Source organism: Lactuca serriola, chromosome 8 (genome assembly GCF_051521515.1).
Source record: "Lactuca serriola cultivar US96UC23 chromosome 8, Lser_US96UC23_V15, whole genome shotgun sequence".
Lineage (NCBI taxonomy): Eukaryota > Viridiplantae > Streptophyta > Magnoliopsida > Asterales > Asteraceae > Lactuca > Lactuca serriola.
This window is the reverse complement of record NC_136415.1, coordinates 133,713,568-133,785,656: the sequence shown is the minus strand read 5'-3', so window position 1 is coordinate 133,785,656 and position 72,089 is coordinate 133,713,568. Positions and strand designations below refer to the sequence as shown.

General features: G+C 37.7%; 2 protein-coding genes across 2 annotated transcripts; both read left to right on the top strand.

Annotated features, from left to right (window-relative positions):
• Nucleotides 1-33,173: 33,173 nt before the first annotated feature.
• LOC145070381 (DUF1005 family protein (DUF1005)) lies at nt 33,174-36,047 on the top strand. The gene is made up of 2 exons (XM_079017313.1): nt 33,174-33,868; nt 35,130-36,047. Exons 1-2 carry the CDS (start codon nt 33,264-33,266, stop codon nt 35,791-35,793), a joined length of 1,269 nt encoding a protein of 422 aa, XP_078873439.1. The 5' UTR covers nt 33,174-33,263; the 3' UTR covers nt 35,794-36,047.
• A 5,707-nt stretch (nt 36,048-41,754) lies between these two features.
• Nucleotides 41,755-42,841, top strand: LOC145067423 (uncharacterized). Its single transcript, XM_079014569.1, has 2 exons — nt 41,755-42,616; nt 42,741-42,841. Exons 1-2 carry the CDS (start codon nt 41,755-41,757, stop codon nt 42,839-42,841), a joined length of 963 nt encoding a protein of 320 aa, XP_078870695.1.
• Nucleotides 42,842-72,089: the final 29,248 nt, after the last annotated feature.

The following is a 72,089-nucleotide window of genomic DNA, read 5'->3' as shown; positions in this document are numbered from 1 at the left end:
AGCTTAGAATCTAACACATTCTAATAGTGGAAGAATTTGGTATTCTTACACTTATGATAAGGATTTGGAATTGTGAAATGAGCATCATTGGAAATGTGTTCAATTGATCTATTTCACAAAGTAAGGACCATAGGTAAACTATGTGTGAATTCTTGGAGCATGGGATGACTATTGTTTTAATTTAAGTATTAAGTTGATTAGTCGAAATACTATACAATGGATAATGTGTAATCAATATGGTGATTAAATAATAAGTGTTTTATTTATATTCAAAAGTGTTGAGACCATATTAGATGAGATTATTCTTGTGTTTCATTTGACATGTTTTACTTCCCGAATAATAAGATTATTCAAACATCCACAGTCAATCATACTTTGGAACTAAGTAATGAGGTAAGATTGTCATGAATCTGACTGTAGATTGTCTAAGAGTTTAGACATAGCACAAGTTTGGTGTAGTGTTTATGAGTACTCCTGAAATAAGATTTGAGTATTGGATTAAACCCACGCTCACATGAATCACTTCATGGATTTTATCACGAGTGATTGTGAGATGATAATATCTTATATTCTTGAAATAGAGACATATGAGTTGTTTATGAGTCGGTTGCGCATTGATAATACGTAAATGCATCAGTAACTTGATGTTATAAAACGTATTATTGTGTGTGATTTGATGAGTTAATAGTACAAGCATATGAGTTGGAGTTTATCCGTTCCTTTTACCCTAAGATAGATAAAAGCGACATATGTAGGCCCCTCGATGATTTGGTGATGACACTCTAAGCACTTGGCCAAGCCTGGACTAAGTTGATGTGTTCAATTGTAGTCTGTTGTCAGTCGTCATAAATCAAAAATCGGGTAACAACACTTGGACAGAGAGAATTATTATAATCCATGTCTCATGTTCATATGATATCTTGAAGAATGGACAAATATATGATCCCTTATCTAAAGGACGTGTTTCTAGTAAGATCAGAGTTCGAAAGAGGCTTTTAAGAGCTACGATTGCTAATTGGATTTTGAAGTTGTACTTGTGGTTATAGTTATTAGACTTATCCAAGTGGGAGACTATTGGATTAGGTGTCTAAGCCCATAACTATAATTGGTATGTACTTGACCCGATAGTAGCGTGGTCCTTTTGGGTTGCCTTCACCATAGCAATTTGATAGGATGAATAATAGAGAAAGAGGTTAATTGTGATTTATTAATACATTATAAAAATAATATAATAATTGAGAAATCATATTATTTAATTAGTATTGACCAGAAATTAATTTGGAATTAATTTAGTGATCAAAAGAGACCGACTAAATTAACGGGGACTGATTATGTAAATCAGTAATAGTTGTAGTTTGGGTTAATGGACTCTGTTGGTATAGGGTGGACGAAAACTGTATGAAAGTCCATATAGATTTCGTCCAAAGGCTTACCATATAGGAGTCCATCTTTTACTTAGGGCCTAAGTAAGGGAAATTAGGGTTTTCACTTGAAAACCCTAATAGCTCAACTATAAAAGAACCCCATGGCTCATAAAATCGGTTAAAATGAGTTTCTAAGAGAACCCTAGCCGGTTTTGAGGCCTTATTCTCTCTCTCTCTCTCTCTCTCTTGTTCTTCCTTGTTGCTAGTGGTGTTTGTGACTCCATTAGAGTTGCAAAAATTGGGGCACTAAGCTTTCAAAGGTCAAGGAGTTCTTGTTATTGCTACATAACAAGTGAGGTAATGTTCTAAACCCTATTTTACATATGAATTTCGAAATTGTGTATGCTAGTCTTAGGGTGTATGCTTTGGATGGTTATTTGCATGTATAACTTGAGAAAAACCTAGATCCAAAGCATTAGGGTTGCATGTACACCATAGGAATGTTGTAGTGCTCAAAACCCATTAGTTTCTTCCCGACTTTACGGTTGTTATAGGAACTTGGCGATTTAAAGGATTAAACTCGGTGAGTTGGGTCAACTCAGGCCGTTGACTTCGAATTTTGACTTATGCATTTGATCAAGTTTGTCCCACGGGTGTTTGAAGCAATCTGAATTGGAAAATGTGGGCTTAGGATAAGGCCTTTATGGGATTGGGCCAAATTTGGAAAATTATGCCATTAGTGGGCTATTATGGATTTTGTGGTTTTAGATCTTGTTGGATTCGGGCTTGGGCCTTAGTTATGAATCTTATTGGGCCAGGGGTAAAATGGTCATTTTACCCCAAGTACGGATTTTGGATCAAGTTTGGAACTCAATTGCTAATTGGGTGATATTTTGGTATTTTTAGCTCGAGGAGTTATCAGGGCAGCAGCTAGGGACTTCTTGCAGTGAGCTTCAGCATTCAAGGTGAGTTTCCCTACCGGGTTAGGGGGTCGAAGTCACCAAGGCCGACCCATGTTTATATTATGTTGTTAGTATGCTAGTTGTCTCCATGACTCTTGCATGTGTTGTGTTTATATGTTTTTTAGGTTAAGGCCCGATGTCGGGCGGGGTCTGATGGATATCTATATGCTATGTATCTCTATGATTATTGTATGTGTATGTGTTTATTTTGATATATGTTATTGTATGTTGGGTGGGGCCCATTTTATCGAGCTCAGCTCGATATTGGGCGGGGTCCGAATCTGGACGGGGCCCACTATATGTTATTGTATGATCGGTATGTGGTGTTTGGGGAACTCACTAAGCTTTGTGCTTACTGTTTTCAGTTTATGATTCAGGTACTTCAGTTTTCAAATGAAAGGGGTTCGAGACGATCGTAGTGTATACACCCGTGTTTTCCGCAATATGTGATCTTCGGGAATGAACTCTGATAATAATTTTATTTTAATGCTTTTCAATGTTTGGACAAAGTTACAATCGTGTTGTGAATATAACAAAAATGAAAATTTTAACCATGATTTTTGCGATGTTACAATATAAAAATCTTTTGTCTTCTTTTGCCTTCATATGTTAGAAATATGGCTAGACAAAAGAGAGTATAGGTTTTTCATTTGTTTAATGAAAAGAACACTCCTCTAAAAAGACAAGCATGGACAATATGATTAAAATAAGGAGTGATGATCTTTTGATTAATTTATTCAAAAGAAAGCATGGCTTGAAGCTTGGGGAACACATAGGCTTTAGGGGCATGGGTTCTTAAAGTGTTAAGAACTTATGGACCAAAGATTTTCTTTATAAAGTGAAGCTTTCATATCTCTTTTACAACCCATGCAAAATTCAAAATTTGTTCTCTTCATCTCACTATCTATAGTTTTGTTAAGTACACATGTAGATTACTTGCTTCTTGATGCTCTCTTTATGTTCTTATTTTGATAAGAACGTAAAGCTTAAGAGTCTTAAGAGTTTTATACAAAAGAACTATCATTCTGCATCAAGTTGATATAATGTTGGTGTCTCTAAAGTTCATCCTTCTCCATAAACTTCCAAGCCTCCCAATAGGATTCAAAGAAGGTTGTAATTTTCTCCATGTTCTTCTTTGGTGCTTGTTTAATATCTTTCCAAACTTTGCAAGAAGACCATTGGTAGGTTATAAACTTGTTTTATGTTATTCAAATTATCAAGTCTTCCGTTTCCTAAATCTTATGTTTTTAAAGCTAGTTTTTTAATAAAAGTCTAGAAATCACCTCACTTGAGAAAGTTGGATATATTCATACAATAAAATGCATCATGATTTATAATTGCATGATAAAAAGAAGTTATAGTTGCTTCAAGTGATGGAGATTATTGAGCTGATCGCCAAGGTTTCCAGTGATGTTTAGGTTGTCAAGCTTACTGTAATTTGAGTGAAGGAAGGTAATTTTATTGTAAATTATCAAGAAAGTATTGGAAAGGGCAATCGTTGGATATATTTATACAATAAAATGAATCATGATTTACAATTACATGATAAAAACAACTTATAGCTGCTTAAAGTGATGGAAATTATTGAGCTGATAGCCATGGTTTCCAGTGATGTTTAGGTTGTCAAGTTTACTGTAAGTTAAGTGAAGGAAGGTAATTCTATTGCAAACTATTAAGAAAGTATTGGAAAGGGCAATCATAAAATCATGAACCATCTCATAGTTATCTTTCAAATTAATTGATGAAATTTTTTGTCAAATCATCATATGCTTAAAGATACAAGGTCATCTTAAATCTTCCCATGTATTTAGATACATTAAAAGGGTCTTTGACTGCAAAAACCTCAATATCATCTCTAAATGATGCTATTCTAAAAACGAATCTTCCAGTTCTTCCAAACCCTGCAATGTTAATGTTCTTCAAATAATACCCATGGATTAACATCAAAACCATTATATTACTAATTTCATCTGAGGAACTAATTTTCAAAAGTAAATATGGAAACATGGTGTGATATAAGTTATTATTCTGAGAAATCAAACCATTGATTCTAACCCGGGTCTTCCCTCCGGTATTGGTCTCTATGGAAAATCAAAGTAGGTAGAATTTGTTAGAGGAAACAGTTAAATAGTAGCTTCAACATAAAATCGAATAGATAGAAGGCATGATATGAGTGATTATATAGCTTCTTACTTGAAACAGCAGGAAGTGCCTAAGTGGCAGTGCCTTTGATTGACTGGATACATCATGCATGTAGTTACCTACATGATTAATGTGAAAAGGGGTTAAATTTATCAAAAAGAAAGGAACTTGTTGATGAAAAAACCTTTGAATGGAAATAAAACTTTACTGTGAAGATGAAGAAAAGTTCCCGATATAGTAAAAATCTAAAGCAACGAGTAACCTATGACTTGAATAACATTTCTAAGAAGCATCAATGGAAAAAATATTTAACCATGGGTTGCTAACTCGAAATCGAACGACCCCTTTCACCATGTATGTCATAGTTGAAGATTAATGCATACCACAGATGAGGAAATCCACCACACCACCACCAGCAACAACGGTTGTGTACGTTGTTGGTTTTCCTAGTTCCTTATCTATGTCAAATCACTAGGAGGCAGGCGATTAAGGGTTCAATCGACGATTGGATCGATAGTCAACGACATCGATTTGATATGGGCAAGTGAGCGCGAAGATGAGGGAGGTGGATGAGGGATTACATGGATTGGAGCGATAAATCGTCGTTAATTTATTCTAGAATATAGTTGATGACTTTATTACCAACTGCTTAATTTCATAGGCTTTTAATGACGGTGGATAACCAAATATGATCAGGATCAAAGTAAAGGGACCAAAAATTGTGAAAAACGGATTACGAGACCGAAAGTATCAAAATGACTAAAGAGTTGTTGCACAAAAGTAAAAAAAAAAATACCACAAAAAAAGACATTACAAAAGGGACCTAAAGTGACATTTTATAGAAATTGGCTAGCAAAAACTAGCAAACCCCAAATTGCATTGTTCCTAAGATCTATATATATATATATATATATATATATATATATATATATATATATATATATATATATATATATATATATATATATATATATATATATTAATGTTAATGTTACTGTGATAGTATATTGGTTAGCATGTCTTCGAATTCACTTATATGTTTTCACAAATTCGCAAAAATTAAGTTTTTTTAATTGATTATGTTGTTACATATTACATCTCATATAGTTAATTTTAATTGTGTATAAATTAGTTGGTTGTAAAATATTGTATATTTTCGGATATTCGATTTGGTATCCGAATCTGTATCCGAAATTTTAGATATCCAAATTTTGGATAACCAAACTTTCAGATATGGATACGAATTTCAAAAATCCACTATCTGAAATTCAGATATCCAAAATTTTTGGATATCCAGTTTTGAACACCCCTAGGTACAGTGAGGAAAACTCACCTGAATGAAGAACCCTGAAACACCGAGACATGTTTCTCTTCTGCATTGCTAGCTCCTGCGAATCAACTAATCACCAAAATAGGTAGAATCTCAATCAACATTCCAAAACCCTCAAGTTTGACTCAAAGTTAAACTAGTAACAAAAGTTAACGGTCAAAGTTAACGTCACGTCATGGCCCTCATTGGCCATGTCATGGGGTCACAAGGTCAAATAATCAACATGCAGGACATTGACATGTCGTGGTCCTCCTTGCCCAAGTCGTGGCAATGCCAGAACATGGCGTTCATGATTTTTGACTTCACCATGTCGTAGCCATTGGAAAATTACCATTTTTCTAATTAAGATCTTAATCTACTTCTCCATACTGACTTAATGGATAAAGTTTCCAACTTTATGCATTAGGACCTCACCATAAGATAAGATCTTAAACCCTAAGTCCATTAAGTCCTTAATATGAACAATACTCAAACATGGAGCTAAGAACACTCAAGTTAAGACCTTTTCTCACTAGCTTAGAAATTCATGACCAAATGAGCACCACATTAAGCTCTAGAGTTCCTCAAACTCCAAGAGCACCCAAGAATTGGACCAAAACATCCAAAAGTGGGATCATACTTGAAACAAGAAAAAGAAAGGTCAAGGTATGAAAACTCAGAAATATGAAGAATATCTTGGATCCAAGCTTTCTCCTTGCTTCCTTGCACCAAAATGAACTAACTTATTCTCCAAGTTTCACCAAATGAATCAAACAACCTCAAGGTAGAGCCGTCAAGCTCAAAATTAAAGAAAGGAAGCTAGGGTTTCAAAATGGGGAGGTGGAGGTTGAAGGAGATGACCTAGAATGGGAGTTAAGGTGTTTATATATGAGGGAAACTCTAAAAATACCGGATATGAGCTGCAACGGTTGCTACAGCATGGCCATTTTATGCCACGTCATGGCATCTCCAAAAACGCGTTTTAAATTAATCCCCACGCCACGTTGTGGAAATCCATACCCTACATCGTGGTAGAGCATTTTCTCCAAAAACCTTATTTGATTCCTTAAGTTTTATCCAACCTTCTTTGGAAAATGGTTGTTAGATGCACCGTCCATTGAGGTGCTATAACACCGTGAATTTCAAAATAATTTTTCGCAAAATATAAAAACATTTTTCATTTAATTATCATAAAACATCAAGTTTAAATCTCCAATTCACATCATACAAAATCCCAAGATCACATATCATAAAATCCCAAGCGTGTGTACAGATCAAGCCGGCGCCTTCCCAAGGTCATCACTAGTACCTGAAACAAACAACACAAACACTGTAAGCACAAAGCTTAGTGAGTTCCCCAAAATACCACATAAAACACATATTAGCCACTCGAGGCTATAACTTTGTGGGTCCGTGCACCCAAACTCTGTGAACCCTCAGGTTCTAACTCTGTTAACATGCATAGCATAAATCACATAGAAATAATGCAGTACAACACATAACATACATAGCATACAAATACTCTATCACATAACTCTGGTTACCTACTCAAGGTAAAGTATAGTGAGAAGACTCACCTCGCGTATCTCGATAACTAGCAAAATCCCGAAAATCACTCGTGCTCGATCCTCCGAGCTATAATCCTCATATAACACAATATACCTCTAATTAACACTTTCTCAACTAGGGTTGACTACCCTTATCAAGTCAACACTGGTCAACGGTCAACGGTCAACGGTCAACTTTGACCGGACTCGGCGAGTGCACTAGGGCGACTCGGCGAGTCTGAACGTTTTCACCAACTCTCTAGGATTCTCCTTTGACACGTCGAGTACTCCCCTGACTCGACGAGTTCCACCTGGCATGAATCGTGGGGCCATCACGACTCAACTCACCGAGTCTCAAGAACAACTCATCGAGCCCAGCTCGACTCAGTCCACCTGTCAACCCTCTCCAACTCTCCCTGACTCACTGAGTTAACCCATAACTCGGCAGGACCACTCACTGAGTGGTTAAGGGTAATCTTCATGCTACTCGCCGAGTCTGTTCTTCAGACTCGGCGAGTCCATGCCATGCATCAACTCATACTTGCTTCTGAGGTCAGATCTACTTCAGCAACTCATAGATCTGGCCCTCCTAAGCTCATACACCACGTAAAGTTCATATCTTGGTTACCATGCAACACTTACAAGGTTCTTTTAGGAGAAATGACCTCTAGGATGGCAACCCTAGTCTCCAACCCAAATGGAAGGACATAAAGCATGACATTAGGGACTCTCTGGACCTACTAAGGTCCAGATCTAAGAAACCCTAGATTTGACCATATCAACAATAACATGAGAATAAGCTCTGAATGATACCTCAAGAAGCCTCCTCTGATGAAATGAAAGTAGATCCAAGCTCTCCAACTCTTCTAGCTTGACTTTCCTTTTCCTTTCTTGCAAAAACACACAAATTTGGTGAACAAAGGCCTCTTATCTCACTCACAAAAACCCTCAGTCGCTTTGGTGCTCTCAAGATCTAGGTAGCCGCAATGAAGGACCATAAGGTCCTTTAAATAGGGCTTAGGACCGGGAAGTTAGGGTTTCATTAAACAGCGCAGACTCGCCGAGTCCATTCCCTGGACTCGCCGAGTCCAGGCGCGAACCCGCGTCCAAATCCGCGATCCTACTCGGCGAGTTTGAGCTCCAACTCGCCGAGTCCCCTCACAAAACACCAAAAAAATTACATGATTAGAAGATACCTGGAAATCCGGGCTGTTACAATTCTCCCCCACTAGAACTAGACTTCGCCCTCGAAGTCTCGCTCTGCAAATAGCTTCGGATGCTGCTCACGCATCTCACGCTCCGGCTCCCAGGTCATCTCTGATCCCTTCCGATGCTGCCACTGAACTAACACCAGAGGTACCTCCTTGTTCCTCAAAACCCTGATCTTCCGATCTCTGATGGCCACCAGTCTCTCGGCATAATTCAGGCTCGCATCCACCTGAATATCCTCTAATGGAACTACTGTCGACTCGTCGGCTATACACTTCCTCAGCTGCGACACATGAAAAGTGTCGTCAATCTGCCCCAACTCTGCTGGCAAATCCAAACGATAGGCTACCCGGCCTACCCTCGCGATTACACGAAAAGGTCCGATATATCGGGGCCCCAACTTGCCCCTCTTCCTGAATCGAATCACTCCTTTCCAAGGAGAGACCTTCAGGAGAATAAGGTCGCCGACCTGAAACTCAAGCTCGGACCTGCGTCTATCTGCATAACTCTTCTGTCGGCTCTGAGCGGTCAACAACCTCTGTCTGACCTGCTGGATCTGCTCTGTCGTCTGAAGTACGATCTTTGTACTGCCCATCACCCTCTACCCAACCTCTCCCCAACAAATGGGGGTCCGACACCTCCTCCCATACAACAGCTCAAAGGGTGGCATACCAATGCTCGAATGATGGCTATTGTTGTAGGAAAACTCTGTCAAGGGTAGATATGCATCGCAGCTACCCCCAAAATCCAACACACATGCCCGGAGCATGTCCTCGAGCGTCTGAATCGTCCGCTCACTCTGACCGTCTGTCTGGGGATGATATGCGGTACTAAAATGCAGTCTAGTACCCAATTCCTCATGAAACTTCTTCCAGAATATGGAAGTGAAACGCACATCACGGTCTGAAACAATCGAGATCGGCACCCCATGCCGAGATATCACTTCCCTCACATACACCTCCGCCAATTTCTCTGCTGAAGAACTCTCGCTGATAGCAAGGAAATGAGCGCTCTTCGTCAACGTATCCACAATCACCCAAATTGCATCAACTCCTCTAGTAGTCCTCGGCAATTTGGTGATGAAATCCATAGTGATCTGTTCCCACTTCCATTCGGGAACCTCCAATGGCTGCAACTTACCATGCGGCCTCTAGTGCTCGGCCTTAACCCTACGGCAGGTCAAGCACCTCTCAACAAACCACGCGACATCCCTCTTCATACAGGGCCACCAATACTCTTTCCTCAAATCCAAATACATCTTAGTGGCTCCCGGATGGATCGAAAATTTCGACCGATGAGCCTCCTCCATCAAAATGGTACGCGTTCCTCCCACGAACGGCACCCAGATACGCCCCTGAAATGTCATAAGCCCCCGACCATCGGTAATGAACTCTGAAACCAAACCAATAACCCGCTCCCTCTTCTGCATCTCAGGTTGCACAGCCTCGGCCTGTGCCCCACGAATGGCGTCCAATACCGGAGCTATCACGGTCAATCTCAAACATACATCCCGCAGCGGAGTGCTCTCCACCCTGCGGCTCAATGCATCGGCTACAACATTAGCCTTGCCTGGGTGGTGCAGGATCTCACAATCATAATCCAACCACCTTCTCTGTCGCATATTTAGGTTGGGCTGATCCATCAAATACTTCAAACTCTTATGGTCCGTGTATATCGTACACCGAACCCCATACAAGTAGTGACGCCAAATCTTGAGGGCGAACACCACTGCCCTCAACTCTAGGTCATGGGTGGGATATCTCGTCTCATGAGGCTTCAGCTGCCTCGATGCATATGCTATCACATGTCCTCTCTGCATCAGCACCGCTCCCAACCCCATAATCGATGCATCACAGTATACCACAAAGTCCTCCATCCCATCCAGGAGGGCTAACACCGGGGCTTCGCACAACCTTTGGCGAAGTGTCTCAAAGGAGGCCTGCTGCTCGGGGCCCCATGAAAAAGCAACACCCTTCCGGGTCAATCTGGTGAGTGGCACTGCGATCTTGGAGAAATCCCTGATAAACCTCCGATAATATCCTGCCAATCCTAGGAAACTCCTGATCTCGGAGGGTGACTTCGGCACCTCCCAACTCATCACCGCCTCAACTTTGGCCGGATCGACCAATATCCCTTCCTGGTTAACAAGATGTCCTAAGAACTGGACCTCTCGCAACCAGAAATCACACTTGGAGAATTTGGCATAAAGCTTCTCCGATCTCAGAACTCCGAGAACTTCTCTCAAATGCTCCTCATGCTGCTCTCTAGATCTCGAATATACCAGAATGTCTTCGATGAACACAATCACTGACCGATCCAACATCGGCCTACACACTCGGTTCATGAGATCCATGAACACTGTCGGGGCATTGGTGAGCCCAAAAGGCATCACCACAAACTCAAAATGCCCATAACGCGTCCTGAACGCTATCTTCTGGACGTCCTCATCCCGCACTCTCACCTGATGATATCCAGACCTCAAATCGATCTTGGAGAACCAAGATGCTCCCTGCAAATGGTCGAACAAAACGTCGATCCTCGGTAACGGGTAACGGTTCTTGACCGTCAGCTTGTTCAACTCTCAGTAATCAATGCACATCTGGTGTGAACCATCCTTCTTCTTGACGAACAGGATAGGCGCTCCCCACGGTGAGCTGCTCGGCCGAATAAACCCCTTCCCCAGAAGCTCCTGAAGCTGCGAGGATAACTCTTGCATCTCTGGAGGTGCAAGACGATAAGGCACCTTGGCGATAGGCGCGGCCCTCGGAACAAAATCGATACTGAACTCCATTTGCCTCACAGGAGGCACACCCGGTAATTCCTCGGGAAACACATCCGGGAACTCACGCACCACCAGAACCTCCTCAACTGAACTCGGTCTCTCGGAACCCACCCGCGTATCCATCACATACGCCACAAAACCCTTACAGCCCTGCTGTAGACACTGCCTCGCTCTAGCGGCCGAACAAAACGCTGATCCTGAACGCGTACCCTCGCCATATACCGAAAGAACTCCCCCACTAGGGTCTCGTATGGTCACCAGCTGACGCTCGCAGTCGATAACCGCACCAAACCTGCTCAACCAGTCCATGCCCACAATGACACAGACATCTCTCATCGCGATAGGGACCAAATCAATCGGGAACTCAACCCCAAAAATCTCGACTACGCAACCTCGGAGAACCTCCGTGGCATATATCACCCTCTCATCAGCTATGGAAACTCTCAGAGGCTGACTCAGCGCCTCACGACTAACACTGATATGCTGGCTAAAAGCCAAAGATACAAAAGACCGACTCGCACCCGAGTCAAATAACACCAAGGCAGGTACAGAATTCACAAGAAAAGTACCTACGCACAACAAAACATAAGCATAATATCTCAACATCAAAATAAATACATGAAAGAATACATACCAGCCACGACATCGGGCGCTGCGCGGACCTCCTCCGCGGTCAGCTGAAAGGCTCTCCCTCGCGACCTCGGCGCCTCGGCCTTCACTGGCCGACTCTCTGTAGCTCTGATGGCGGCAGAGGCAGATCCCTGAGGTGCTCCCTGAGATGATCCTCGCAACTGCGGACACTCTGCCTTCCGGTGTCCGGTCTGGTTGCAGTGAAAACACACCGCAAACCCCTTGGGGCAGTCCTTGGCCATATGCCCCTCCTTGCCACACTTGTAGCAAGATCCCGCTCTGCAAACTCCGTCATGACCCTTGCCACACTTCCCACAAGTGCGGCCCTTCTGGCTCCCTGGTTTGGGATCAGCGGGCTTGGCCCGCTTGGCTGCCGGCTGAGACTGTGCCGGTCGCCGATCCCTCCCCTGAGACTCCGCCTCCTCCCTGGCCTGAGTCTCTAGCTCAATCTCCCTCTTCCGGGCATTTGCCTGAAGCTCGGCAAATGTCCGGTACAAGGAGTTCGCCACGAACTCTCGAATGTCCCACCTCAAGATACTCAGATAGCGGCTCATACGTGCCTGCTCCGTAGACACGTGCTCAGGGCAGAACATCGCCCTCTCGTGGAACATCCTGGTAATCACCGTAACTGTCTCAGTACCCTGCTTGAGGGTCAGAAACTCCTGGGCCAAACGCTCCCTCTCCACCTGGGGAACGTACTCATCTCAGAACATGGCAGTGAACCTCTCCCAGGTCACTGCCGCAATCTCAGCAGGCGTGAAATGCGCCGTCACAAACTTCCACCAGTCCTTCGCTCCCAAGCGAAGCTGGTTCAGCGCGAACCGAACCTTCAAATGCTCAGGAGATGAGCAAGTGAAGAAACACCCCTCTATATCAGAAATCCACCTCATAGCTGCCACCGGATCCTGGGTCCCATCAAACTCTGGTGGTTTTGTGTTGCTGAACTCACGGAACAGCAACGCATCACCACCTTGCGGCCTCGCGGCAGCAATAGCTGTGGTGGCCGCTGCAACAGCAGCCTCAGAAAGAGCGGCATAACACTCGTCAAAGGTCTCAATCAGCATGGTCTTAATAGACCCGAACATCTCTGGTATCTCTGCCCTGATGGCCGCAGCCACCTCCTTATGGATGATCCGACGGATCTCCTCATCACTGGTACCACTGCTCTCAGGCATCAAACGTGTCCTCACCATGATCTACCTCTGAAATACAACATACGATAAATTAGAACCCATCCGAGCATACTCACACTCGACAATTCATTCCTCCTTGATCCTTGGTATTCCAAAGATTCCTACTTGGGCTGTACACCGCTCCGGTGCTTTCAGTAATACGGTCCCAATACTATTGTCCGCACCGTATCAGAATACACCCCAAGTCCTCCTCTTCGGATCCCAAATTCCAAGTACTCTATCATGCATAGACCACTCTCTAATAGATCTCTCATAAGCCCCTCGCTGCTACCTACTCACTCTCGGCATGTCATAGCAGCTCACCACTTCCTAGGCTAAGGCATCACAAATCAGGCCACTCTAGTCCTAATAGGAATACCTAGCCTACTCTAGCATGCAAATACATCATATCAATATCAATATCACATAACATGAGGGTATTCTGGGAAGTCACCGTTCGGGCGCGGACTGATCGTACACACAACTCTGCTCTGCGTTTTTCAAAAATCTTTTTCTCTTTTTCGAAAATACTTCTCAAATCCTCAGTTTGAGTTCAAATACGCCCGAAGGTGTACTCGAATCCCTCAAACCAAGGCTCTGATACCAACTTGTAACACCGTGAATTTCAAAATAATTTTTCGCAAAATATAAAAACATTTTTCATTTAATTATCATAAAACATCAAGTTTAAATCTCCAATTCACATCATACAAAATCCCAAGATCACATATCATAAAATCCCAAGCGTGTGTACAGATTAAGCCGGCGCCTTCCCAAGGTCATCACTAGTACCTGAAACAAACAACACAAACACTGTAAGCACAAAGCTTAGTGAGTTCCCCAAAATACCACATAAAACACATATTAGCCACTCGAGGCTATAACTCTGTGGGTCCGTGCACCCAAACTCTGTGAACCCTCAGGTTCTAACTCTGTAAACATGCACAACATAAATCACATAGAAATAATGCAGTACAACACATAACATACATAGCATACAAATACTCTATCACATAACTCTGGTTACCTACTAAAGGTAAAGTATAGTGAGAAGACTCATCTCGCGTATCTCGATAACTAGCAAAATCCCGGAAATCACTTGTGCTCGATCCTCTTAGCTATAATCCTCCAATAACACAATATACCTCTAATTAACACTTTCTCAACTAGGGTTGACTACCCTTATCAAGTCAACACTGGTCAACGGTCAATGGTCAACGGTCAACTTTGACCGGACTCGGCGAGTGCACTAGGGCGACTCGGCGAGTCTGAACGTTTTCACCAACTCTCTAGGATTCTCCTTTGACACGTCGAGTACTCCCCTGACTCGACGAGTTCCACCTGGCATGAATCGCGGGGCCATCACGACTCAACTCGCCGAGTCTCAAGAACAACTCGTCGAGTCCCAGCTCGACTCAGTCCACCTGTCAACCCTCTCCAACTCTCCCTGACTCACTGAGTTAACCCATAACTCGGCAGGACCACTCGCTGAGTGGTTAAGGGCAATCTTCATGCTACTCGTCGAGTCTGTTCTTCAGACTCGGCGAGTCCATGCCATGCATCAACTCATACTTGCTTCTGAGGTCAGATCTACTTCAACAACTCATAGATCTGGCCCTCCTAAGCTCATACACCACGTAAAGTTCATATCTTGGTTACCATGCAACACTTACAAGGTTCTTTTAGGAGAAATAACCTCTAGGATGGCAACCCTAGTCTCCAACCCAAATGGAAGGACATAAAGCATGACATTAGGGACTCTCTGGACCTACTAAGGTCCAGATCTAAGCACCATATCCCCATGGGACCTCTCACACTTCAATTACAAAGCAAATACGGCATGAAGAAACCCTGGATTTGACCATATCAACAATAACACGAGAATAAGCTCTGAATGATACCTCAAGAATCCTCCTCTGACGAAATGAAAGTAGATCCAAGCTCTCCAACTCTTCTAGCTTGACTTTCCTCTTCCTTTCTTGTAAAAACACACAAATTTGGTGAACAAAGGCCTCTTATCTCACTCACAAAAACCCTCAGTCGCTTTGGTGCTCTCAAGATCCAGGTAGCCGCAATGAAGGGCCATAAGGTCCTTTAAATAGGGCTTAGGACCGGGAAATTAGGGTTTCATTAAACAGCACAAACTCGCCGAGTCCATTCCCTGGACTCGCCGAGTCCAGGCGCGAACCCGCGTCCAAATCCGCGATCCTACTCGGCAAGTTTGAGCTCCAACTCGCCGAGTCCCCTCACAAAACACCAAAAAAAATTACATGATTAGAAGATACCTGGAAATCTGGGCTGTTACAGGTGCAGCACTTAGCAAGGGAGTTTCAGGACCTTCATCAGAAGATAGAGACCGTGGAGGAGATCACTTCCAAGTTCATGGAGCGAGCTTTACTGGTTCCTCAGTATGTAGCGGATGTGGAGATGAAGAAGGCAACGTATCATGATATGCTATGGGGTGATATTTGGGAGTTTATGAGCATGTCCAGTTGTAGGACCTTAGAGGACATGAATGATAGAGCCCGGGAACAGGAGATTGATTTAGAAGTTATGAAGAAGCGAAAACCGGTTCAGATTTAGTTAGCGGAGGGCCCAGCGAAGAAGCCCAAGATTTTGGATTCACGAGTTAGCAGCCGGTAAAGCTAGGTCCTTTGTGGTAGGTATGGGAAGTCACATGATGGGGTATGTCGATTTAGAGGTATGGGTTGCTACAAGTGTGGCAGGTTTGGTCATGTCAACAGATAATGTCCCCATAGATTGAGTCTGATTTGTTTTCACTACAACCAGGTGGTCCACAAGAAGGCCAATTGCTCAAGATTAACGAGTGGAATGGTGAAGTCACATGATCCAACTACACTGAGGATTACTGATGGTCGTGAGGGCAGGACAAAGGATCCGATGGTGAGGAGTTGAGCACTTCAGTTCAGACCAAGGAGATCCGAGTTCCATCAGATGTTATTGTAGGTAAGTATCATATTCACTTCCTCCATACTCTTATTATTTATGCTTATGATTATGCGATTGTGTGTGTGAGACGTTATGTTCAGTTTATTTAAGTCTCCACCTAGGAATTAAAATTTCTTTATGATGGTCCAGTTATTATCATTTGAGGGTTATTCATTTGCCATTTTTCATATTAAGAGTCATGCTTAGAGTATATCTCGTTGGGTTGGTTTTAGACTTCGATGTAGAAGGTGTCAGCCAGTGATAGAGTGAGCCGTAAGTAAAGAAGATTTGGGTGATCTGGTTGAAGGATCAGCAACCGGTCTGATTTAATGGTTTCAGTGCATTGATTCTGAGTAAGTTGCAGTATGGGCATGTTGGATTTGAATGCAAGATTCATAGGGATCATTTGTAGTTGTGAGGCAATGAAGGATTGGTTGAATCATCAGTGTAAGGGTGGTTGTTGCCAAATTCATACCTTTAGGGCAAGGTTTTTCATGTTCGTATGGGTATTTCTCCATAGTGAGTGGGTCTTTGGATTGGTTATCTATCTATTTTTGATAGCAGGGTTATTCGTTCTTCGTCATCTGTTGAAGTCGCTCGAGGATTGTGATGTTGTATCAAGTGAAAAGTTCTTGGAGATATCAAATTTTCGTTGAGATGGTGGGGTGCATTTATCCAGATTTTGGGATGTATGTACATTAAGTCAATTGGTCACAAAATTTTAGTTCTTGCAAGCTCAGGTTGGTAGGAGTCTTGAGTAGTGAAATTGTATATGGCTTGGAAATTCGAATAGTTACAAGGTTGACAGGGTGTAGATGATTCCAAGTAGGGGAGAATTTCTTGGGATTAATTGGAATACCTAAAACTGCAAGTCAACTTGAATTAACCTATATTCAGGGTCAAGTGGATAGCTAGTTTAGCTTGTAGCTTGAGCCACGGATTAAGTAAGGGATTATGTTCAGTGGTTAGTTGTTATTGATGGGTTTTGAGCATTCTAACACTCCTATGGTGTACATGCAACCCTATAAACCTTGAATCTATGTTTTCTCTAATATACATGCAAATTTGTTTTTCAAGGTTTACTTCCTAACTAGCATGGCATGGGATTTGTAATATATAAAAACTAGTAGAAGTACATACCTTTCTTGTTGCTTGGATTCCTTGAAGACTTTGTGAGCCTAGCACCTCAAATGCTTCACACAACACTAAAAGACTTGTAATAACTTGAGAGAATACACTTGCACTCAAAAATCAGTTATGCCCTCTTAGAACTCACTAGTAGTCCGATTTTGCTAGCTATAGGGCTCCTTTTATAGTGTTGTCACAATTAGGGTTTACATATGAATGCCCTTAATTATCATGACTCTTCATTTCTAATGATCCATGGGTTTATAACTCCCATGAACTATCCATGGAGCTCCAAATGGTTATAACCCAACTCCATAAACCATGGATCATAAATCCACCATAAAAGATTAGATGATTGTCATAATCTACCCTATATATTTAATTAGTCTCATTTTGATCACCAAATTAATTCTAAATTAATACTTGATCAACACTAATTAAATAATACTATTATTAATATATTAGAACTTATAATATATTAATAATCACAAGTGTCCTTTCTCTCATTTAGTCTATCCAAGTACTGCAATGCCATGTAACCCAAATGGACCATGCCGATTCGGGTCAAGTACATACCAAATAAAGTTATGGACTTAGACACTATATCCAACAGTCTCCCACTTGGATAAGTCTAATAACTATATTTGCATATATGACTTCAGTATCCGACTAGCAATCGTAGCTCTTTCAAAGTCTCTCGGAACTCAGACGATAATGATACGCCATTTAAGATAAGTGATCATACAATCCTCTTCTCTCAAGATATCAGTCGGACAAACACATGGAACATGGTCTTACTTATTGTCCAGCATTTGTTTCTCGATTTCTGATTTGTTTCGACATGGAACTAAATTGAACACATCAATTAGGTTTTGACCGGTCCCGGTAAATAAGTCAAAACCAAATCATCGAGGGGCCCAGATATCGCTTCTATTTCTAGAAGGAAAAGATAAACTTCGGCTCATATGCTTGTACTGACTACTTGTTGAATTATGCACAAAAGCACGTTTTATAACATCGAGTTACCAATGCTTTTTCGTATAATCAATGGATAACCAACTCATAGTCAACAACTCATATTTCTATGTTTAAAGATTTATATGATATTACCATCTCACGATCGCTCGAGATAAATTCCATGAAGTGATGCAAGTGAGCGTGGGTAGAATCCAATACTCAGGACTTATGAGTACTCATGAATGTTGCAGCAACTATTGCTATGTCTAATACTCTTTAGACATATCATACAAACCAAATTCATGACAGTCTTGATTCATATCTACTTCCGACATATGACCGACTGTGGAGAGTTTGAATAAAATAATTATTCTGGAAGTCAAAACATGCAAAATTGAAACCATAATAAAGGATTAACATAAGATAGTAACACTTTACTCATAAATAAATAACAACTTTTATTTAATCATCAAAATGTCAATTACATTTTACAAGTCTCAGAAACCTAATCATTGAAACTAATATCATCCTTCAGCTCGATGCACCTCGCATGCTGTAAATGTTTAACCCTACTTAATCCCTTCGTGAGGGGATCTGCTGGGTTCTCATCTGATGATACCCTCTTTGCCACGAGGAGTCCTTCTATTCGATGTCTGATGAAATGGTATTTTCTTTCAATGTGCCTAGATCTCCCGTCATCTCTTGGTTCCTTAGCCAAAGCAACCGCACTTTCGCTGTCACAGAAAATTTCCATTGGCTCCTTTATAGCTGGTACAACTCCAAGGTCTCCAATGAAGATCTTTAGCCATATCTCCTCCTATTCCGTTTCACTCGTTGCTATGTACTCTGATTCACAAGTAGAATCAGCTACTGTCTCCTGCTTGGAACTTTTCCAAGTAATTGCCCCTCCATTTAGGGTAAAGACCCAGCCTGACTGAGAGCGGAAAGTATCCCTATCAGTCTGAAAACTAGCATCGCTATATCCTTCCACTCTCAAGTCATCACTGCCACCGAGGGTAAGGACCCAGTCCTTAGTCCTCCGCAGATACATGAGAATGTTCTTTACCGCAGTCCAGTGAGCCTTGCCAGGGTTCCCTTGAAATCTATTGACCATGCTCAAGACAAAGGCCACATCAGGGCGAGTACAAGTCATAGCGTACATGATAGAGCCCACAGCAGAAGCATATGGTATATGACTCATCTCAGCTATCTCAGCCTCTGTACTCGGATTCTGAGTCTTACTCAGCTTGGCATTACTCTGGATAGGTAATTCCTCTTTCTTGGATTCTTGCATGTTGAACCTCTTCAGCACCTTATCCAAGTAGGTACTTTGACTAAGTCCAATTAGTCTCGTACTCCTGTCTCTCATTATCCTTATCCCTAGGATATAGGCAGCTTCTCCAAGATCCTTCATAGCGAAACACTTCCCAAGCCAGGACTTAACCTCCTGCAAAGTTGGGATGTCATTTCCTATGAGTAGTATGTCATCCACATACAACACTAGAAAGATGACTATACTCCTACTAGCCCTAACCTACACACAGGACTCATCTTCGCTCCTCGAAAATCCAAACTCTTTGACTTTCTCATCGAAGCAAAGATTCCATCTACGAGATGCTTGTTTCAATCCATAAATGGATTTCTCAAGCTTACACAACCTATTAGGGTACTTTGCATCGACAAAACCCTATGACCGAGCCATGTAAACATCCTCAACCAACTTTCCATTAAGGAAAGCGGTTTTGACATCCATTTTCCATATTTCATAATCATGAAATGCAGCTATGGCCAGCAAAACTCTAATAGACTTAATCTTTGCTACTGGTGAAAAGGTCTCATCATAGACAACTCCTGGAGTTTGAGTAAAGCCCTTTGCCAACAGTCTTGCTTTGTAGGTGTGTACCTTCCCATCCATGTCGGTCTTCTTTTTGAATATCCATTTGCACCCAACTGTCTTACGGCCTGGTACATTGTTAACCAAGTTCCACACTTGATTGTCATACATGGACTGAATCTCACTGTCCATAGCATCCTTCCATTTAGCAGACTTAGGGCTTGCCATGGCTTCCCTGTAATTATTAGGTTCATCCAAATCTATTAGTGTACTATCACTAATAAATGTATCACCTTCATTGGTGATGTGATAACCATAATAAAATTCAGGTGTGTTCCTAACTCTAGTGGAACACCTCGGAGGTACGGACTCAACTATCGGCTCAACAGGAGTTTCCTCCTCAAGTTGGTCGGTAGTATTTGAGGTTCCTTCACCACTTGACTCTTGAAGCTCTTCAAGGTCAATTTGCCTCCCACTGTCCCCTTGGCTTATAAATTCTCTCTCACGAAAGACTCCTCTTCTTGCTACAAAGACCACAGTATCACTAGGTCTGTAGAAGAGGTAACCAAAGGATCTTTGTGGATAGCCGATGAAAATACACCTCTCACTTTGAGGTACAAGCTTGTCACGAGACTCGCGCCTCAAAAAAGCTTCACAACCCCAAATCTTGATATGGTCTAGATTGGGAACTTTCCCAGTCCACATCTCGTGAGGTGTTTTGGCAACCTTTTTAGTAGGGATTAGATTGAGGATATGGGCGGCAATCTCTAAGGCATACCCCTAGAATGAGATTGGTAACGAAGCTCGACTCATCATGGAACGAACCATATCCAACAAGGTTCGATTAAGCCTCTCAGCCACACCATTCAACTGTGGTGTCCTGGGAGGTGTAAATTGTGAGATGATCCCACATTCCTTGAGATAGTCGAGGAACTCTATACTAAGATACTCACCACCACGATCGGATCGAATCATCTTAATGTTCCTGCCCAATTGATTCTCGACTTCCTGTTTAAACTCTTTAAACCTCTCAAAAGTCTCTGACTTATGCTTGATTAAATAGACATATCAATATCTACTATAATCATCAGTAAAAGTCAAATAATAACGATTAGCATCCCTTGTGGCTGAAGGGTCCACAAACATTTGTGTGTATGAGGTCCAACAAACCCTCACCCCTCTCACAAGTACCAGTGAAGGGTGACTTTGTCATTTTTCCAAGTAAACAAGACTCGCAACTATCATCCGACTTTAGGTCAAATGATTCCAAAACTCCAGCCTTTTGGAGTTGGCCTATGCGCTTCTTGTTGACATGTCCAAGACGACAATGCCACAAGGATGATTTATCCAAGCTATTTGAAGAATCAATATACAACACATTATTTCCTAGATTGTCTACAACATTCACAACTTCATATACACCATCATAAGGTAATGCTTTAAAGTAAAATACATCATTGTTATAAACATTAATAGCACCATTATTATTATCAAATGAAAATGTAAACCCTTGTTTGTACAAGCCATGAAAGGAAATAATATTTCTCGCCATTTCAGGCGAGTAACAACATTCATTCAAATCTAACATTAACCCATTATTAAGCAATAAAGAATAAACTCCTATCTTGGTAACAGGTGATGCTTTCCTGTTGCCCATGACTAAGGTTATCTTCCCGTGCTTCACTTGCTCACTTCTTCTTAGGCCCTGCAAATCAGTACAAATGTGAATACCACAACCTGTATCAAGCACCCAAGAACTAGCATTAGATGAGTTATTAGACAATATTGTATAAATACCTGCATGGGTGGGTTTAACTTTCCCATCCCTTACATCTTGCAAGTATTTGGGGCAGCTTCGCTTCCAGTGCCCCTTTTCCTGGCAATAGAAGCATTGTGCTTCCTTTGGGTTTGAGGAAGGAGTAATGGGACCTTTCTTTGTCCCACTTGAAGAGGAACCATCAAAGGGATTACCCTTGGTACCCTTCGAAGGGTTTTTCCTCTTACCCTTTCCCTGCCTAATTGCAAGAATAGGGGCTGCTGTAGGAGTAGGAGTAGAAGTAACAGCCGACTTACCTTTAAGGCCACTTTCAGCGGTCCTTAAAAGTCCTTGAAGTTTGATAAGTGTGACTTCCTCCTTGTTCACATGCTAAGTCATATGAAACTGATCATAACTTGGAGGTAAGGAATGGATAATGATATCAATCGCCAAGTCCTTAGGGAAGTCTACATTCAGCTTTAATAACCGGTCCACGAACCTTTGCATTTTTTGCAAGTGACCGGTGATGGGTTCACCATCCTTCATCCTGGCCGTTATCATGGAGGAGATGATTTCATACCTCTCTTGACACGCGCTCTGATGGCACCTATCCATCAGATCCAGGTGCATCTCATAGGGGTAGAAATCGTCATAGGATTTCTGGAGTTTGGGAGTCATGGTAGCCAACATGACGCAGGACACTTTGGTAGTATCCCTCTCATGTGCAGTGTACTCTGCAAGCTCCTCAAGAGTAGCAGTGGACTCATTGATAACCTTAAGCTCCTTATCAAGGACATATTCCTTGTTCTCATAGCAGGTAATCATCCTGATGTTTCTAATCCATTCATTGAAGTTAGGCCCATCAAAAGTGACTTTCCCACACAAGTTCATGAGGGAAAAGGAGCCTGTAGGGTGTGAGCCAGTAGTAGTGTTGGAAGACATCTGAAATGAAGAAGGACAAGTTTAATTAGATGAAGAATCCTTAATAAGTCACCCAAATGAAATATTAAGGCTAGGATCCAACAAACTATTTATAGTTGGAAGAGGGATGTCGTAATCCATACTATAAAATATTTGAAGGTAGGTAAATGATGATTTACCAATTTCTACCATAAGAATGAAATATTTTATTATTAGGTTTTATTGGATTTGAAACTCCTAGATCTTTTTGAGATACATTAAACTTTTCAATGGCATGTTTGAATCTCGATTGTGCCCTCTCAAGTTTGTGACTGGGATGCCGAGGATCACAAACAAGGTGTGAATAACCATACAAATTGACTTGGTACCCTCAACTATATTACCTAATCGATGTGCCGGTTAACCACACACGCTCCACCGATCTATAATAAAGTCAAGTTACCCTTTGCCACACTTACTAGTCCTTTTTAATGTGCCGGTTAACCACACACGCTCCACTAACAACTTGGTAAGGTACAAAGTGTAATTTTATAGGCTAGCACCTATTTCACATTTTCCTAAAGTAACTAAGATTGGGAATTAATAATGTATAGTTACTTTATAATTCAGTATACTTTTAATGAGAGTTAAAGTCTTATCCCACCCGTTCGGCTAACGACCCTCCACCGGTCAAGGAAGCGGTGGGTGAGAGTGGACACCCATTAAGTTGCCATTTTATAGGCAACAACCTTATACCCCCTTATAGACTGGCTTCATGAATGAGGCCTACTCGCGGTAAGATTGACTTAATCTTATACATATCTATATAAATAAGATTATAATAATAGTATAAGTGTTGTTTTTTAAACCTTTTTAAAAAACTAAGGTTTAATTTGGAATTAAAGTATTAAAGTGTAAGACTTTACAAATTCCAAACTTGAGGGCAAGTTTTGAAACTATTTCAAAACTCTTCAATTTGTAACTTATGAGTTTTAATGGTTCATAAAGTTGAAGACTCTTCATTTTATGAAACCTCCTATTCTTTAATGACAACTTTTAAAGAAGTGACTTTTGGTTATCCATAACTTGAGTACAAGTTATGGACACCATCATTAGCATTAAGATCACGAATTAAACAAGCATGTAGGTCACACATAATTCCTATGATCTTCTAAAACTCATAAGAACAAATATTATATTAAACAATTTCAAGAAATCATATTAACACATATAAAACTTGAAAATTGATAATAGTCATATGAAATGGGTTAACATAATCATTACCACTTTAAAAAAATAGATTTTACAAGTCTAAAACAGTTCGGGATAATGATTCTAGCCCATTTCTAGCAACAAAACTCGGAAAACTGCCCAGCACGCACCTACTCGTCGAGTGCATGATCCTACTCGACGAGTAGGATGAATTTTGTCTTGGACTCGTCGAGTTTTCCCCTTGCACTCGGAGAGTCCAGTCGAACACTGAACAATTTTTCGATTTTTCAAGCAGTTTGCATCAAATATACAGAAAACAATCCTAGGCTCTGATACCACTGATGGGTTTTGAGCATTCTAACACTCATATGGTGTACATGCAACCCTATAAACCTTGAATCTATATTTTCTCTAATATACATGCAAATTTGTTTTTCAAGGTTTACTTCCTAACTAGCATGGCATAGGGATCTGTAATATATAAAAACTATTAGAAGTACATACCTTTCTTGTTGCTTGGATTCCTTGAAGACTTTGTGAGCCTAGCACCCCAAATGTTGTGCCTCAAATGCTTCACACAACACTACAAGACTTGGAATAACTTGAGAGAATACACTTGCACCCAAAAATCGGTTATGCCCTCTTAGAACTCACTAGTAGTCCGATTTTGCTAGCTATAAGGCTCCTTTTATAGTGTTGTCACAATTAGGGTTTACACATGAATGCCCTTAATTGTTATGACTCTTCATTTCTAATGATCCATGGGTTTGTAACTCCCATGAACTATCCATGGAGCTCCAAGTGGTTATAACCCAACTCCATAAACCATGGATCATAAATCCACCATAAAAGATTAGATTATTGTCATAATCAACCCTATATATTTAATTAGTCTCATTTTGATCACCAAATTAATTCTAAATTAATACTTTATCAACACTAATTAAATAATACTATTATTAATATATTAGAACTTATAATATATTAATAATCACAAGTGTCCTTTCTCTCATTTAGTCTATCCAAGTATTGCACTGTCGTGCAACCCAAATGGACCATGTCGGGTCGGGTCAAGTACATACCAAATAAAGTTATGGACTTAGACACTATATCCAACAGTTATTAGGGAAGAAATCGATAGGAATTTAGGTTATCTCTCCTAAGGATGTAAGCATTGGTAGTGGTGCATTTTGGATTTGAGATTAAGCTTAGGGTGAAAGTTGTGCTAGGACCTCTCTGCCTGTTCTTATCTGATGAAGGTTTTGAGGTTCAAAGCATGACCCAAATGCCTGTTGGGGATTAATAGATTGGAGTTTTGGCTTGTATTGATTCTTGGCTAAGTATTTTCATGGATAGTTGGTAAGACTATGGGATGGGACCATGGCAGTTGTATAAGTGTTGTAAGACTACAACGTGGCCAGTAGCATTCACTAGAGTGGTAGGCAGTGGTAGAAATGTTGTAAGATTGCGGGGTGACCCATAGTATTCACCATGTTGGCCAATAGTTATGGAAGTGTTGTAACACTATGGGGTGGCTTGTAGCATTCACAAGGTCGATAAGTTGTTATGGGAGTGTTTTAAGTCTACGATATGGCTAGTAGCCTTCACTAGGATGAGTTAGACTATTACAGGAATGGTTGTGAGATTGTGGGAGGGCCACAACATTCATAGGATTGAGGAAAGTCGTAGGTTGACTTAGGTTCGGGTGTGATGTAAGACTATGCTTGGGCCGGTAACATTCATCTAGAATGAATTGAACTAGTTATTTCTTCATGTTAGCTAGTTATGTGACCTTTGCTTGGACTAGAACGTTGTTGGAACTGTGTGGATGAATAGGTTGGGGTAGCATTTGTTAGTTAAACTCTTGGTTGGAGTCTTTTGGTGCAACCGTCTGCAAGGTTATCAGCTTCAGCAAAATGGTTAGGATTTTTTACTCCAGTTGATTGGTAGGTCTACTTGGAACCTGGGGGTCTTGAAAAGATCGAAAATACAAATGTTTCATTAGTAGGATGTGATTTGTACGTTGGTATGGCACCAATGTTTAGGGGTGTTCACGATCCGGTTTTTTTTGGTTTTTAGGTCAAGCTGAAGCCAAATCGTTACTAACGGTTTTTGTCAAGAAAAAACTGAAGTCGAACCATTGAAAATTTAAAGCCTAACCAAACCAAACCATTACTAACATTTTGGTTTCAGGTTGGCTTTTTAGGCCCATTTTAGTCGAGTCCATTAAACTAATTTAGTAAAAAAACTGCACTATTAAAGGTATTAAAAAAGTTCAAATTCTACCAAATATTGTTAAAAATACTGCAATATTAAAGTTGTTAAAACAACAAAAAAAATATATTCTAAACACATAGCTTTTCTTACAGTGAATCCATGCGGTGTGTGCTCCTTCAGATGGAACTGGATCTAGTTTGTTGAAGTGTTTCCAAATAATAGACTTTTTTCGTCCCCTTCCTTGGTTATTATCAGTAGCACCTCCATTTTGCTCCACATAAACAACATCATCTACATCAATATCTTCCATATCATCATCATCATCATCAATGATGTTCACATATTCACTAATTGGAATGTTGATGTTATTTTTATCCATGTAAGGACCTGAAAAAAAGGGCAATCAGAATTCAGAATTGTGGACTCACCGAAATCAGATTAAGAGGTGATGATTCTTAGCAACAGGTTTCGAAAGAAATAAAAAGTCAACAACTCCTTTCTACTTTTTTTGTCCTATGTTTTCTTCTATTGAAAAAATCAAACACACAATAAAACGATAGGTGATTGGAAATCGAAATCCAACTTGCACATAATATTATAAGATTATCGATTGAGTGTAGCAACAAGTTTAGAAAGAATTAGAATGAGAATAATGAATAGAAATCAGATGTAGATGGATGGTAAAAAAAATCAGTTCAGTTGATTCAGAACATATCAACATACCTTATCAGAGAAGGAGCAACGATAGAGAAATGAGAGGTGTACTCGGACACTCGGACCTGTAAACAGAGCTGGAATCAGAGCTGCTGCAGGGGAGGTGGCGAGCTGTAGTCGAGGGGCTGATACCTTTGGTTGTCGAACCTACTTTACATCTTAGTTCTCACTGTCTCAGAATCTCAGACGCGGTGACTTGGCGACATGGCGTGGTGTGGCAACTGGAAACGATACAGAAAACAAGAGAAATGGAGCCTTTACGTCTTTGCGAATTGCGATTGCTCGATTAGGGCAACCTGAAAAGAATCAGTGAATCACGAATTCATGATTGCTTCGAGGTGGACTATCAATTTGGGCTTCATTTACCAATTACCTAATCACAAAAGAAACTACAATTAGGCTGTAATAATTAAATATTGTGGGTTTTAAAGTTTATTATTTGTATATAAAAATTAATACATAATACAATAAAATACAATTACATATAAAAAATTAATTAATATATATATAAATTCTACGGTACTGTCCGATTTTTATACGGTTTGAAGTCTTAAAAATTGTAAGCCAAACCGTTCAATACGGTTTGAAAAGTTTGAGACCGCAAGCCAAACTTTAAAGAAAAATACATATCGTAAAACTAATGCGATGACCGGTTTGTCCAGTTTCATGGTTTCAAACCGAACCGCAAACACCCCTACCAAAGGTTAAGACTAATGATGGGAGTCGCCTTCGCACTCGGGTGCGAGGTTGACGGCATCCACGAACGGTTAAGGGTTTTATTTTTCTGAATTATCAGCAAGATAATTCAGGGTCAAAGGGGTTCTTTTGGTTAGGGTTGTGAAGCGGAGTCCTTATGGATGTGGTATAGAATGGTTCTGTCTATCTGGGAGCCAGACATAATATAGTGTTTTTAGTTTCCGGTCAGAGCAAATGGAACTTCTTTTGTGGGTTGAGGGCAGAATGTTAAGGTTCGTTCTTCGTCAAGGTATATGATTTCTGCTAAAAATTGGGCTTTGATAGAAATGTTGGCCAGTGGTTGTTGGTGTGTGATGACTTCTCGGTCTTAATTAGAATTTAGGAAGTTATGTCATGATTGACTAGTGTGGCAGAGGAAGTAGTAAGGAATGATTTCAAGGACGAAATGAAATTTAAGTGAGGGGGAGTTGTAACACCCTGTTTCGGATTTTTCTTAATTCAGGGTTTGTGGGTTGTAATTTGATCCAGAAGAGGGATTTGGGCTTTGAGGAAGTAAAATTTAGACCTTATTAAGGAATGATAATATTGGTTATGAGATCTAAACCCTTGATTTGTGTGTTCGAACCAAAGGCAAAAGTTATTTTTTGGGCTTCTTGCATGAATTATGGTTTTATTTTGACATGATTTAAGCCAAAAGTAACTACAAAGGATTGTGGGGCTCTTCAATACCTTTCTTTGCATATAAAGAGCACTGACGGAGTTGATACAAAGAAGTTATGACTGTTTGAAATTGAATTGGAGGTCTGTGGTTTTGCCCTATGTAGGGAATAGCTTGCTGAATTTTGATCGCGTTTTTAATGAGTTATGCATGGCATAACTTAGGTTATGCAGACCGTAATTTTTGTTAACCAAAACCCTAATATTATGGTTTTGAACCCTATTTAAGGGCTCTAACTTCTGGGAACCCTTCCCGATACCAACCACCATCACTTTCTTACCATTCTTTTGAAACCCTAGCCACCAATTGTGAGCTTTGGAAGCCTTAGTGTGATTTTGGGTGCATTCTTGAAGAAGGGGTCCGTTGGAGAAGCAAGTGTAAGTTCCAACCTTTGTAGATCTATACTTTGTACTTCATCACCAATCTTCAGAAGGTATAAAGCTTCCAACTGGGTGTTCCATTTGTTATATCTAATAAGCTCATGGGTTTTATGTTTTTTTCCCTTAATCTTGGTCCTTTTGAGTATGGGTTACTTCATACCATTTGAGTGCCTTCTTCTGATGTTTCTGAGGTTACTAAGTCATAAAAATGAGAGTTTGAGCACTCTCATCCATCATCCATGAGTTTTTGAGAAATATAAAACTTTATGGACCTAGGTTTTGGTATTATGCTCTTTGTGACCATGCAAATGGATGAAGTTATAGACTTTATCCATTAAGACATTCATTTAGATCAGATATGAGATTTTGAGAGTTTGGCTTGCTGTATTAAGAGCTTAATAGAAGTTTTTGGGATCAGGGGCATACGTAGGATGTAATCTAGGTACGCATGGTGTAAGTTAACTGAGAGTTGATTGTTGACTTTTTGGTCGGTTTTAACTTTTTGGACTTAGTATTGGAAGGGCAAAATGGTCTTTTTCCTAAAAGAGGTTTAATTATGAGCCTAGACCTTTCGTGGGTCGGTCATTTCCTTAATTGTTAATTAGGGTTTTATTATGGTTAATGTTTAGCAAGAGGAATCTTTATATCGTCGACTTGAATGGGTGGTTTATATTATCTTTGGGATTGAGGTGAGTCTTCTCACCATACTAGTGGGTTGAAGGCACCAATGTTGGCATGTGGATTATGTTATGTAGGATGCTAGCTATCTTTATGACTCTTGCATGTATGTTTAGGTTGGAATACACCCCATGGATGGGCCCACTATTGTATGTTTTGTTGAAATATACCCTAGGGTTGGGCCCACTGATATGTATTGGGTTGAAACATACCATGGGGCTAGGCCCAGTAATGTCTATTGGGTTGAAACATACCCTAAGGCTGGGAAAAATATTGTATGTTGGGTTGAAATATACCCTAGGGTTGGTCCCACTGATTTATATGGTATGAGGTATGTTGGGGAACTCACTAAGCTTTGTGCTTACAGTTCGTGAGTGATATTTTTCAGGTACTTCCAGTTCCAAAACGAAGGGCCCGGCTTGACTGCATCGCATCCCCTGATGGCTTTTCAGCACAAATTACTTTTCATTAACTCTGATGTTTGAATAATATGTTTTATCATGTTTTTTTGGAATAAATGGTTGTATGACTTAATGGTTTTAAATGAAAATTTTTATCGGTATTTTTGGGACGTTACACGATAGGTCACAATGAAATGATCATAACTGGGTGGTAAGGAGTTAAGGAACATATCAATGGACATCTCCTTATTAGAAGACACACTGAGTTTTTTTAACATTCCACATATCTCTGCATCCTTTGCACATGAGCGCAAACAAATTCTCCTTCCTTCAGCTTACACGTCACTACGATACCTGAGGACTTCATACGTTTCTTGTCTTTCTTTCTTGTGAAACCTTTCAGCAAGAACCAAGCACATTTCATATGTCCACTAGTCCTTATAGAACTTTTGTAGCTCATGTGACATGGTTGCAACTATTATGCAAGCGACCTTGGTGGCATTGTCAGTATGTTTGTTATAAGCAGCAACTTGTTCAGGAGTGCAGTCGAATCATCAATTTCCATAAGAGGTTTCTTGAGGACATACTCTTTATTCTCGTTTCAAAGAGTCATATTTAGGTTGTGCGTCCAATCCATGTAGTTTGGACCTCTCAGCTTTTCTTTCGATAGAATCGACAAGAGAGTGAAGTTGGAGTTTTGAGTGGAGATTTAAGCAGCAGGAGCATCACTATTTCTAGACATATATAATAAGAGAGATAGTCGTATGTAGTGTTTGTTTTTTCTCTGCAGATCTGTATGGCCTCTTCTGTCTGCGCCGCGCAGACATTAGCCTTCGCAGACTGTTTGGGTTTTTGAAGACTGCAGACCTAAAAATGTCTGCACGCCCTCTTCTTGGCGCATATGTGGACCAGAGTCTTCTAACATCTTCAGACATCTTCTAGCCTAAAAAACATATATATCTTTATTGTTTTTAAGTTTTTTTTAATTTATATTTTTTTTCCAACTTTATTAATGATAAACAATTTGAAAAAAAAAATATAAAACTTAAAAAAAATGTTCCACGATACAAACATGATATTTTTGACAAATTTATAAATAAATATTTATTACAATAATAGTCGTTGAAGTTGTTCATATAAATATGAAAAAAAAAATCATAATATATTCTTATATTTTTTTGCCAAATTTTGTAAAACATTATTTAATACAGTATCGTCAATTTCTCGAGAAAATATTTATGGTACGTTTTTAATGGATTTAATTGAAAAAATCGAAGTTTATTTCCATTGATTTATGTATCAAATTCTTTGATCACTAATTATAATATTTAGTTATAACTTTGCAACCAAAGTTGTTGGTTTTTATCAACTATATACGTTAATTCATATCATTTTTATTTTTATTTTTATATAATAATACATAAAAGTTGATCTAAATTCGTTAATTATTTATAACAAAGTCATAAAAATATTAAAAAATCACTCTAAAGTTTAAAAAACCAGTTTATTTAGATTTCAGCTTATTTTAGTAACGCGCAGATGTTAAAAAAACAAACAGTCTTCTTTTTTCAGACTGCAGACGTTTGGTCTATCTCTTCTACTGCAAAGATCTACAGATGTGGTCCGCAGATTGCAGACATTTTGCCTAAGAAAAAACAAACAACACCTTAGTTAGTTGATGTAAACCCTCAATATTTTAACTCAAATTAATATTCAAGGCTAGGATCCAAAATACAATTCATATTTAAGAAGAGGGATGACATAATCTAATTGTAAATTTATTAAGGTGTGTAAAACGATTCACCAATTTCAATCTAATATGAAATTCCAAAATCGTTTGAGATTCATTGAATCTTATCAATGACATGTTTAACATCGGATTATGCTCTTCAATTTGTGACTGGGATACGGAGGATCACAAACAAGATGTGAATAACCATGCAAGCCCACTCGGCAACCTCGATGTCATTTATCATCTCAAATTAATGTGCCGGTAAACCATATATGCTCCATCAATAATGATAATTTTCGACATTGTTCCATCATTTCAACTTTATTGTCCCAAATTAATATGTCGGCTAGTCACACATACTCCACTAACGACTTATAAATAATGATGTACGTTTCCATGGATTAACATACATTTCACATTTTTCCTAAAGTAACAAGAGTGAGATTTTGTTATAGCATTATACTTTTAATGAGTAAATGTCTTATCAAATCCATTCGGCTAACGACCCTCCACCATATAAAGGAGTGGTGAGTGAGAATGATGCCCATTCAACGGTCATTTTATAGGTTGTTTCCTTATGCCACTCTTATAGCATGGCTTCGTTAATGAGGTGTATTAGAGACTCGATTGTCTTTTATTATACATATAGTATTAAACATTAATGTGGCATATTAGAGATGCGATTGTCACTTTGATCGTTAACTTTTGACCAAATTGACTTTTCGTCAACTTTAAGGATTTTAGGGTGTAGACTGAGAGGGTACTTCTGTATTAATGATTAGGTAGTTCGTAGTACCATTCTTCACTGTCAGAGAGCTATTGTGTCAATCTGCTATTTGTGACGTGAGTCTTCTCAATATATTACATATGTCATAGTCGTGTGCATGTTAAACTAGTTGAGTCTTATTTGTTGATTGTTGATATATGTGTGTTTCGAGTTGCTCATAACTCCAAGATTGATGTGAGTCCATGGGAGTGATGATAGTCTCTAGGGTTGTTGATAACCTACAGGGCGTACTGTTAGCCCATTGGGACTTTTGATAGTCCACATGGTTGCTAATAACTCATAATTGTTTATTATGTTGTTTTGCATGTGATATTTTAAGGAACTTAATAAATTTTGTGCTTACAGTTGTGGATCTAAATGTGTTTCATGTATTTCAAATGATCGTGTAAAGATGAAGGTTTGACTGTACATTCTCATCGACAGTTGTTGTGTTTCCGCATTACTATGATACTCTGGTTTTTGAGATGGCTGCATTTGATATCCATGGTTTTTTTACTTGTTTTTACGGAAACAATGTTTTTACCTAATTTAAAAATAAAAATTTTAATTGTGAAATTGAAACGCTATATATGGTTAGGTTTCTGCATAGGGTGATGGTGGTTGATGGTGTTGTTTAATTGAATGAAGATGTTGGTGGTGGGTTAATATTAGAGTGTGAAACTCATATATATGTATTTTAAAATGTTATTATTTGATTTATTTTTTTTAACACAATTAATTATAACGGACTATTATATTCCTATTAAATGATTGATCAAAAATTAATCTTCTGTAAATATTGACCGCACACAATACTTGATGAAATTATATATAAAACAATCATACGTTTAAGTTTAGAAAATAGGATTGAAGATTCAAAGTTCATATAGATTAATTACCAGATTGGAGGATGATATAGTTAATTAATAAAAAAAACAAACAAAAGAAACAAGGGTCCCACACAAATAGCTGTCACATACCCGACATTTATTCATGAAATATAGATGTTTCCGAAGCTATAAACACTATTTCTCTCATCAACTGATCAAACTCACCACTCACCAACATTGCCGTCTTCATCGGAGAATCTCATTTTTCCAATTTTCCGATGGATCCATGCCCATTTGTTCGTTTAACAGTTGAATACTTATCACTCAAGCTACCACTCACTACCAAACCCCTCGCCTCCGCTTCCGGAATCCATTCCTCCGCCACTCCGTGCTACTGCAAACTCCGTATCAAAAACTTCCCACCACAAACTGCTCTCATCCCACTCTCCACCCCCACTCATTCCGACAGCTGCTCTCCGGATTCCACCTCCTCCGCCATCAATTTCCACCTCGACCCCGCCGCCATCCGCCGTCTCCAAGGAAAACCAGTGCTCTTAACCGTATCGGTCTACACCGGTCGGATGGGACACAGTTGCGGGTTAAACGGGGGAAAGTTGTTGGGTCGGGTCGCGGTTGTGATCAACATTGACGGGTCCGTTACTAAACCGCTTGTGTTTCAGAACGGTTGGATGAAACTCGGGAATGAAGGTGACAAGCCGGCGGCTAGTTTGCATTTGAAGGTCCGAACGGAACCGGATCCTCGGTTTTTGTTTCAATTCGGCGGTGAACCGGAGTGTAGTCCGGTGGTTTTTCAAATCCAAGGGAACATCCGTCAACCGGTTTTTAGTTGCAAGTTTAGCGCCGACCGGAACTCAAGATCGCGGTTAGTAATAGTATTCTTCTCCATGCTATTTTTTCTTTCTTTTTTTTTTCCTCCAAAAAACTAGAAGTAATAACTATTTAGTCATAAAATTAATTATAATTCCAAAATTTTAGTTGTATCTTAGCTGTCTAAATTTTTCCAACTAATATTGTTTTAAAATTTCAATTAGAAAGACATAACAGAAAATATTCCTAAGGTTTTTGTATCAATTGTTAAAAAAAATGAATTTATGTTCCTTTGGATTATGAAAAGCCACTATTTTTCAGCTATAAGACTATAAGTATAATGTTATTTCTCTCAACAGGAAAAGGTAATAACGTATTTGATAAAAAAGCAATAAAGTATATCAAATTGAGTAGTTTTTTTTCTGGTAAATTTCACTCTTATTTGATAACGTAAAGACAAAATATGTCGATTCAAAGTTATACGTTTAAATACATTTTAGTAGATTCTTAATTCTTTATGTGTTTTAGCTTTCAGTGGTATCTAATCATAATAACAGTTCCAACTTACTGAATTATGACGTGTAAATTTTCTTTACAGATTATTCACAACAAAGTAGTTAAGTAAGGTAAAACTATAGGATTAAAAACAAAGCATTATCTTGACTGTTAAATTCACCCATTTTACCCGCTGAGAGTTTCTTTTCATTAATCTATACTTCAGAAAATGAAATAACTGATTGTAATAATTATGGATGAAAAGGGATTCTCCTTAAATGTAGGTACAAGTGGAAAACAATATTCATAGTGAATCTTTCATTTATTACATGTCCTACATTGCTTCCCCTTTAAGATGATGTAATCTTTACTCTCTTCAATCCCTATGCATCGTCTTTATCATATATATATATATATATATATATATATATATATATATATATATATATATATATATATATATATATATATATATATATATATATATATATATATTTTTGTTGGCAAATGAAAGATGCCCCAACTGTCAAAGACAAGCACCAGCTTGATTCTTTTCCATGTGCTCTGGATTTTGGTGTCAGTTCAATGCTCTTTGGTTAATTAACTATCATGTCTTGATTCTTCTTGTTTGACTTTTGTAAGATTTGACTTTAGCTAATTTTGTTAATCATACAAATGCTTTTAGTTTAAGAATGATTATGATGAATTCTATTTTATGTGGTCCAAAAGTCGCACATCATATTAGAGTCATTTTAGTTTAAAAAAAAAACAAATATTTAATTTCTAATTTTTTTTATATTCGGTTATTTTTGAATTTTCAGTTCACTTCCATCGGATTTCGCCATGACCAATATCAATAGAGGATGGATGACGACATTTTCCAATGGAAAGGAAAAACAAGGGAGGGAGCGGAAAGGGTGGATGATTGTTGTCCATGACCTTTCTGGTTCGTCTATCGCTGCCGCATCCATGATCACTCCCTTTGTCCCTTCTCAAGGATCTGACCGTGTTTCACGGTCAAACCCAGGTGCTTGGCTTATCCTTCGGCCCCATGGTGCCTCGATCAGTAACTGGAAGCCATGGGGTCGACTTGAAGCCTGGCGTGAAAGGGGACCTGTTGATGGGTTAGGTTATAAATTCGAACTTGTCACTAACTCTGGTATGACAAGTGGGATTCCCATTTCTGAAGGGACAATGAACATTAAAAAAGGTGGGAAATTTTGTATTGATGAAACGTTAAAAGATTCGAGAGCAAGTCCATTGTCAAACATCAAAGGATTCGTAATGAGTTCAAGCATTGAAGGTGAAGGGAAAGCGAGTAAGCCAATGGTGCAAGTGGGGGTGCAACATGTGACATGTATGGCTGATGCTGCTCTTTTTATCGCACTTTCAGCTGCAATTGACCTCAGTATGGATGCTTGTAAACTCTTTTCTCGTAAACTAAGGAAAGAGTTTTTACAGGATGAACAAGATTTTCTTTCGTAAATTATTTTTTTAAAGCAAACGATTTTATTTTTCTTTACCTCAAAATTTAATCATATGCAATGATAACCAATGAAATTAGTGAATTAGATTTGGATTGAGCATGCCAATTCTTTCTCCCAATGCTTTAAAAGAATGTATGGGAGGGTTTGACATATTTTTTATTAATTTTTTTTATTTGTGTATGTATACGATGCATGTGATTTTGAGGTTTGAAGATGATACTGTATAGATAGAAAATTTATTTTATTCTTTTACGAATATATGTATACTTTGTCGTTAAAGCGAATTGTTCTTGAACATGTAGTATAATGTTTAATGTTTAATTGGAATTTTTTTTTTTTTGGCAATAAGTTATTTAGTTTTCTAGAATGGGAAGTGAGTATTTTTTTTAATGGCTGTTTTAAATGGGTTTCAAAATATATGAATCCAATATGCAACTATTTGAAATTTCAGATAGTAAGTATTATAGATATTCAAATTATGATCACCTGAAAATATAGTTTAACTGTAGAAATTAGAAAAACTATTTGAATGATAAAGCACGAACAAAGTGTTTACAAAATATTCTCCGAACTAAAGATGAAATCTATAAGCAACAAACACACCTCTTCATAAGAAAGAATATAAAGACAAATGTAACCTACTGATTAGACAACCCATAAGAAGGTTTACAATGTGTAAACCCTAGTTCTAAGAGGCAAATGAAGAAAACAAGACTTAAATATTATTTCGCTTGAATATTTACTCTTCTAGGCTCCCATAGTCCTAGCCCCGTCGAAAATACCCGATACCCGAATTACCCGCCTGATTTTTTCGGGTATCGGGTAAAACGGGTCGGGTAAATCGGGTATCGGGTAAATTTTTCCGGGTAATCGGGTTACCCGAAAATTTTTCGGGTCGGGTAAAGGGTATTTTTTTGGGTTTCGGGTATACCCGAATTACCCAAATTATTTAATTTTTTTTGTAGAGCTTGTACTATATAACAGGTATTTGATCACGCTTAAACTAACTATCATTATTGTAAAACATAAATATATTTATTATGACCATACGACACTAACAATATTAAAAGTAATTTTTATATATCATCACGTTCTTTAAAATTTAACTGTTTTCTTGATTATAGTTTTTATTACAACTAACAAACTCATTATCTTGACGAAACTTTAGAACATGACAAAACTTATGACTACATTTATCTTAAACATTTTAAACTTTTAAATTAAGATCTTTAGGTATTTGTTTTTTTAACATCTTATTAGATTAGATTAAGTCGTTAAAAAATTACTTGATATCTCGTGTATTATTGAGTAGAAAATTTCAATGTTCAAAGCTTGAGTAACTTCGTTTATGTCTCGTTTGTTTATATAAACAAGACTAATAAAGCACGACTTATTTATTTCATTAAATTTATTTTTAGGTGAAATTCAAAAAAAAAATCATATATTTCGGGTAATATCCGAATTACCCAAACCCGACCCGATACCCAAATTACCCAAACCCGAATTACCCGAATTTAGTTTGGGTAGGGTAATGGGTAATTTTTCTAATATGAAAAACCCGAATTACCCGACCCGAATTACCCGAAACCCGAAAAAATTACTCGTTCAACACCCCTACATAGTCCCATGTATCATCGGACTTTGTTGTCCGCCATCATTCGGCGTTATATGTTTCTAAGACAAACACATCAAGATCTCCAAGCCCACACCAACTTAGTCTGTTAACTCCTTTAATCCACAATATAAAATAATATACAAATGATAACATATATTTTGTGAGAAGGGAAGAGTCTATTATTTTATGTATTAATTTTATATATTAATTTAAATGTCATTTTTAAAACATAAAAATGATAAAATTTTGCATATTTGTTTATATATTCTGGAAAAATTAAAACATTATTTTTTTTAATAACTAACATTAAAAACTAAAAAAAATCAAAGAATTTTTTAAAATATTTTTGCAGCTGTTAAATATCAATATATGTACCCACTTTTAGCGAATAAAATATGAAAAGCCTTGACATTTTTTTTCAAGAAAAATAAAACATGAAAGATAAAAATAAATAAATAAATAAAATACTATACAAAAGTATGATACTTTGTAACTTTGTATCTATATGTACACCATTTTCTGGACCATAAAAAAATAATGAACTTTGATTTTTCCTTTGTTTTATGAAAAAATTAAAGTCATAAAAACATTATGCATTAATGCATATTTTATTTTTATTTTTTATATCAATATGTATATATCATTTAATCTAGCAAAAAAAATGTTGGTATATATATTTATTTTAAATAAAAAAACCAATTTGATATTGCTTTTAATTTGTTGGTTCATCAGTTTTATTTATATTTAACACAAAGCATAAATAAGAGTAAGTTACAGTTTTAGTCCCTATGGTTTGGGCTGATACACAGGTTTGGCCTAATCTTTAAAAAGTTGATAACTAACATCCCTATGGTTTCAAAATTTTACATAAACGGTCCTTCCGCCTAAATCTGTTAGAAAAGCTTCGTGAAATGTGTATAAAATTGACCAAACTACCCTCATTTTATTATTTTATCATTTTATTACTATTTTAAATTTTTTTTAATCATTTATATGTATTAATGGCTTCCAACACCTCACCACAAACCACCACTTCACCATCGTTCCCCCCTCCATCCGATCATTTTCTCATACACGTCTCTCGTAAACATCAATCAACCAAAAACCACCACTCAACCACCATCCATTTCCTTCCATTTGATCATCTTCTTAAGCATATTAAAAAAAAATCAAAACTACGATCAAAATTAATCAACCACAAACACTGACGTAGAATAAAAATAAAAACAAAGTGATTTATCTTGATTTTTCATTCCATATTCACAAAATCAAAACCCAATAAAACCTAAAAAATGAATGTGGTATGCATATCATCTTTCATCTTTGTCCCAGGTTTCATTAAACCCACAACCACCTCTTGCAACCACCATCTTTGTTCCGGTTCATTAAAACGACAACCACCATCTTCATCTTCTTTCCAAGTTCATTCCAGATTCACAACCACCGCCTGCAATTAGATCAAACCAGCAAAACAAACACCTGAATCCTTGGTCGTGATAACAGCAAATGGGAGATCGACAAACTACAAATCCAACTTCTGAATTTTATAAACCCAAACAAAAATAAACAAAATCTACATCTATTTTGCATATATTTCGAGTTGAGTTTGGGTTCGATTGAGCCGTTTTAATAGGTTTTTAGGTTTTAAGAGGTTGAACAATTTGTTTCTTGTGAATCTGGTCATAGGAGCCTGATAATTTGTTGTCATGACTGAGTAAAAACCGACAGGGGAAAGAGAGGGGGACCACTTTAGTTTCTTTTGATGGTGTTGGCTAAAGTTGTCGGATGGGAAGGGGGAGAAGAAGAGGTGGGTGGAGGTGACGATAGTTGTGGAGGGGAAGACCATATTGATTGCGGCAGATAAATGGGAGACAAAGTGGGAGCTATCGAAGGAGATGCAGGTGATGATGTAGCCTAGGTGGTGGTTGACGGTTGTGGCCGACAATGGTGCCAGAGACAATGAGAGTAAGAGGGGAGAGATGGAGAGTATATTTGAAATGAAGGATGGGGGATTTTTATGTTAGGGTTTATTGTTTTATTTTGTTTGTAGTTTTATTTTTAGTATGTAGTTCTACAAATTAATATAAAACTCATAAACTAAAAGATAAAGGGTATATTCATCATTTTACTGATATTTAACATCTGATTTTTAACGGGGTTATCACTTAGGACCATCGTTGTAATTTCTCAAAACCACAAGGATGGTATTTGTCAAAATTTCAAAGGTTTGACTAAACTTGCGGATTTGATCTAACCATAGGGACTATTTTTGTACTTTACTTTATTCATAATCAAACATAGAATATTGTACTTTTTGTATGTCTTACATTTCCTTCTAAAACAAAATACTTTAGACGCCTATGAACTCTAGATTCTCTAAGAGACCTTTAACACTAATATTCTCACTACTCTGCCCAGGGTTACTACACTAAGCAGAATTGCAGAAGATTCATTTAGATTTAACATATTTCCCACGTGTATTTTATATATATATATATATATATATATATATATATATATATATATATATATATATATATATATATAGGTTCAGGAGGAGCAGTGCCCCCCCCCCCTAATTTTTGGGGCTAGAAGTAGGAGTTATAGTTCAAAAAAATTAATCAATAGGCCTGCTATTTTCAAACTTTGGCTTTGTCCCCTCCCGATTCCTCATCAGACTCCAAGCATAGCTCTAATTCTCCAAGCAAATAGTCCATAAATCAAAATCGGTTCTTCCCCAGTTCCCCGTTCGTTGAATCGATGTTGTTGTTGTCGCTGTCACCTCACTTGCTTGGTCTCACACTCTCACTCTCGCCATCGTTAAGCACTATTCACCAAAAATCAGGTATGGAATCCCGAATCTTGTTCTTTCTTTTCCAATTATCTTGTTCTTTGTTCTTATTGTTGAATGTTATGTTGCACTGTTGTTGCTGTTTGCGAGTTTCTCTCGATGACTTGATCTCTTTTCTCTCGGTCCAAACTCCAAATTAGGAATTAGATTTCTTTTTTAACTTGGCTGTCAATTTGTCAATTTTATTTATCAGTATTCAATTATGATTTGTTTAGCTCTTCTAGTCTACTTATTGTAAGCTGTAGGACACCAAACTGGAATAGAAAAAAATTGATTTGGTTATGCTTCAAACAAAACCGAAAACAAAGATGAAAACATTAGACTATTTTTATAAAATTGATTTGGCTGTCAATTTGTGAATTTGATTTGGCTATCAATTTTTCAATTTGATTTGGTTTTTCACTTTTTAGTTTTCACACCCTTCTAATTGTTAAATGAGTTATTGGTTATTGTTCTAATTTTGATTTTGATTGAATCAATTGTTCCTTCATTTTGATTTTTATAGATATAATCATGAGAAAGATGAAAACCTTAGACTATTTTTACAAAAGAAATGTAGATGATAAGGAAACTAATCATGAAAGTGAAGAGAGTAAACATCACAAAGCTTCAACAAGTGAGCCACAACCGCAAGAAACGGAAAATCAACAAGAGAATGAGCCACAACCGCAGCAAACGGATAATCAACAAGAGAATGAGCCACAACAAAGAGGAAAGGAAAATCCTAATGAAGTTGATTTGAAGAATCTAGAAAGAGATCCCGCTAAACGAAAGCAAATTTGGGATTATTCGATTAATTTAAGAGAACAAGTGAGATGAGCTTATATGAATTTAGGACCTTTCTAAATACGTCTTAAGGAGTATCAAGCTAAAGGTTCAACAAAACATCCTCGTAGATTCCAATATTCTTGGTTCAACATTTTCCTTAATTGGCTAGAATATTCTCTAACAACACATGTTTCTTATTGTTTTATTTGTTATATATTTAATGATAAATCAAGTGTGTGTCATGGTTACGATGCATTTACTGTTAAAGGATTTGATAATTGGAAAAAAGTTAATGACGGGAAAAATTGTGCGTTGTTGAAACATATGGTTGCTCACAACATAGAAATGTTGTTGCATTCGCTGAAAACTTGATGAACCAAGCAGCACACATTGAAAATATCATAGTGAAACAAAATGAAGTGCAAATATTGAAGAACCGTTTATGATTAAAAGTGTCAATTGACATAGTTCGTTGGTTGACCTTCCAAGATTCTACTTTACGAGGACATGATGAAACTCCTGATTCCAAAAATCGTAGTAATTTTCTCCAACTACTAAAACTTATAGCGTCGTATAATGATGAAGTTGCAAACGTTATATTAGAGAAAGCTCCTTATAATTCAAAGTATACTTCTGGGGAAATTCAAAAAGAAATTCTTAGTATTATTTCAAATAAAGTTCAAAAGCATATTCATAGTGAAGTGGGGGAATCATACTTTTGTGTCATGGTTGATGAGTCATGGGATGAGTCTAAAAAGGAGCAAATGGCGATAGTTTTGAGATTTGTTGATGTGGAAGGAATCATACGGGAAAGGTTCTCGGATTTGGTTCATGTTAAGGATACCTTATCATTAACCTTGAAAACAAATATGTGGAGACAACTTTTACACTATCAATTTGATGTTAGTAAAATCAGTGGCCAAGGTTATGATGGTGCTAGTAATATGAGAGGGGAATGGAACAGATTACAAGCACTTGTTCTTGAGGATTGTCTGTATGCATATTATGTTCACTACTTTGCTCACAGATTGCAACTAGCCTTGGTGGCTGCTTCAAGGGAAATTATTCCGGTTCACCAATTTTTCACAAACTTAATTTTTACAATTAACGTAGTTTGTGCTTCTAGTAAGCGTCATGATAAGTTACAAAAGGCAAAGGCAACTGAGATTGAACAATTATTGGAACTAGGGGAAATCGAATCAGGTAAAGGATTGAATCAAGTTGGGACATTAAGAAGAGCTGGTAATACACGTTGGGGTTTTCATTTTCGTTCCGTTTGCAGTTTGCTTAACATGTTTGTTTGTACTCGTGTTGTTCTCCAAGGAATAATTGATGACGTATCTGCTACTTATTCTCAATGCAGAGATGCTGATGCAGCTTCCTGTTATCTGAAATCATTTGAGTTTGTGTTTATTCTTCACCTGATAAAGGAAGTAATGGGAAAAACTGAAATACTTTCTCAAGCTCTACAAAAGAAATCCCAAGATATTCTTAATGCCATGGAGTTAGTTTCAGCAACAAAGGAGGGTCTAAATGATTTCAGAAACAAGGGATGGGAGTCTTTACTTGCACAAGTAAAGTTTTTTTGTGAAAAAACATCAAATAAATATGCCATATATGAATGCTCCATATACTTCTACTCGATACCGGCCTCGAAAAACAGATAATCATGTTACTTTTGATCATTTTTATTGATTGGATTTGTTTACAGCCACATTGGAAAAACAGTTACATGAGTTGAATAGTAGATTCAATGATCCGGCGATGGATTTGTTAAGACTTAGTTCTACTTTAGTTTCTAAAGGTGATTAACGTTGATCAAATTTGTCTTCTTGTTGAGAAGTATTATCCTGAAGATTTTACGGAGCAAGAGAGGATTCAATTACAATATCAATTGGAGATTTTTAATATTGATATCACAAAGAATCCTAGACTAAGTGGTGTATCAACTATTGCTGACCTATGCAAGGGTCTTGTGGAAACTCAGAAACGTGAGACATTATTTATTTGATAGAGTGGTTCGGTAAATCTTGACACTTCCAGTTTCTACCGCAACAACAGAGAGAGGATTTTCAATAATGAAAATATTCAAGAACCATCTTCGCAATAAGATGTCGAATGATTTTCTCGCAAACAACTTGGTGATTTACATAGAAAGAGAAATTGTTGAAAACATTGATTCGAAGTCTGTAACTGATGAATTTAAAGACATTAAAGGTCGTCAGACTTAGTTGTAATTCTTTTTCTAGGTGTTTTAGGTTTTTATTTGTTGAAAACAATTTGTTTTTTTAAGAATGTTAATTTCAATTTATAATATTTTCAGCCCCTCCAAATTAATTGTTCAAGCTCCGCCACTATATATATATATATATATATATATATATATATATATATATATATATATATATAAAGAGAGAGAGAGAGAGAGAGAGAGAGACTTATGTTATTTTGTTTTTACTAACTATTGTATGCCAGAATGCACAGATCTGGACCACCGGATGAATAGAACCAACAATCATGATCTGGGGGTCTATTATATTACAATAGGGTGACATGTATCATATAATCACACGAATTTCAGCAAAAGGGTATTTTGGTCAATTAACTTATTCTAAAAATGGAAATTTTCGGAATTTAAGAGATCATTAATTCCCTTATTTTTAAAAAAATCTGGATTTTTTAAATTAATTCTAATTAAATTTTAATATTACTTTTAATAATAATCGATTTTATTCTGTCAGAATGACAAAACGTCAACAATAAACTAATAAATATATTTGCGGTTTTATTCTTGCATAATATTGTTTCATTCAAGATATTTTTTATATTAAACATGCTTAAAGAATTATACAACCTATTATCAAGAATAACATTTTCTAAAGAATACGGATTTTTTTCTTTAAGAATCACTATTTACATTCATTCGTAAAGAAAAAAACTATAAACAATTATTACAATCATTCTAAGGATTACATTTATTCTTAAAGATTAAAACTAAAAATGGTTAAAAAAAAAAACTAACAAAAACACTACTCTATTCCGAATGAATATTATTGTTAAGAAACAATTTATAAATTCTGACAGAATACATTCTGTTAGAATACAATATCGTTCTTCCTGTTTTCTTCATTTTCCACATTAATGACAACCTCTTCAAAACCTAAATTCACAAGTAAAACATAATCAACCTTTAAATATTCAAAAATTGAGTGCATTAAATTAAATAGAATAAAACAATAAATTCTAATAGAATGTGATATACATTCAAATAGAATATAACTATAATTTCTACAAACCAACATTAACAATCATCCCTAAACTTACAATGTATATTATTCTGAAAGAAGGTAACGTTTCATTATTTAAGATGTCATTCTATAAAAATCGAGACCAATAACAAGAATGGAAACCAATTTTATTCTGACAGAATTGGTTACGGTAATTAACTGCTTAAGTTAACAAGGAATTCAAGATTCTATTCTGACATAATTAGAATTCCATATTCTATTCTAGCAGAATGATCGACATTAATATGCATTAAAAAAAACCTCACAATCTAAATAGAAAAAAGGACTATGAAATTGAAATAGCATGATACATAGAATGCATAAACACATATACTTATCTGTTGGTTAAAAAATTGATGATTGTGTTCCAAAATCAAAATCAAAAAGCAATTGGGTGTAAAATCTATTTTCAGGAATGAGGTAAATAATTTCTACAATTAAGCACAAGTTACTACGTTACATAAACAATCTTTTGTTTTCCAGTTACAAAATACCTAGATTTCAACTATGCATTCAATCGAACATGTGGTGTGCTTCTTCAATTTCTTCAAAAAAAACCAGTGAGAGTCTTACCAATTCAATCATTATCTCCATCCATCAAGTATTCTTTATGATGGTAATACATAAAGGAAAACCCAAAAAACACCAAAACAATATATCGTACAAAAGAAATAAGGAATAATCGTTTATAGAAAATGAAAAAGGTTGAATCTCTATGGAGGGTGTGCATACAGAAACTGATATTGGAAATTGGAAGAAGGAAAATTAGGTTAAATAAACATCTAATTACCTGGACGTCATCTAATTACGCCGGTTGTGCATTAAACCTGATGAACAGTGGTACCTCCGATTTCGATTGTGTTGTAGGCAGCCTCCAATCTGAATCCAAATAAAATTGAATAGAAAAAGAAGAAACCTGTAGAAGCGTCTCACCTGAATCCCCTCTTCATATGCAACTATTTGCAAAAGACCCAAAACAACTTAGAAATAACGAGAAAGCAAAATGTGGCTAGAGTCGAGGTTAACAAAGAGATACACGAATCGATTGAGACACACATATAATATGAAAAGAAGTACGTGAAGATGAATTCCAGAGAAAGAGAAAAAGAATCGGCTAGGGTTTCTTCCAACAGATTTTGACTTTGACATCCCATATTTAAAGGAATAATAAACAACATATTAATTATCTACCATAATTAAATATGCAAAGATTACTATAATACCCTTAAATGATTTATTTAATTATTTATTTTTTCCTAAATTCCTTTTGGTATATTCATGCACACAATAGTTGCTAGAAACATTTGAACCTAACTCTCTCTCTCTATCTCAATATATATATATATATATATATATATATATATATATATATATATATATATATATATATATATATATATATCCCAAAATTTAGTTCGACTAGCATCAGGGTCCATCCAAGAAGAAATGATATTTGCACACATAATGACTAACAAAACTTGACTCAACATTCCTGCCAAGATTAGCCAAGTTGGTTTTTCAAAATGTTTACTTGCCGATTTATAAATTTAAGGGTAAATTACATGAATGGTCCCTGTGGTTTAGAGTAATCTGTAAGGTTGGTCCCTAACATCGTTTTTTAACTTGGACGGTCCCTATTAAATGCTTTTGTTGCGTCTTTAATCTACGTAAAAAGACTATTTTATCCTTAAATATCTTTTTTAATTAATTTTATTTTAGTTTGTTACTTCATTATTTTTTTAAATAATGAAATAAATTAAAATAATACCCAATCCACCCAACCCCACCCCTCATCTCCCTCTTTATGTTCAATCACCGGAAAACAACCTCTGACCGCCACTTGTCACTAACCTCCAGCCACCACTCACCACTACTAACCTCTAGTCACCACCAACGCTATAGTAAGAACCCTATATACAAAACAAAAATCAGATCCAAACTAAACCAAATGAGATAGAGATACAAAGATTTGCTATACCCAAATCGTGGCTAAAAAACAGCATATGCCTGTCTAAAGAATGAACAAGATTCATATCCACAACTGCAAAAACACTAAAAAACTTCATTTTCACGAATTCAAACAACATAATTACTATAAACAATCAAGAATCTCAATAGTTAACCCGGACCACCTTGATTCTTGATTCTTACACAATCCTCAAATAATAGCACGAATCAGCCAAAAACAACATCATCAATAAATAAATTAAAAAAAAAAATCCTAATTTCTTGTTTCTTGTAACTAACCTATGACCAAAATTATCCCAAAATCATAACAAACTGATTTAGCTTCAATAATTATTCCAGATCTCACAATGCTAGCTGTGACCAACCCATCTTCGTTCCAGTACAAAGAAACATAATGAGATAATACGTAGATGTCCATGATGATGGTATTGATCTCGTTCAGTCAAATGTGAACGAAATGGCGTTGTTACTATACAAAAAAAATCAAAAAAACTTCAAACACCCAACCCCTTCAAAATAAAACCCAATTATCCATCAATTCTATAAAAACCTATGAGATAAGTCGGCGTCCGGTCATCTTCTCCGACCACCGTCATCTTCACAGAAGTCTACATATCCTCCCTCCTCCCTCTTCATGATTGACCTAATCACCTAAATAGATTTTGTAAAATGGGAGGGTTTTAGAGAAGATAGTACAAAGGTTTTTAGAGGCACCAATATTCCTCATCCCACCACTCCTGCTTTAGTACCTTTTGTGTAGATTTTCTGGCGATTGCGCGATTTCCTTGTGACGGTGGCACAGGTGGTCGGCGATGACGTAGGTGGTCATGATGGAAAAGAAGACGATGAATAAAAAGGGGATGGGATTGGATTAAGGGTTAGGAAGAGATCTTGATGGTGAGGGTTCAATGTTTCCAGCAATATTCTGGCTTGGCATGTAACGTCCCAATTTCCAGAATGACTTTTTTTAAATAGAATAAACGGTCATTTTTAATAAAGTTACATTCAGGTCAAACCACTTGTTCATAAACCATTATTCAGAAATCAGAGTTATAAAGAAGACACTGCAAAATCTCGAATCATAAAATTGTTGATATTTGTATACAGTCTTGCCTTCGCAGTCCGATAAGTACCTGAAAAATCTTTAATCCATAACTGTAAGCACAAAGCTTAGTGAGTTCCCCAAAATATCACATACAACATAACATAAATAAACAGTTATGAGTTATCAACAACCCTGGGGATTATCACCAGTCCCAATTGGCTAACAGCACGTCATGTGGGCTAATAGCATGTCATGTAGGTTATCAACAATCCTAGGGACTATCAGAAGTCCCAATGGGCTAATAACATGTCATGATGCTATTAGCAGTTCGATAACACATAACAACAATCAACAAATAAGACCTAGTTGGTCAGCATGCACACATACTATGGCATAAGTAATACAGTGAGAAAACTCACCTTGCCAATAGCCGCTAAACACATCATCTCTCACACAATACAGACCGATACTACAAGACACCTAACAACAATAAGGAATTATCATCTTATTCTACACCCTTAAACCCTTAAATTGGCCAAAAGTCCACCATGGTCAAAGTCAATAGCCAAGGTCAAAGGTCAAAGGTCAAAGTCAACATAAATTGAACATTACATCATGGCCAGCTGTTGGTCACGTTGTTACAACGTTAAGATAAAACAGTCGTGAATTTGTCCACTACGTTGTGACACTTAACCCGTCACATCATGGGAACCGCTCTGGATAGCTTATTGCTTTAAGCTCTTTATCCTTCATGCCAAGCACTAAAACTTTTCGGAAGTCTTTCTCCATCCCAAAGCACCATAAAATCATTTCTTTTTAAACATGCATGTCCAATGCATGTCTTGAACACAATCTATGTCAAAATGACCAAAATAAGATCTTAACTTCAAGCATGGTACCCAAAATATCATGAAAGATCATATCCATAGAATATAGATCTAGCAACTTATAAGCATATAGATGGAAACTTGAATCATACCCAAGGTCTAAAAGATAGATGGAAGCTGAGATCATCTTATGCAAGGCTCCAAAACTCCATCTTGAAAGAAGCTTCCTACCAAAATCCACCAAAGTACTCCAAAAATGGATAAGAGAAGATATGAGAGGCTTAAAGCTTCCTACCATAATCCATGCAAAAAGCCTAATATATATATAATTTCCCATTTTATCCTTTTTCTTTGAAGCACAATTCAAGGGATTTAATCAGTTAACCCAACATTATCAACATCTGATAGAGTCTAAACCATATTCCCTTGAAACCCAAGACCTTTACTCGATCTATTGACAACCCACTATCCTGAAAATAGAAACATCCCAAAACTAGGTGTTACATGGAATGCAACAATGGTATAGATATAGAAGAATATGGGCGGCGACTGTATAGATGGAGAAGAAGATGTTTCTGATGACGGTATAAGTGAGAAGACATGAATAAGAGAGACATGATTGACATTCTAAGTTTGGGAGTTTCTTTATGGAGTAGTTTTTAATTAACAAGATAATAAATAAAAAGAATAAAACAAATAATGAAAAGATTACAACAAATAATAAAAAAAGCTAAAAGAAATAAGAAAGGCTATTACATTCATTTCAGGTCAAATAGAGACTAAATTCGAAACAAAACTAAATTTCAGGGATGATTCAAGTTAAAAAATATATATTATGGACCAACCATATAGATGGTCCTAAACCACATGAACCATTCGTGTAATTTACCCTAAATTTAATACCACATCATATCTACAAACCTTTACACTTTTGCCAAATTGGTTTTTCAAAAAATTACAAAAGATTCCAATACTATCAAACTGCAACGTTCATAAAATTACAAAGAGATTTTTCATTTAAAAGTTAGATTAACCAATTAAATCCTTTAACTTAAAATCATTAAGTGACATTTATTTGTTTGAAACCATAATGTTAGCAGAGACAAATTACAAAACAACGAAAATCAATATCTTCGATGTGTATTACAGTCGTGCCGAGCTCTTCTCATGAACAACCTGCAAAACATTTTATCCACAACTGTAAGCATAAAGCTTACTGACTTCCCTAGTATACCACATATTCCATCATACACACAATGCATCCACATAAAGTACTCGACTCTAGCGCCAACCTACTTACTCTTCTATCCACATACATACATCATACATAATGGGCCTAAACCAAGCATTCATAATGGGCCTAAAAAACCTACATAACGGGCCCAGCCCTAACTCACATAACGAGTTGATGCTAATTCAGATAACTGACTCATGAGCACATAACAATATATAGTCAAGAGTCAGATAGACAGTCAACATATGATCCCACCCGAAAGCAATCAATCAAACAAGAACCATGAAATAAGGGTTTAGACCAAGAGTTCTCAGGCTATCTGAATTAAACTACATACAACTCCTAGGGTATCCACTTAACGACCAACCAATAACATCATTACTTTGCCCATTTATGGCTATACAAGTGTTGTTCCAACCACATTCTTTGATACAAGTGTTGTGATCTAACCACAATCTTCCATACATCTGCTATGATCCAACCACATTCTTTCTTACATGTGTTGTGATCCAACCAAAATATTGTATACATGTGCTATGATCCAACCACATTCTTTCACACAAGTCACAAAGACAGTCTAGCATAACATCACACTAAGTGTCCTACACTACACACATAGCATGGAGTTATCATAGTCAGCTAGCATACATGTACTCTAGCAGTACCACTATCCTAACATACAAAGGATATACAATGTCATACATGGCATAGTGAGAAGACTCACCTGAATTGAAAAATCTGAGAATTACAACTTCACTCTCGAATCCTTGCACCATTTAGACCTGCGAATTGTCTAACACCAAGTAAAGGTCAAACCTCAATCAATGACCCAACCCTAACATTTGACCTAAAGTCAAACCTAGTAAAAAAGTCAACATCCAGGTCAAAAGGTGAACCATGTTCTAAGTGGACGCCTAACACTTCGCTAAAAGACAAAATAGTCTGTCTTAGGGCTTAAAACAGACACAGCAGAGAAAGTCTAGAAAGCACCTCACGCTTAGGAAAAACACATCACACTTTGGCTTAATTCAAAGGGGGTAAAATGACTTAATCAGTTTACTCAATTCTCCATCTTCTAGATCCAAGTTCTAATTAAGATCTAAATGAGCAAAGCTTCCAACTTTATCCATTAAGACCAACCAAAGCTCACATGATCTAGATTATCAAGTCCAAAATGACATAAATCCTTCACAAAACATGCATAACTCCAAGAACAAGATAAAGATACCAACTTTCCAACTAGAAAATGTCTAAATGACAATTTGTAATGCTTAGAAGGAGCTGGGTTTATCTCAACTCCAAGCTCACCAACAAAATGGGACCAAGAGCATAAAAATGGACCATAAGTTAGATCTAACAAACTAGAAGTAAAGGTTGAATCTTTTTACTCACAATGGTCCAAAAATGAAGTCGCTTTGCTAGATCTACACTTGAGTTCTTCACCAAAACACTTTATAAACAACTTGATCTTCAAGCTCCATACCAAAACATGAGAAATAAGCCTTTAATGAAGAACACAATCTCAAAATGAAGGAGAGAGGGTTAGGGTTTCTCTAGAATTCGTTCAAGGATGAAGGAGGCTGAAAAATGACAAACCCTATGGGTTAATGACACTTAAATACTCCCCAAAACACTAAAAACGCACAATCCACTTGACCGAAAGCACCCCACTCTTATAAAGGGTGCCCAACACTTCTTCAGATATATTCCCGATTTTCCGACTTTCAACTTCAACTTCAAACAATCATAACTTCTTCATTTCAACTCTGATTTCAGTGACCTTTATATGCACATGAATATATTGACGAGCCCCACAATTCTATCTAATTACGTTTGACTTAAATCATACATATATTAATTCATTAATACATGCAAAAGTCTAAAATTAGAAACTTCTCGAAATAGAATATTACACAAACAAATTTTCAATTTTTAAAAGAAAATTCCAAAGATATATCTACTATAATAAATAAAAATATTTTTTGCCAAATGTCATACTCTCTTTCACTTTACCACATGTCCATTTGTGGTTGGAAATCGATCAGATGGAAAGAAAAATCCATGTAAAAAAGATGGAAAGTAAAAAAAAATCGATTTTTCATCAAGTCAATAAATTAAAAAGTCATTTTCAAATGAATACCCAAACACCCTGTTAGTGTCTTTATGAAAACAAACAATGACATACTTAGTGTTTTAACTATCACTAATAACTAATAAGACTTAACAACTTTGTAATTTATTAGGAAAAAATGAAAAAGAAATGTAACATCCCAAAAATCACGATAAAATTTTTTTCTTTTTAATTTAAGTAAAAATCATTCTTCAATCAAACCCAAGTCATAAAAACCAAATATCCAAATCCAAATATCCCAAAATCAGAGTATTATAAAATCTCCAAAACGTATCGTTGAAGGATGTTGTGACATCCCCAAAATCTCGGCCAGAAAAGACCGGTTTCATTTATGTTTTTTAAACATTTTCAGAGTAAATCCTTTTGATTTGAAAGAGTTGCGGAACTTGTTCCCAAAAACAAAATATGATAAAATAATATTTACCAAAGCATTTCATAAAGAAATGTATTTTCATTATGTAATCAAAACTCGGGACGTCATGTTCCGATACAGACCATAAAGCATAAACAATAACATTACAAATCATTCAACAAATATATACATATACAGACTTGTAAACAAAATAACTTGATGGTTCATCCATCCTATGCCCTTGCGCCACTACCTGTAATACAAATAAACTGAGTGGGTCAGGCTTGGGAGCCTGTTGAGCATATAGGGTTTTCAACCCACAATAAATAATTATATTTAATTTCCACCAACCAACAATAACCCAATTACTCATTTCCGTTATTCTCACTTTACGTCCCTAAGACAACTAACATAAGGGACCTAGTCTAAGAATATTTCATCGGGGCGACAACACATGCTTCGGGGGTTCCTCAGTAATATAAGTCAAATAAGTCAACCATGAGGGGGATGGAGTACATCGAATGAACACCCAAGTTCATTAACACCTACAGGTGGCGAGCCTGCTAGCGTTCCACATGACTATCTAGAAAAGTCTGTGGTCATCATCTAAACTCCGCTAGATGACTGAATCATAAACAACATCGAGGCCTCTCATCTGTTTATCACACGTCAACTATCTACCCATGTTCTACCCGACATATTAGTAGATAAAAATATATATTTTTATACATAGTTTAAAACCTGTATAGCATTCTCATTCAATACATATTCCACATAACAGATGAGGCACACCCACATAACACGTATTTCATAGAGAATAAATCAGATCTATGAGATAGAAGAAAGTGAAGATACATTCACACATATAACAACAAAATATACACATAACACGTATTTTATATAAAATACTTCATAATTATGCGTTAGAAGAAAATAACTACACACTCACTTGATCAGAAGATGATCAGACAGCACTACGGCTTGTAGAAGTAGTATTCTTCGGCAGATCTGGAAGATCTCCACAAAAATCGAACCCCTCGCGGGCAGAGCTTCGGCTCGGGAATCGCACTTCTCGGGATCTCGGGAGCGTAATACTTTCTTCTTAACTTGGATATGAGATCCGGGGTGTCGGGATGGCTTCGGGGGTTTACACGCAGAGATTCGGCACGAAAAAGAGAAGAAATGAGCAAGAATGCCCGGAACCCTCGCATCCTATTTATAGGAGGCTGAGGCCTCGCAGTACGCTGGGCGTACAGCCTTACGCGGGGCGTACGCCTCCGAAATCGTCACTGCATGCGTCATCCGAAGAACTCGAGTGCGAGGCGTGTCATGCTTCGTTGTACGTTGGGCGTACTTCGGATAAGTCCGGTGACTCCTCTTCGGATAATATCGGACATAATAAATAAATTTAAATATTAATTATTTAATAAACTTTGAAAATTCATATCTTCGTCATACGAACTCCGTTTTCGACGTTCTTTATATCCACGCGTAGGTGAGACTATGCTCTACAACTTTCGTTTAGACTCCGTCGGCTAATTTTGACTTTATTTTTTATTATTTATTTTTAGTAGGCCCGGACAGGAAAACTTCGTTATAAATTCATAACTTCTTCGTCTGACATCCGTTCTCGCCTAACTTTTCATCGTTTCGCTAATAACAACGAGATCTTCGATTCTCGTTTAGATTGTTTCGGCTATAAACCGCTCGATCTAAAATCGAGTATTTCGGGCTGCATACCGCTAAGTCGAAACTTCAGAAATTCATAACTTCCTCATATGAAGTCAGATTTGGGCGTTCTATATATATTCGGAAACCTCGTTTCGGCCCCTACAACTTTATGCAAAGATATCGGGCTTATCTCATACTTTAATTTTGACGCTTAATTTATTCTTAATTCATTAAATTATAATAATTAAGTAAATAAACACATAATTCACATCATTCACATAATACTCAAATATTTCATCATTAATACTTCAAAAGAGTTACAAGGGTTAACCTAGACTATTACATCAACGAAAATGCCTAGCCTGGAAACGCGGGCGTTACAATTCTCTCCCCCTTAGGATGATTCCATCCCCGGAATCACACATCAACAAACAAATGCAGATAGTGACTCAACATGTCACTCTCCGTTTCCCAGGTGAGATTTGGCCCATTCGAATGTTTCCAACGAACAAGCACTAATTCGACCATCTTGCGTCGAAGCTTCTTAGTCTTTCGGTCAACAATTGCCTCCGTTTCTTCAATTAACCTCTTGTTTTCATCTATTCTCAATTTAGAAATTGGAATTATGTCAGGAACTTCTCCCGTGAACTTCCTCAAATAACACACATGAAAAGTGTTATGAATTCCATTCAGTTCTTTAGGTAATTCGAGCTTGTAAGCTTGGTTTACAATCCTCTGAAGAACTTTAAACGGTCCAATAAACCTTGGACTTAACTTTCCCCTTTTACCAAATCTTATAAGTCCCTTCCACGGCGAGACTTTAAGCAAACCCGAATCTCCAAATTCAAAAGTCATCGGCCTTCGCTTCTTATCAGCATAGCTCTTTTGACGATCCTGAGCTGTTAACATTCTCTCCCTGATCACTTTCAACTTCTCAGCAGTCTGATGGACCATCTCGGTTCCCATAAACTGCTTTTCACCAGCCTCAAGCCAACAAGACGGTGTACGACACTTTTGTCCGTACAAAGCTTGATAAGGTGTCATCTTTATGCTCAAGTGGAAACTATTATTGTAGGAAAATTCTACCAAAGGTAAATGTTCATCCCAGTTACCTAGGAATTCCAGGGTACATGCTCTCAGCATATCTTCAAGTGTTTGTATCGTTCTTTCGCTCTGACCATCAGTCTGTGGATGGTAAGCTGTACTTAAACATAACTTGGTACCCATTTCCTCTTGTAGACTTTTCCAAAACCTTGAGGTGAAACGGCTGTCACGATCTGACACGATCGTTAACGGGACACTATGAAGCCTCACAATTTCCTTCACATAAGAATTCGCAAGCTTATCCATAGACCATTTCTCCTTGGCTACTATGAAATGTGCACTCTTAGTGAATCGATCAACGACCACCCAAATCATGTCGTGACCACTTTTTGTTTCTGGGTAGTTTAGTGACAAAATCCATCGCAATGTCTTCCTATTTACCCATAGGCACAGGTAAAGGTTCTAAACTCCCATATGGTTGCTGATGTTGTGTCTTGACTCTTGCACAAGTCACACACTCGGCCACATACTTTGCAACATCAAGCTTCATCGTCGGCCACCAGTAGTAGGGTTTCAGGTCCCTATACATTTTAGTGCTACCAGGATGAATTAAGTACATGGTTTTGTGAGCTTCTTCCATCAGAAGATCTCTTATTCCTCCTGACTTAGGTACCCAAATACGATCTTGGAATACCTTCAGTCCATGACCGTTTGTACCAAACACCAACGTTTTGCCCAAACGTTCCTCCTTTCGGTCATTCTTCTCAGAAGCTTCCTCTTGAGCTTTCTTTATACTTTCCACAATTGTCGAGACAACTTCTATTCTCAACGCTCTTGGCCTTTTTCCTTCAAGATTGACTTTCCGACTGAGAGCATCAGCAACAACACTAGCTTTATCGGGGTGGTAAAGTATCTCACAGTCGTAGTCCTTAAGTAATTCTAGCCAGCGTCGTTGCCTCATATTCAATTCTTTCTGACTAAAGAGATATTGGAGACTCTTATGATCAGTGAAAAGTTTGCACTTCGTGCCATAGAGGTAATGCCTCCATATTTTCAGAGCGAAAACTACCGCTGCCAACTCCAAATCATGAGTCGAGTAATTCTTTTCATGCTCCTTCAATTGTCGAGACGCATATGCTATCACCTTTTCTCTTTGGGTCAAAACACAACCCAATCCAACCCCAGACGCATCGCTATAAACAGCGAAGTCTTCAACTCCATCGGGTAGAGAAAGTATTGGTGCCTCACATATAGACTTGGCAATTCGTGTATTCGTGTCATGAAAACGTGTCAACTACGAATTTGACACGATACGATTACATGATGAGAAATAGCTTTATTGCAATTTTTAAGATGTATTCATGTCATGTATTCGTGTCGTGTCGTGTCTCTCACAGATTCGTGTATTCGTGTCTGGAATTTCCAGGTCTGCTCACATAGCCTCTTCTTTAGCTTCTCGAATGCTTCTTTATGCTTATCACTCCAAACATAAGTAGCTCCTTTGTGGGTCAAAGCTGTTAATGGACTAGCGATCGAAGAAAAGCCTTGGATAAACCTTCGGTAATACCCGGCTAATCCTAAAAAGCTTCGGATCTCTGTGGGACTTTTCGGTTGTTCCCACTTCATTACAGCTTCCATCTTTGCTGGATCAACCATTATCCCTTCCTGGTTGACCACGTGACCCAAGAATTGGACTTCATGAATCCAAAAATCACATTCGGAGAACTTTTCATACAACTTCTCCTTCTTCAATACTTCTAACACTTTTCGCAAGTGTCTGCCATGCTCCTCTTGGCTTTTCGAGTAAATCAGAATGTCATCTATGAACACTATCACAGATTTATCAAGGAACGGATTACAAACCCTATTCATCAAATCCATGAACGCTGCTGGAGCATTGGTTAGTCCAAACGACATAACCAAGAACTCGTAGTGTCCATATCTAGTTATAAATGCAGTCTTCTCGATATCTTGCTGTCTTACTTTTAGCTGATGATATCCTGACCTTCGATCGATCTTCGAGAAATAGCTTGAACCTTGTAATTGATCAAATAGGTCATCAATCCTCGGCAACGGGTATCTATTCTTTTTTGTTGCCTTGTTCAGCTCTCTGTAATCGATGCACATTCTCATACTTCCATCTTTCTTCTTCATGAATAACATCGGAGCTCCCCAGGGTGATGAACTAGGTCTAATGAAACCTTTTTCCAATAACTCCTAAAGTTGCATCATCAGCTCCTTCATCTCCGTCGGTGCTAATCGGTATGGTGCTTTTGCAATTGGCGTGGTTCCTGGTAACAAGTCAATACAGAATTCCACTTGTCGATCAGGCGGTAATCCAGGAAGATCTTCGGGAAATACTTTCAGATAATCACACACCACTGGAATACTTTGCATCACCTTCTTTTCCTTCTTAGCATCGATCACGAATGCTAAATATGATGTACATCCCTTGGTCAAACACTTTCTAGATTTCATTAGAGAAATGATTCCAGAATTTACTCTGCGTTTGTCCCCATACACCATAAACGAATCTTTCCCTAGTGGGTTTATTTTAACTATCTTCTTCTTGCATAAAATTTCGGCATCATTGGCGCTAAGCCAATCCATTCCCAGAACGATGTCGAAACCATTAAGTTCGATAGGCAATAACTCCTCGTGAAACTTATTCCCATTAAGGTCGATTAAGATGTTTTTCATACGATGGCTAACAGGTACCAACTTGCCACTAGCAACTTCGACTAATAAAGCATCATCTAGTCTATCAATAGGCAAAGCTAGTTTTCTATCAAACTCATGCAAAATAAAGGTGTAGTTGGCTCCATAATCAAACAAAATTTGAGCAGGTAATTCGTTTACGAGAAAGGTACCTGAAGCGACATCAGCTTCATCTTTCGCAGCCTCAAGTGTCATCTGGAAGGCTCTCGCCTTCGGCTTTGGTGGAATGTTGGGCTTAGCTGCCTCCTTCTTATTCGGACAGTCTTTCAAAATGTGCCCCTCTTCATTACAACCAAAACACATCCTTTTGTTGTTCGGACACTCATTGGCAAAATGCCCAATTTTTCCGCACTTGTAGTAGGTTACATCCTCACTACATTTTCTAGAGTGCTTTTTCTTACACTTATCACACCACTTCGCTTCGCCTCCTTTTCCTCCACCAAACTTTTTCGAATCAGATTTCGAAAATTTGCTTTTCTTACCGGAACCAGATGTTCCCTCAAACTTTCTCTTCTTACCAACCTCAACCTTGTCGGTGGTTCTCCCCTTAATCATGTTCTCAACAGACTTGGCAGCCCAGATAGCTGCCTCTAGAGTATGTGCCTGACGTACCGGCACCTCGTACTCCCATGGGAGTCCTTTTGCGTATCGATCAACCTTTGTCAGCTCATCTGGCACGATGCGCAAAGCAAACTCCATCTTATCGGTAAAGTTATTAGTGTATTCATCAACTGAAATGTTGCCTTTCGTCAATGTCAGAAACTTGTTCTCTAATTCCAACAGATTTTGAGCCGAGCAGAACTTGCGCTTGAATTGCGCCAAGAACTTTCCCAATGATAATTGTAGTGGATCATTAGGGCTTAAAGTCTTTCCTAGAGTGTTCCACCATCGAACGGCTCCACCTCGTAACTGACGCACTGCATAGATAGTCTGCAACTTGCCTCTGCAGCCACAAGTCATTAAGGCTAAATCCATTTCTGAGATCCAATCCATAACTCCAATCGGATCCTCCTTTCCATTGAAGGTCGATGGTTTGCAAGTTAGAAAGTCCTTGTACTTGCATCCCATTCCATCATTTCTTCTATCCTGATTGTTTTGCCTAACTATCAGTGGGTTGGCTTGACCAATAGACCAACTGAAGTTTCCACCTTCCGAGTGCCCTTCATTTAATTCGAGCTCTTCCACACAAATTGACAGTTCTTCACGATTCTATTGAAGCAACCGCCTAGTCTCTTCAATTTGACAATCCAACATTGTTTGAATCATCATTTGCACACCAGCCATGGTTATTGGCTCAGATGCTGCTGCTACGACATGTATTTGTTCAATCACTGGTGGTTGATACCTGTTTTCATCAGCATTTCCAACTCCACTTCTTGTTCTCACCATTTTAATCTACACACCGAATAAGGTGAAAATTAGATCCTCAATCACGATAGATATTCAAATCATCCTTATCACTCCGAAATGTTTACATGCTAGTTCTAATATCGTAGACGTACGCTTAGAATCCTACACGCATAAGGTTTCCAGATCCGGTCGACAACAAACCATAGATCCGAACAAATAGTATCATATATGGCAACATATAACATTTAGCACATAAAAGCATTTTAGGCAATTTTCCTAAAATAAACTAGTGCTTGTGTCTAAAATATAACAGACACACATATCAAAATTTCACTTAGCATTCTAAGTTTAAGTCTAGAAATCCTACAAATTCCTAGTTCGCTTAAACTAATGCTCTGATACCAACTGTGACATCCCCAAAATCTCGGCCACAAAAGACCGGTTTCATTTATGCATTTTAAACATCTTCAGAGTAAATCCTTTTGATTTGAAAGAGTTGCGGAATTTGTTCTCAAAAACAAAATATGATAAAATAATATTTACCAAAGCATTTCATAAAGAAATGTATTTTCATTATGTAATCAAAACTCAGGATGTCATGTTCCGATACAGACCATAAAGCATAAACGATAACATTACAAGTCATTCAACAAATATATACATATACAGACTTGTAAACAAAATAACTTGATGGTTCATCCATCCTATGCCCTTGCGCCACTACCTGTAATACAAATAAACTGAGTGGATCAGGCTTGGGAGCCTGGTGAGCATATAGGGTTTTCAACCCACAATAAATAATAATATTTAATTTCCACCAACCAACAATAACCCAATTACCCATTCCCGTTATTCTCACTTTACGTCCCTAAGACAACTAACATAAGGGACCTAGTCTAAGAATATTTCATCGGGGCGACAACACATGCTTCGGGGGTTCCTCAACAATACAAGTCAAATAACGCAACCATGAGAGGGATGGAGTACATCAAATGAACACCCAAGTTCATTAACACCTACAGGTGGCGAGCCTGCTAGCGTTCCACAGGATTGTCTAGAAAAGAATGTGGTCATCATCTAAACTCCGCTAGATGACTGAATAAAAAACAACATCGGGGCCTCTCATCTGTTTATCGCACATCAACTATCCACCCATGTTCTACCCAACATATTAGTATATAAAAATATATATTTTTATACATAGTTTAAAACCTTTATAGCATTCTCATTCAATACATATTCCACATAACAGATAAGGCACACCCACATAACACGTAGTTCATAGAGAATAAATCAGATCTATGAGATAGAAGAAAGTGAATATATATTCACACATATAACAACAAAATATACACATAACACGTATTTTATATAAAATACTTCATAATTATGCGTTAGAAGAAAGTAAATACACACTCACTTGATCAGAAGATGATCAGACAGCACTATGGCTTGTAGAAGTAGTATTCTTCGGCAGATCTAGAAGATCTCCACAAAAATCGAACTCCTCGCGGGCAGAGCTTCGGCTCAGGAATTGCACTTCTCAGGATCTCGGGAGCGTAAAACTTCCTTCTTAACTTGGATATGAGATCCGGGGTGTCGGGATGGCTTCGGGGGTTTACACGCAGAGCTTCGGCACGAAAAAGAGAAGAAATGAGCAAGAATGTCCGGAACCCTCGCATCCTATTTATAGAAGGCTGATGCCTCGCAGTACGCTAGGCGTACAGCCTTACATGAGGGGGATGGAGTACATTGAATGAACACCCAAGTTCATTAACACCTACAGGTGGCGAGCCTGCTAGCGTTCCACATGACTATCTAGAAAAGTCTGTGGTCATCATCTAAACTCCGCTAGATGACTGAATCATAAACAACATCGAGGCCTCTCATCTGTTTATCACACGTCAACTATCTACCCATGTTCTACCCGACATATTAGTAGATAAAAATATATAATTTTATACATAGTTTAAAACCTGTATAGCATTCTCATTCAATACATATTCCACATAACAGATGAGGCACACCCACATAACACGTATTTCATAGAGAATAAATCAGATCTATGAGATAGAAGAAAGTGAATATACATTCACACATATAACAACAAAATATACACATAACACGTATTTTATATAAAATACTTCATAATTATGCGTTAGAAGAAAATAACTACACACTCACTTGATCAGAAGATGATCAGACAGCACTACGGCTTGTAGAAGTAGTATTCTTCGGCAGATCTGGAAGATCTCCACAAAAATCGAACCCCTCGCGGGCAGAGCTTCGGCTCGGGAATCGCACTTCTTGGGATCTCGGGAGCGTAATACTTTCTTCTTAACTTGGATATGAGATCCGGGGTGTCGGGATGGCTTCGGGGGTTTACACGCAGAGATTCGGCACGAAAAAGAGAAGAAATGAGCAAGAATGCCCGGAACCCTCGCATCCTATTTATAGGAGGCTGAGGCCTCGCAGTACGCTGGGCGTACAGCCTTACGCGGGGCGTACGCCTCCGAAATCGTCACTGCATGCGTCATCCGAAGAACTCGAGTGCGAGGCGTGTCATGCTTCGTTGTACGTTGGGTGTACTTCGGATAAGTCCGGTGACTCCTCTTCGGATAATATCGGACATAATAAATAAATTTAAATATTAATTATTTAATAAACTTTGAAAATTCATATCTTCGTCATACGAACTCCGTTTTCGACGTTCTTTATATTCACGCGTAGGTGAGACTACGCTCTATAACTTTCGTTTAGACTCCGTCGGCTAATTTTGACTTTATTTTTTTATTATTTATTTTTAGTAGGCTCGGACAGGAAAACTTCGTTATAAATTCATAACTTCTTCGTCTGACGTCCGTTCTCGCCTAACTTTTCATCGTTTCACTAATAACAACGAGATCTTCGATTCTCGTTTAGATTGTTTCGGCTATAAACCGCTCGATCTCAAATCGAGTATTTCGGGCTGCATACCGCTAAGTCGAAACTTCAGAAATTCATAACTTCCTCATACGAAGTCAGATTTGGGCGTTCTATATATATTCGGAAACCTCGTTTTGGCCACTACAACTTTATGCAAAGATATAGGGCTTATCTCATACTTTAATTTTGACGCTTAATTTATTCTTAATTCATTAAATTATAATAATTAAGTAAATAAACACATAATTCACATCATTCACATAATACTCAAATATTTCATCATTAATACTTCAAAAGAGTTACAAGGGTTAACCTAGACTATTACATCAACCAAAATGCCTAGCCTGGAAACGCGGGCGTTACAGATGTGTACGATCACGCCTTCGTCTTGCCTGATCCTCTGAAGTACCTAAACATTAACACTTAAATTGTAAGCCAAAGCTTAATGAGATCCCCAAAATACCCCACACAACAGATCATATACAAACATGTATGTTGGGTCCACAGTCATCAGACTGGATTACCCTCGGGTCCACTATCAGGTTGGATTACTCTCGGCCCACAATCATCGGACTGGATTTCCTCGGCCTAATCAGCCATTGGACTGGAATGCCCCACTCTGGTGGCTTACGTACATAGTAGTAAAGCCTCAACCCATACCGCACTATGTCGACATATGCAACAGATAAATCATATAACATCACGAATAAGCATACAGGTCTACAAATCACTATAGCATTACGGATGTCAAAATGTCCCATGGGACCCCGATCTCGTGGGGGCTCCGTCCCGTATGGGGTATTTGCTAAAAAAATCAGGGACGGGAGCGAGGGGCGGGGGCAAGGTTAACCCCCTGATGTGTGCAAACTCACTTAGTTTTAAACCTACTTTTAATTATCAAATAACACACAAAAGGCAGTGAACCTATCAATTGTGATATAGTTGAGTAAGTAGGGTATCGAACACAGGGAACGGCAAATTAAAACTAAAAACTAATTTTATCTAAATTAATTAATAAGTAGGGGTTTTCTCTAGTTTTACAAGACTAGAAACTTGCTAACTATTACTAATTTAAAAACAAGAAAACAAAGAATTAACAAGATTCAATAATTGGGAAGGAACTTCTGTTTAGTTCAACTCAATTGATCTTATGGTTGACTTCAAGGTAATGGTGCAATGGATTAATTCTTTTGTTGGTTACCGATTCAAGTGATTAGATTCGCATTCACTACACTAATCCTTAGCAAATAAACTAACTTAAACAGTGGCCAGTTGTCTAATTTAATTAAATTTAATAGATTAATTATTCGGGTTAAGTTAGACTTGCAATAGTTAACTAATTTATTCTTTTAATTAACTTCTTGTTTGATGGTCATCTCACAAGCTTGCACATGAATTTACTCAATTTTCTTATTAACTCTAGTTTCATATTCATTAATCCTAGACATATGACAATAGTGATCACATAGCATATGAGGTTAATAATCAATAGATGTTCATGCTAATCAATTATCTCCCTATTAACAGAAAATTAATTATTATTCACACACAAGGTTCTTTAGCAAGCTAAAATAACAAAATTCACCAACTTAGAATTAATCCTATCAATCAATCAAACCATATTATCAATTTTGTATCCCCAAACAGAAGTCTAAAGGTTTTAGCTCATAATTGAAGTAAATAACAGCAAACAAACAGAGTCTAATTGTTTAACCATAATGACAAAACAAAAGATTAAGTGGAATGATGAAATTTGCCTCAATTCTCCTTCGGGATTGAATTCTAGATTATGACTTCGTCTTCTAAGGTTTTTCTGACTTCTTAATCGCAGCAAAACTCTTCTGAATCGTCCCAGAATTCTCCCCATATCATTTTGTGGAGTTATCTTTATATATATGAATCGACTCGTCGAGTCAGGTGGCGACTCGTCGAGTCCATCTCACATTCCTCGTATTGTGATAACTCTCTGGGATCCCGAGTCTTTATCTTCTCGATTCTTCGATCGGACTCGCCGAGTAGGTGCCTTTTTCAATGTTTTTCTTCTTTGTTCCATTCTCGAACTTCTAACTGTTTCTCCCGCTTCCTTTCGCTTCCGAGCTTCATTTTTGGACTGAAAACATAATTCAAACACTTTTAAGTACCTTTTGTCCATAAAATGCAATAATTTAGCTAATAAATGAATAAAAATGTATACTTAATATGAACTAATTATGCACATATCAAAATACCCCACACCTGTCTTTTGCTTGCCCCCAAGCAAAACTGAATTTTAAACATATTAGAATTACATATGACAATTCCAATCTAACCCAGCCATTATGCCAAGACTGCAACGCATGCATTTGTGTCTAAAATTGTCCTAAGTACCTCCCATAATCCAAATACTTACAATCCTCATAAACATTCGCCCACTCACCCCGAACTATGCTCATTTTATGCAACCCTCCGAATCCATCCGCAGAAAAGCTCTTACCCTCAAGGTATTTTTAATTGAGCAACCCAAGCATACATAATCTAGAATTACAACTTTTCGATACCACTATGGAGCTCTCTTGAATTCTTTACTTCCTTGATAATTTGATCTTTGATTTCTTTGAATTCACCACCTTTATTGTTCGATTTCTGGTATCTTCAACTTTTTGAATTTCTTGGAATTTTGATCTTTTGATCTTCACTTTATTTGCTCCAAAATTCTCCAACTTTTCTTGAAATTCTCTCTCTTTTTTTTACATGTACCTCACTTTTTCTTCACTCAAAATCCTACATGCTTAAGCAGGGGCGCTCAATCTCAACCTTTATTGGCTAACGATAATAATTTTCCTGGATACATTTCAGGTTTAGGCTGCTAAACATATTGCATCCCTCAGGCTGAGCAGGGTCGTGTTTTTGTCTCATGATTTCACTGGAATAAGGAAGCCACAAATGCACTAGAACGTATATAGGCTCAACTAAACATTTGGGTTTTCATGCAATCATCAACACAATCCTAATTTGGAATCCTAATTTGCTTTTACCAAAATTTTCTAATTTAAATCCCTAAGTAATATTTTTGGTATGCAACAATTTTTTTAAAATTAGCCTAAATTAAGATTCTAAATTTTCTAATATGTGACTAACCCCCTACCCCACACTTATTTTATGCAATGCCCTCATTGCATATTATACATGATAAAAACATAAAAAGAGAATAAAGAGGGAATTGGAACAAACTCCCCTGGGATAGCAGTCGATAGGTTGATCACTTTCATTTTAGCTCCAACTTCAATTGACTTTAGACATGGGAACAACTCATCCATGTCTTGGGTGTCAAATCTCGTGTGGATCGCTCCAAATACGCGGGAAAACAGTGTAAGATCGTCAAGAATCAATATGGAAAGAATAAATGGTCAAGTGGTACTCTTATCAGCATCAAATCAGCAGCCCTTTTGGTATCAAACTGAACGACTTGTCGAGTATATACGAGACTCGTCGAGTAGCATCGCGGAAATCTTCGAATTAATGAGAATTCAAGGCGACTCGTCGAGTCAGCTTAGTGCACTCGACGAGTAGGTCACTGGATGAAAAATAATGATACTCTGCATTCGTTCCAGCCTCTAATAAATCCTTAAAACTTTCTACTCACTTCTAGACTCCCTCGCTAATGTCTCTAAGGACCGGACTCAACACTTTAAATCTAACGCTTCCCTTTCTTGACTCTCTCTTTCACTTTTTTAACTTCCTTGATTCTACGATTCTAAACCCTCCGACGCAAGCATTCCAAATTCAATTCTGAAAAATTATCAAAGCATCAAACATCAAGTAAACAGTAAAAGTCATAACACATTCAAACAACCCAATTAAAAACAAAAAAAACATAAAAAAAAATAAAAATTGAAAATTGTTCAATAAAAACGTAAAGAAATTAATCCTCCTCATCGTCATGATCCGGCGTTGCTCCACTTCCTCCCGCACCACTCCTTCTTGTACTAATCACCTCTTCCCACGATGGAATATACGGAAAGTTACCACCATCGGTATGCGGAATGTTGAAGTGGTCGAAAAGCCGGATATGTGATTGATTGCTAAAATTGATGCCCCGCGCCATTTGATCTTGTAACCGCCTCATCTCCACATTGTACCAATCCATTGGTACTTCTTCATTATCAACCGGAATCACCGGCGGCTCTTCCTCCACATCCCGCTCCCTACTCGATCAGACCCTCCTTCCCGGTGCTTCGGGACCAACTACCAGATCATCATGCGGGATAGCATAATGACCACCACCATAGTCTTCAATAATCCTGGCCCGCCGGAAAAGAATTGGATTGAATGGAGGTGTAGGAATCATCGTCATAAAGTTCCATGCACCACGGGTCATCAACCCAAACGAGTTGGATAGCCGGGTGACAAACATACCACCATTAATTCGAGAAGTTTTGCGATCCTTGACCGCACCCTCTGATAGATATGAAGCCAAACACCAAGGAATATTGCAGAAAATGCCGGGTGTGATAATGCTCCATAAGTAGAAGACATCAAGGTTGGAAACCTTGTCATCATCCTTCCTTTGGTTAATAGTGGATGAAATAAGAGGATGAATAAGGCGGTGTGTAGGCGATCGAATGCTCCCCTCTTGTGCCGATTTCGGAATATAATCTTTGTTGCCAATCGTGTTCCACCAACCCGTGCTTGTCACTCCATCGGGAAACACCATGTGGGAATGCTCTAAAAAGGCCCGAAAGATAGCTGTTGAGACCAAGGGCTGGTCATAAATTCCCAATCGACAGGCAAGGTCGAGCACAGAACATTGATGAAATTCACCCCCAAGGCAGAAAACTAAAACTTGCTGGGTGATAACAATCCACTCCCCCCGTGAAAGATACCATGGAGAAGAACTCTAGGCATAGCTCCAAATACACCGGCTCTTGAATTCGAAAGACCCGGCTCCACCCCTCACAAATTATCGTTTCTCCTTCGTGGGTAAACTCCTTTAAAAGATAAGGAGCTAACTCCTCTTCATAGCGTACACTTTGCAACCAATCCCAATCTATCCTATTGGGCACGTAAATTTCTTTCTTCCTTATGTCGGCCAACTTCTTCTTCCACTTCCGCATCGTTGAAGCGGACTCGATTTGTGGGAAATTCAACCAAGGAAAGTCCCATTGGTGTCCACTAGAACTTTGCCCCATGTTGAACATTATTTCTGCAAAACAAAGATACAAAACCCAGAAACATATATTATAATTAAAATAAGTCATGCATGTGTTCCCTGATACGACTCGTCGAGTCCATGGACGACTCGGCGAGTCGAAAGAACTGCACGAGTCAGTCGGCAGGTCGGTCTAAATTGGACCATGAAATCTCAAAATTACTTCAATGGTTTTGTCTAGGCACATGTTTATAAGGTATTAGGCAAGAATAAGCATGCAAAACATCATAATTCATGAAAAATCAAAACCCTAGAAATTTACTATTTTTCAAAATCGGGTTTTTCTATGCAATTTCCATCATAGATAATCTTAGAATCATGCTTTTAACAGAAAAGAGGAAGAAATTAGTTACCTTTTGCGATGGAACTTGAAAATTTTGAAGAACAATGAAGAGGAAGATGAATGCTTGAGAGAGAATTGAGAGAGAGGCGCACGGCGAGTGGGTTTAAAAAAACTGATTCTTTTAGGGTTAAAACCCTAGTTACCAGTTGTAAAAGTAATTCTTATTATTATTTTTTTCTGTGAATAATACCGACTCGTAGAGTCAGGGTCAGACTCGGCGAGTCTGGTCGCGATGCCATTTTTTTTGAAATCTATATGGACTCGTCGAGTCATGGTCAGACTCGGCGGGTCTCTTGCAAACAATTCAAAATTTTTAAAATTTTGTCATTTATTTAGAAAAGAAAATTCATTTTACCCCACACTTAGTCCATGCACACTCTCAAGAAGACATGTTCGATGATTCGGAAAAAAAATCAAACAAAACTAAAATAAAAAAAAAAAGTAAAAGAAAGCAAACTCTAAACAACGGGTTGCCTCCCGCCAAGCGCTTCTTTTTAAGGAGTCATTAGCTGGACTCCTTCCCATCTACATTTTGTCATCTTCCAGTATCGGTAATGCACGCCTAATCTTTTGTGGTTTGTACTTTGTCTTGTAAGCGTGAATCTTCTTTTTATAAGCCCTTTTTAATTCATCTCTCTTCTTTTTCACAGCATCATCATCAGCTGCTTGGGCTTCCCTTTTTCTCTTCTTCTTCTTCACCCCATTCTTTTTCACCTTCTCTTGCACCTCCTTTTCTTTAAACTTAATTACTTCGTATTTTGTGAAAGTTTGTGCTCTAGGTTTGGTAATGAATGGTTGATCAGCTCCCACCCTCCTTTCCTTTGCCTCCTCCTCTTTTTCTGTGGTCACCCCATCTTCAAGCGGGATTGCATCTAGACATGCTACATCGGCGTGTTGAACTTTCATTTCCATTTCTCTTCCTGTTGTTTGTTCTTCTAAAGAATCATGAAAAATATCTAAATCCAGAATATGCAGAGAACTAGCAACAAGCAGATCTAAATCGTCCAAGTCGTTATTAAATTCGACGGGACTCATCGAGTCCAGTAAAGTGACTTGGCGAGTCTGATTGTATTCCATCATTTCTTGGGTGTTTTCTGAGTCGGCTCCTTCCAGTAGCTTTTCTAACTTCTCCAAGTCCTTGTTAACATCTCCATCCTCTCCAGAATGTAGCAGAAACTTGCTTGGATCTTCTTTTTGCAAAAGTGCAAGTTCTTTTTGTAATATCTCATCATCCAAATGGATAAATGAGATCTTTTCTTTTCTTTCCTCTTCTTGCTTGGCTTCTGGTATAGCTTTAACTATTACGGACTCGTCACCCACCCTCAACGTTAATGTAGACTCACATACATCAATTAAAGCACAAGCGGTGTTTAAAAATGACCTCCTCAAAATAATTGGAATTTCGGGGTCTTCTTCCATATCAACAACCACAAAGTCTACTAGAAATATAAACTTGTCGACTTTAATAAGGAGATCCTCACAAACGCCTTGTGGATGAATTATTGTCTTGTCTGCCAAATGGATCTTCATATTTACCGGTCTTGGCTCCGGTAAATTTAACTTCTTAAAGAAAGAGAAAGGCATTAGATTGATGCTTGCACCCGAGTCGGTCAATGCTTGGGTGACAACTTCATTACCAAACTGGCACGGAATTATAATATTCCCCGGATCGCCCTTCTTTTCGGGTAGCTCACTCAATAGTATCTCCGCGACTTCAGCCAAATCTTTCCTAGCAGCAAAAAGACCTTTTAGCAAGTTAAAGTATTTAGGTGTCTGGAGCATCGTTTCCACAAATGGCACATTAACTTGTAGGGCTTTAACATGCTTCATGAAGGTTCTATATGCTTCAACTTTTTCCGCAGGCATGGCTTTGATTGGGTATGGCAAAGGAGGATTATATGGCTTTAAAGGACTGACAATTTTGTCATTTACGCATAGACTCGGCGAGTTGGATCGGGTTTTGCTGGAGCCGCTTCTTCTACCTTTTCTGCCTTCCTCTTGGAGATTCTTAGTGCATTTGTGCCTATTTCTTCCTTGCTGGAGGTTATTGCACTAACATTCTCCCTTCTTGGATTGGGTTTGGTGTTACTTGGAAGTTGACCCGGTCTTCTATCATTCACTTGATGCACAAGCTGTCCCAGCTGTTTCTCAATGTTGAGAATGGATGCCTGCTGATTCCTTAGCATGTTTCTAGTCTCGTGTATTGCAGCATCGTGATCACTGTGTCTCTTTTCGGATGCGGCTATGAATCTAGTGAATAATTCTTCTAAATCGGTTTTCTTTTCTACCGGTTCTTCCTTTTGATATAGTCCCCTCTCCTTCTGCTTGTATTTTTCCTCCTTAGCCCTCTTATACTCTTTGTATGGGAGCCATTCCTTCTTAGGTTTTCGCCAATTTTCGTCGTATCGATCGCCACTTGAATAGAAGACTTGAGCTTTCTTATTTCCATTCTCATCCAAATCACAATCCTTTGTGAGATGGGGCCCTCTACAATTTTCACATCCCACCCTAATAGCATGGATTATTTGATCCATTTTTTCCATTCTTCTATCAAGACTATCAAGCTTAGCTATCACCGCCGCCATGCTATCATTTGCCGAGTTCACTACTCCCCGACTTACTTCGTTTCTTGGATTGTGGTATTCACTAGAGTGCTTAGAGAATTCTTCAATTAACTCCTTAATTATCGGGGGCGCCTTCTTCGTGAGCGGGCCTTGGGAATCGAGCAATTGCCTTGTAGTGACATTGACTCCATCATAGAAAATGGAGACCTCTTGTTGGCTATTAAGGTCATGGTGTGGGCAATTCCTAAGCAAGCTCTTGTACCTTTCCCCGGCAACGGCGCCAAAAACTTGATGCGTGCAAACTCACTTAGTTTTAAACCTACTTTTAATTATCAAATAACACACAAAAGGCAGTGAACCTATCAATTGTGATATAGTTGAGTAAGTAGGGTATCGAACATAGGGAACGGAAAATTAAAACTAAAAACTAATTTTATCTAAATTAATTAATAAGTAGGGGTTTTCTCTAGTTTTACAAGACTAGAAACTTGCTAACTATTACTAATTTAAAAACAAGAAAACAAAGAATTAACAAGATTCAATAATTGGGAAGGAACTTCTGTTTAGTTCAACCCAATTGATCTTATGGTTGATTTCAAGGTAATGGTGCAATGGATTAATTCTTTTGTTGGTTACCGATTCAAGTGATTAGATTCGCATTCACTACACTAATCCTTAGCAAATAAACTAACTTAAACAGTGGCCAGTTGTCTAATTTAATTAAATTTACTAGATTAATTATTCGGGTTAAGTTAGACTTGCAATAGTTAACTAATTTATTCTTTTAATTAACTTCTTGTTTGATGGTCATCTCACAAGCTTGCACATGAATTTACTCAATTTTCTTATTAACTCTAGTTTCATATTCATTAATCCTAGACATATGACAATAGTGATCACATAGCATATGAGGTAAATAATCAATAGACGTTCATGCTAATCAATTATCTCCCTATTAACAGAAAATTAATTATTATTCACACACAAGGTTCTTTAGCAAGCTAAAATAACAAAATTCACCAACTTAGAATTAATCCTATCAATCAATCAAACCATATTATCAATTTTGTATCCCCAAACAGAAGTCTAAAGGTTTTAGCTCGTAATTGAAGTAAATAACAGCAAACAAACAGAGTCTAATTGTTTAACCATAATGACAAAACAAAAGATTAAGTGGAATGATGAAATTTGCCTCAATTCTCCTTCGGGATTGAATTCTAGATTATGACTTCATCTTCTAAGGTTTTTCTGACTTCTTAATCGCAACAAAACTCTTCTGAATCGTCCCAGAATTCTCCCCATATCGTTCTGTGGAGTTATCTTTATATATATGAATCGACTCGTCGAGTCCATCTCACATTCCTCGTATTGTGATAACTCTCTAGGATCCCGAGTCTTTATCTTCTCGATTCTTCGATCGGACTCGCCGAGTAGTCGACCCTACTCGCCGAGTAGGTGCCTTTTTCAATGTTTTTCTTCTTTGTTCCATTCTCGAACTTCTAACTGTTTCTCCCGCTTCCTTTCGCTTTCGAGCTTCATTTTTGGACTGAAAACATAATTCAAACACTTTTAAGTACCTTTTGTCCATAAAATGAAATAATTTAGCTAATAAATGAATAAAAATGTATACTTAATATGAACTAATTATGCACATAATGTGAAATAAAAGTACTCAGTAATTTTAATATTTATAACCTAACAAACTTAACTAACTATGTACTTATAGGCAGTGTACCTAGTCAGATTACAGTATAGCTTGAGTAAGTCGGGTGTCGATCACAGGGAACGGTGTTCTAATTAATTTACTTACTATTAAATTAACCTAATTTATTAACAAGTTTAAAAGGGGTTTTATCTGATTTTACAAGATCAGATGAACTTAAATCAAATTCAATAAAAACACACTCTTGTTTAGTTTGAATCCACTTCTCCCTTATGGCTAGCTAATGATTACGAATTATTAAGTTGATTTTTAGTTGTATTAGTAATTTAGTTCTATCTTACCAATAATTAACTAATTCATGTCAAACCATGTATGTTCACACATAATTAAACACAAAACTAATTATGAATGTAAATATGCTATGTAAGATTTGTTGTATAAACGCAATTATGGTCACAATACACGTTCTCTAGCACATCTAGGCTTTATTTATTCTAATTACTAATTAAGATTGGTCATTCCCAGCTCTAACAATTCAATGTTCACTAAATCATTAGGTAAACAGGTTCATGCAGTTTAATGGTCACTAAGCTACACAGAACATGCAATCAAGCAATTAGATAAACAAATAATAGCATGCTAGGTTATACAAATCAAACACAAGAAATTTTTACCAACTAAACTTAATCCATAAGCATATAACTATTCATAAGTTCAAAGCTTCATCTAGCTAAACAAGAGTAGCTAGAT

What these genes read in the sequence shown, in the direction of transcription:
- LOC145070381 (XM_079017313.1), top strand. Translation starts at nt 33,264, where the DNA reads ATGGATCCATGCCCATTTGTTCGTTTAACAGTTGAATACTTATCACTC. An exon ending in GACCGGAACTCAAGATCGCG is followed by an intron (nt 33,869 to 35,129) that starts GTTAGTAATAGT and finishes TTGAATTTTCAG; the next exon opens with TTCACTTCCATCGGATTTCG.
- LOC145067423 (XM_079014569.1), top strand. Translation starts at nt 41,755, where the DNA reads ATGGTTGATGAGTCATGGGATGAGTCTAAAAAGGAGCAAATGGCGATA. An exon ending in TGCACAAGTAAAGTTTTTTT is followed by an intron (nt 42,617 to 42,740) that starts GTGAAAAAACAT and finishes ATTTGTTTACAG; the next exon opens with CCACATTGGAAAAACAGTTA.